General features: G+C 37.4%; 1 protein-coding gene across 1 annotated transcript; it reads left to right on the top strand.

Moving 5' to 3' along the window:
* Positions 1–2,546: 2,546 nt before the first annotated feature.
* lmbrd1 (LMBR1 domain containing 1) lies at positions 2,547–51,141 on the top strand. Its single transcript, XM_006800763.2, has 16 exons — positions 2,547–2,642; positions 4,266–4,442; positions 6,035–6,098; positions 17,403–17,500; positions 19,206–19,273; positions 21,807–21,895; positions 27,175–27,248; positions 32,352–32,477; positions 33,154–33,306; positions 35,884–35,948; positions 36,117–36,219; positions 37,166–37,270; positions 37,373–37,522; positions 38,961–39,036; positions 49,481–49,572; positions 49,713–51,141. The coding sequence occupies exons 1-16, from the start codon at positions 2,577–2,579 to the stop codon at positions 49,821–49,823; spliced, it is 1,617 nt and encodes a 538-aa protein (XP_006800826.1). The 5' UTR covers positions 2,547–2,576; the 3' UTR covers positions 49,824–51,141.
* The last annotated feature ends 8,550 nt before the right edge of the window (positions 51,142–59,691 follow it).

Raw genomic sequence — 59,691 nt, 5'->3', positions numbered from 1 at the left:
GGTTGCACCACACAGGGTTGGGTTGCCCCATAAGCTAACAAAGGTGTTACATTGGTGGGTCTTAACGAAATACATTCAGATTGTTAACATAACCACAACATAATAAGAATAGAGGTGTTACTTCTTTTTTTTAATCTTCCTGCTAGAGCAGGATACTGTATTACATGAAGTAGGCAAAGGAATATGAATATGAGAGGTTAGAATGAAAATATTTCTGACAAAAAGAACAAATAACTAGCAACGCTTCATGGGCATTTAAATTACTCTAACTATTGCAGACTGCCTGTGTTTGTATCAGTGATGAAACACACTGCGCTGGAGTTATATAACAGCACAGATTCATTGCAGCCATTCATATTGAGATTCTTCAGCATAATGCATCCTCTTACTGAGTGTTTGGTGGTTGTTTTCCTTTCAGGACATCACAGGCCAACTTGAGATTTTCCCTTGAGAGTGCCTTTAAGAATATTTAATTGTATATAATGGTGGAAAGTAGTTGTTGACTGACTGACCTTCTGCTAACGAGACAGGTATTGTGTTGTAATGAATAATGTCTGGTAAGAAGGTTCTTGTGCATTTCTGTTTTACTACACGTGCTGCATTTAAAAGTGTAAAAAAAATACTCCACTGTATCACAGGAAGTTACTTTGTTTTGTTTTAAACAATTGATCAGCTTATAAAATACTGAAGGCTGTGAACTTTTGCATTATGGACAATGAGTGCATAAGCTATTATAGTTAGAATAGCCTGACCTCGACTTCAGCAGCATTAGCAATTCTGCTTTCAGGCAATATCGATCTAATAATATACAGTCTATCAAATGCCTGACATTACTCAGTTCCCCTTTTGCCGCCAGAACAGCTCTGTTATGTCAGCCCACAGACTTTGGCCCTCTGGCTGTGTTCTGTGGTGTCTGCCGCCTGATTTTGGCACCAGATCATTTGGGTTCTGTAGTTTGCTGCAGGAGTATGTTGCTGTCAGAGAGTCTTGTTGCCATCGGGGTGTGGTTGTTTCTGAAGCAATGTTTGGGTGTATGGTGCCTGTCAAAGTGACATACAGTACTGCTTAAAAGTCTCAAGCTACTCCTCATTTCTTTCTATTTTGCTTCCAAGGAACCAGACTTTCTTCTAAATTTTTTAAAGTGATCCTGAGCAGTAGTTCTCCAGGACATTTGAAGGTTTTTTGAAAATTTTCATTGGACACCAGCTGTTTTTTCATTCATATTTATGCAGTATTAATGCAGTATGCAGTGTGTCCTTAAAAATTTGGTAAATGAAGGACAAAAACAGAAGTGGCAGGTCTAAAAAAAATATCTTCACTAGATAAAAAGTGAAAATCATGCTCTTAAGAAACAGGAAATTAAACTCCGACATAGGACCTGAGAGATGCATCTAGCCGTTGAGTTAATCCATCTACTGTTTGCTGAAGTCTCATCAGAAATGGTATCCAAGGAAAGTTGGCTGTTGAGATGCCATTCTTAAGACTGGGAAACAGGCATCCCAAACTATACAAGAACTCAAGAGGGACACTGGTAAGTGTTGACAGCCTTCTGTAAAATACTGTGGAGGCTCTATCATGGCTCTATCAGCCAGTGGTGTTCAGGATCTTGTCAAAATTGATGGACTGATGAATGCAGGAACATACAGTCAGGTAAACGACAATGACCCCCAAACACACTGCCAATGCAGTAAAAGTATACCTGGAAAGAAAAACACACAATAGAACAATATCGTGGATTGGCCTCCCCAGAGTCTGGACCTCAACAATGGCAGTGTGGGATCATCTTGACAGAGAACAGAACAAAAGGCAACATCCAAAGAAGAGCTTTGAATGTCCCCCAAGAAGCCTGGAGAACTATTCCTCAAGACTACTTAAAGAGATGACAAGAAAGGTTCAGGCTGTGCTAAAGATTAAATGTGATCATGTTAGATTTTCAAGTTCACTAGAATAGTATAAACTGCTTTTTGCCTTACATGCTGTATTCCTATTTATAAGAGCAGCAATAACAAAAAATTGCAGCCAGTATTTCCCATTTTACTACCAAAATATACAAAAATGAGTTAGCTCAATACTTTTCCAAAGTACTGCACATTAATGTCAGAATCCAAGTCTTGCGGAACATCGCAATGTAGCAAGATGATCAATGCTAACCCCTTTATTGTTGATGTAAGCCATAAATAGCAGCAATAACAAAACGCCAGAAATTCAGTTAAAAGAACATTTAGTTGAACATTCAGTCTTTTTAAAGTTAAAGACAATATTTTTCTTGTTGAATACTTTTTCCCCTCGCTGATGGGAGTTTTACAAAACTATACAGATTATACCTGCAGCTTAAATATTCATTCACTCACTGGCTGTTTTGTGTTGCTTCTAGTCAAGAAGCAGACTAGACTAGATGTGTTGTATTTTATCACACATACTTAAATTCTGCAGATCACGATAAAAAATCTACGATTATCAGTTCAGCATGGACGCTTGAACGCGTTTTCCTGCGGAGACGTCACGGTCAGCTGCCCGTCTCTCCACCGTGGTGACGTTAACAGGAGCACGTGGGTTTGTTATTGCAGGAAGTGAAGATGGCGGCTCAGTCGTTGCTAACAGAGTCTGTGCTCGGGTGGTCTATTTTCACCGTTATACTGTTGGTAAGGAAGCACAACATTACGTAGTCGCTTTATAAAGTAGTGGAGCGGTAAACGGTTAGCCCGAGTTGTGCTAGTAGGCGAAGTCGTTGCTTTAACATCGGCGTTAATCGGCGCAACATGGCTACAGCGCATTAACGCCAGCACTGTCTTTGGATTGGTTTTAGCTAACATTAGCCGTGACACACTTACAGGCTGTCGCCCTATAAGAGGCTTTCAGTGAACTGTTTAGAATATTTTGGTGTTGCGTACTGTTAGTAACATTGGAATTGTTAAACACCACTTTGTGGAGAATAGGAATCTGGTATTGTTTCTTAATTTCGTAAAAATGTAACATCCACGGTTAGATCTTTCCTGTATAAAACCAACCAGCTGTACTGTAAAGTGTCTCCTTTTTTTAAACGCACTGTTTTTATTACGAATAAATAAGTGCTGAAATTGGAAAAACTACATTAACCAACCTTAACCAAAGACAACTATGTAGTTTTCTCCCCCCCCCCCAGCAAGACATAAATAGAGACTTCTGTAGATGATAAATGAACGTCTTAAAGTTGTTCAGCTTGATAATCTGCAGCCCATTTTAGCCCTCATTATCCCAAATGTCATTCATACCCACATCACATGGCTAAATTACAAGTCCTCCAGAAGAATGGCTGGATGCCAATAAATTGCTCTGTTTTTCTGCCCAGTACTAAGCAACCCTTTTATTTCAGACCTCTCAATGGGTCTTATTTGGATGCAGAGCCTTTCGCCATTACCTGGCAGAGCAAGCAGCCGGAGGCGTAAAGCTGTGGGCCTTTAATTGATCCTGTCTGCGAATGGCAGCCCTTAAGCTGAAGGGGCAAGTGTTTGCAGTGTCCTCACCTCTTAAAGCACATGTGCCTGGAATATGACCTTGTCATTTTGGAGCCCATTTATTGCTTTTGTCTAATGAGCTTCTCTCCCATTACAATGTCAATTCCTCTCCTGTTCGTTTTCCCCCTTTAAACGTTGAACAGCATGATAATACATGTGTATGTTATTGCTTAATTTAAACAATCTTTTAAAAAGTGTACCACTCGTATCACCTTTCTAGTAAGTCTGTTTTTTTTGCTTCTTACGAAATAGACTTTGTGTTATTGCCTGTCACTCTGAGAAGGGAGTATGATATAATCGGATCAGCTCCTCCAGAGCACCTGCAGTCAGGCTTTTAAAGTTACATAATGTCCTATTTGTTGTTTAATACTTAGATTTCAGTTGTTTTGTTTTTGTGTTACAAGTGGTGTGTTTTAAATTTCAAGGATATATAACACTACAAAGGTAGACTTTGTTGCAGGGGTATTGTATTATGTAGCATAATTTTACTGATTTCCAACCTCTAGTGTGTTGCTTGTTTGCTTCAGTTTGATTTTTATAAACCCTGTTGACATTTTCCAAATTAAATGCAAATGCCACCTTGTACTGCATATAGTTGATTGAATTTACTTCTGGGTTTTTTTTTTGCCTTTACATGTAATAGAGCTCTGTAAGCCAAAAGTATTTTTGCTGCCCTATTATTTATTTTAAGTGTTCCTCGTGATGACATTATTAAATCTTTTGTTTTATTTTAATTACTGGGTTTTTTGTTTTTGTTTTTTTGTTTTTAAGGTAATTCTCGTGTTCTGTTGGATCTACATTCGGAAATTTCAAAGTCGGCGGGAGAGTGAAGTTATTTCAACTATCACTGCAATATGTGCTCTGGCTATTGCTTTGATCACGTCTGCACTTCTACCAGTGGACATATTCCTTGTTTCTTTCATGAAGTATCCCAATGGTACTTATAAGGTTAGTATTTTGTTCTGCAACCTAAAATCTAAATGCATTTCTCAGTTGTATTTTTTTCTCTTATTGTTGCATTTGAATAAAGTCGCCAGACAATTTATTAGGTATATGTTGCTAGTGCAGGATTGGAACTTCTTTTGCCTTCAGAGCCACCATGAGTCCTTTGGGCACAGATTCAGAAAGTTGTTAGAAACATTCCTCAAAGATTTTAGTTTCGTATTAACATGATAGCATTGCACAGTTGCGGGTTTGTTGTCTGCACATCAGTGAGTTGGGAAATCGAGACTCAGGCCAGGCAACATTTTCCCTTCTGCTTACTGGATATTTGCTCTTTTTCTCGTCATTCTGTATAAACTGTGTGAGATTGTTGTAGATCAGCACCAGTTCAAAATCACTAAGGCTACTTTCACACTGCAGGCGAAAGCGCATCATATCCGATTTTTCTGACCCTATGCGACCCATATCCGATCATGGTATGACAGTGTGAACGGCACAAATCCGATATTTTTAAATCCGATCTGGGTCACTTTCATATGTGGTACTGAATCCGATACATATCTGATGTTTTAGAAAGCGTCTGCTGTTTGAACGGTCATGTCGCATTAAATCTGTCTTTTACGTCACTGACACGAGACAGACACCAATTATCAGCTCCGGAGAAGCGCCCGAGAAGACATCGCGAATGCTTCCTGGCCATCCAGTGTAGATGTCAGTGAAACTGTTGGGAAGACAACGTTGGAGAAACGTGAACATTTTATTTGTACTGTATAATCTGCAGATTCTGACAGAAATCTGCAACTATCTTTTGAAGCACCGCTCCTCTCTAAAACAGCAATAAGGATAATTATTAGCTTATTTACATTATTATGTAAATAACAAAATAACTTAAAGCAAAAATTGGGAAACGTAAAGTCCGAAGTCTTTATATTAAGGGCCATCAGTCAAACAATATTGTTTGCTGTGGGTCTAAACAGAGCGCGTTGTGAGTGATGTCTTCTTTTGCGCATGCGGGCCGCTTTGAGAGTTCACACTAGAGCGCGTTTGCTGTCGCATTTTATTTGTAGTGTGAACAAGCAGACAAAAAAATCGGATTTGATCAAAAAATCGGAATTGAGCATTAAGACCTGCAGTGTGAACATAGCCTTAAATCCCCTTTCTTGCACATTCTGATGCTCAGTTTAAACTTTAGCCGTTTGTCTTCCCCATGTCTGCATGGCTAAAGTGGCTGCCATGCAATTGGCTAATGGTGTATTTTTATTAATGAACAGTTGATTAGCAGTTGAATAAAGTGGTCAGTAGGTGTACATCTACATCAAGATGTGTAATATGTTCAGTGTGTTTAATAATATTTTTGTTTGAACATTAGGTAATTTGTTGCTTTGTGTGATTGTAAGCTGCTAAATCATTCATCAGTGCAATATTTTTTCTTTTGTCTCAGGCTTAATTTTTATGGTATTTATTTATGCTGTTATTCTAAATACATTTTTTGAGAACGATTATTGCAAACTGTTTTCATTTATTGTTATACATGAGTCATGAATCAGCCTTGTTACAAATGTTAAAATTAATATTCATAATTGTCTTTCTCATGGCAGGAATGGGCAGCAAACAATGAGACAAGAGGGCAAATTGAAGATACTGTGTTGTATGGATATTACAGTAAGTATGTTTTTTTTCATAGTTTATGTGGGTAATAAACTCAGACAATGAAAATTGTTGACATTTATGTCATTATGTGAAAATAAAATGTAATAAACACTTAAATTATAAAAGGATTATTAACTGCACAGCGGTTAAGTTTGCGTTGTTTTCAATGTTTGCTTTTGAATTATTTACTTATCTTACATGATTATAAGTGTGTTACGTCATTATTTTGATCTTATCTCTGCTTTGATTTGAATGAGGTGCCAGTTCAATTTTGGTAACACCTGGGGCCTGTCTCATCTATGCAGCAGTCCTAGAGGGTTAGCAGTCTAACTCTGGAAATCACATAGGCTCTTTGTTTCCCACACTGGTGACTCATTTTCACACAGGGCATCTCTCTGTAGTAACTTCGATTGCAGAGCTTACCTGCTCTGAAGCTGCTTTAGTCAGGCTGTGACTTGAGGATATATTTAAAGCCCAAACAATAGCTAACTGTTTCTAAAGCATCATCTGGCCTTTTTAAAGACCAGCTTTTCATCACAAATTCAGTTGAATTCAAATTTGAGTTTTTGTCACAGGGTTATGTTGAAGAACGAAAACAGTTTTACACGATTATTCTGTAAATCAGATCAAACATTTATTGTGTTTCTGGGCAATATGCCAGCTTTGGTCATTAAAGAAAGTCGTATATGTTAAATAGCACTCCACTTAGGTTTGTCCTTTGTAGCAATAAACAAATTGAATTTACTGTTACAAATTAAGTGCCTTTCCAATCATTTGGTTCCACAACCCTGGGATTTTTAACAACGTAAGAGTTGAAAATTAGGTAATTTATTTCGTAAATTTACATACTTGTGTAATGTCATAGTATTTACTTTAATAGCATATGTTTGTAATACTTTAATGTGCCTTATTTTGTGTGTTGTAGAGAATGTGTTTTTTTGTTTCACTGGGACCAAGTTCATAATGTATTAAATATGCTGCTTGCTGAGTTGGCCTTTTGGTTACCAACTCTTCATGTAAAATGGCAGGAATTGTTTGTTAAACAGGTTTACAAAACCGGTCAGTCTGTGATGAAGTCACATGACCGTATGGACCATTTAAATGATAAGGATGTGATGCATATATATACTTTAACTACAGTCTTCAAAAGCAATTGATTTTCCAATTGCTGCTTGACAGTATTTCAGCTAAACAACACCTGATGTGTGATATTTTTTTGTTGCATAATGTGTTGTATATTTTCAGAGGCATTTTAGCACCAGGACTTGATGTTTTAATAGCAGCAGGATGTAGTTTTAGGTTTCTAGCTAGCTGGGAGCCTTCTAGCTAGAAGGCCTTCCTTGATAAAGACATTATCTGGATGGTGATATATGTTCCTTCAAAACTTGATCATTTAGCATTAATGATGCCTTCACAGTTCTGCAAGTGACCCATTCCATGTGTCCTTTGCTGTCTTTTGAAATGTGCCTGAATAACTAGCTGGATTAGTGTCTCTCATCTCTGGCAGAGAAGACTAAGTGTCTATGATTTTAAAAAAAAAAGAAAAAGAAAAAAAAAAAGCTTACAGCTTTAGTCATCCAACAGTTGGACTGTGTTCTACGTTGCTGCAGTTCATCTTAAATGAGATAAAGTTCAGAGGGTCAGAAGCTCTCTCTTAGATGCATAATGACTTTACAGTAGTACTCCACATTTGTAGTGTGACAGTGGGGGATAAAGTCACAGTGCACATCCGTGTGAATGTAGCCAAGCATCCTTCTCACTTGATGGCTTGGTCACTGGACATTTACACTGATAATTCTTAGAATGAAGGCTGACTAAGTTTGATACAGAAGTTGATGTCTGATTTTAAGTTTGAGGTACATGAAAGTGATGAGAACCTCCAGGAATTGACTCAAACGTGGCAGGGGTGCTGTAAGTGGTTCACAATGAAAAAACTTTGAAGGGGATAGCAACCGGATTTAAATTATTTTTAGTTTATTGCTTTTTATGAGCGGAGATGTAAATTTTTTGATTTCTTAGATATGGCTTTTTTCATGGCAGAGATTTAAATGGCAGTTATGAATGCAGCAAAACTCTACTTTCTGGTATTAATTTCAAAAGTGGATTTTTAATGCAGTTCCACCTGAGGGCCTCACAGATATTTAATATTACTTTTGAAGATAAGTCTTTGCAGACACTTCTTTGGAGACTCTAAATCTTTTCAATATTATGTACCAATACATTTTAGAGTTTGGGGTTACTATATTTCCACTATTATATTCATGGTGGAATTGACATTAAGGATGGCACAACTGAGAGCCTGTTTGTTTTTTAAAAAAATAAAATAATTCTAATAATAATTATTATATTTTGGGGGATTTTTATTCTTGCATTCTGTGTATTAATCCAAAACCTACAAAATCTGCAGATAGCTTGATGGCTGATTATTCAACAGTACTTCTTTCCAGGATGGTTGTTGTTCACCAAGATTTATTTGATTTGCTTGTTGTAGTTGTCACACTTAGCTTGTATTTATTGACACTTTGTTTTTGGCTTTGTTTGACACTGGGTTGCATCATTAGGAAGTTTTTTGAGCATCTTGGACTTATCCTGTTTGATTCCTTTGCTATGAGAAAGGGCAGGTCTAGTCTCCAAGGATGACTCTGCAATTCCAGTTGTTACAACCCGTCTAGGGCCAGGCAATAACATGAGTGAGGCACTCGCTCCCCCCCCAGGACCCAAGCAGCAACAGGAAACAAATACGTTCTTTATAATGTGATTTATTTACCAAGTGGTAAAGAAGGACAACAAATGGTAAATGGCCTGTATTTGTATAGCGCTTTACTAGTCCCTAAGGACCCCAAAGCGCTTTACACATTCAGTCATTCACCCATTCGCACACACATTCGCACACACATTCGCACACACATTCGCACACACATTCACACACTGGTGATGGCAAGCTACGTTGTAGCCACAGCCACCCTGGGGTGCACTGACAGAGGTGAGGCTGCCGGACACTGGCGCCACCGGGCCCTCTGACCACTACCAGTAGGCAACGGGTGAAGTGTCTTGCCCAAGGACACTACGTGTCGTAGGGTGAGCCAAGGCCAAAATAACAAAAACAAATCTACACAAATCCCGCACCCGTGACCTTTCCAAAACAAAGTCAAAAATAAAGACAGAGTCTGACCTCCTTAACTAATTCAAAACAGGAGAAAACTGGTGATCAACTGCAGCTCACCCCTACCCACTCTACTTCCACAACTTCCAAAACAGCACTGCAGCCAGCGGCTGCCACAGGTATACTGCTGGGTCGTGAGGAGAGACGCGAGAACCTCTCCCGCTGCGGCACTCTGGCCTCCTTTTAATGGGCGGGTCCTCCAGCTGGAACCAGTCACGTTGGGCTGTATATCCACGCACCAATCAGAGCAGGGCCCTGGCACAGCTGAATTAACATAAACAGATACATTAACTGCACAAAACAAACACATGAAATGCAAGTTCGTAACACAGTATTTGTATGTGGTTGTAAATCATGGACAACATCCAGACTTTTTGACTGATAAATTACAAGCTTAAAACTGTTGGTGCCTCTGAAATGTCTTCATGGTTGTTATATTAAAGGATAACACAAGTTGTCCTTGTTGATAGCAAATTCAGTCATGCCAAAGTCTCTAGATCGTGTGTTTTCTAACAGATGCTAGCTTAAAGTGGCTGTCAGCAACACTGTTTTATACCGTCTGTTAAAAAACGCCAAATGCAAGGACGACAAGCTGTCTCCATGCCCAGACAGTCCCATCAAAGAAACCACTTCCTCTGGCATAATGACACCCTCCCTCCAAAATCCAAAAAAGGCACAGACCACAGCACTGCCCCTCAGCATTCAGGCCATAGTATATTGTGCTCTAAACATAAACTTATGATTTCATACATAAGGATGACTTTTTTTCTTTTGCTATCTATGGTTTGGATTAGACATCCCCCTAAATGAAACCTTGCTTTATAGAGATTTAGAAATATGAATAATTCATTAGGCTTAGTCTTCAATGCAGGGCTGTGTCTTGTCAGTAATTTAATTCATTTAATGGCCAAACTGCCTGGAAACCATGTTCATGGTACAGTAGTTACACTCAAGAAATGTTTCCCAAATTAAAGGAAAAGCACATATAGTTGGCTTAATAATTGGTTTAGTACATCTGGTTGGAGCCTTTGAGAGGAAATCTTAAGTCACAATTTCTGTAATTGCTTTGAGTGGCAGCTAAAATTGCCGGATTTTATGTAGCACTTCATATTGTGATGCTCATTCCACACAGTTTTATAGGTTACTACATGTTTTATATTGTGTGTTAAGTAGGCATTATATGCTTTTATGTCATTCAAAGAGCAAAAGAGAGGCTTTTTTATGTGCATAATGTTATTCAGCTGAAAAGCCGTAGACGCTTAAAGTCAGAAGAGGGGTAGGGAAGAAGCTTGAAGGAATTTGCTGTTTGCTTCAAGCATGTGCACATGTGATCAGAGCTGTGTCAAGTGTATGCTGTGCTTGTAACCTTTGGCTGCTGATATGGAAGGATGTATGCTTGTAAAACTGCCTGGAATACAAAAGTCTCAGCCTTGGAGTTTAGATTGATAATGGGTTTGTTTGGAGCAACGTTTTGTTCAATCGTAGCACATTTTGAATATTGGAATTGAATTATGAGCTCAGCGGTGCAGAATATTAACCTGTCACACTGACATGTTCGTCAGTTGATTGTACTTGTTGTTCTGCTGCTTTCTGCTGTACCAAACACAAGATGACTGTTGGTCATACGATGTGAGATTTCTACAGATTAGCTCTCCAGTCATCTCTACCTTTCTACCTCCTTTTTCTTTGTTTTAACTCAGAAGGGATTCATGATGCATCATTATGTGATCAAATGTCTACTGTGACTAGGTGCTTGTGAAGATGACGGCATGAGAGGACTGTGCTGCGTCTTAGCAAAGTCATACTTTGCTGAAGGCGGCATGAGACTGAAAGTGAAAATATGCTGAATCTAATTTTAGCTACATAGTGCATTTTGTTATCGGTGTTTATGTAGAACTAGACAGATTTGGTTTTTATTTATTTATTTATTTATTTATAACGGCCATCACTTTATTATTTGCCAGTAGGTGGAGACCTAGCTCCATGTTTATTGTGTGGACAGCTTCCTTTCAAGTGTAACCTTTAAAGATGAATTTTCCTTAAGGCAACATTTGATAGCACTGTCCATTTGTCTCTTCACAAATAGTATAATTACAGGGTTGACAGAGATTTCTATTTGTATGGGAGAGGCATGTTTTTCTCTGAAGTAGACTGTTTTATATTCATTGGTGGTCACAGTTAATAAGTATGTGCATGTCCAATGATTTGAAGAACTCCCCATGTTATTTATTTGATCTTTAAAATAATTTGATGGCTTTACATAGCTGTCATTTGGTTCATTTCTGCTGTTTTTTTATTATTATTTTTAATGTGCATTTTCTATGGACATGCTTCTCTGCAGCCACATTTTACTTTATAATCAGCCTTAAGAGTTTTACAAACATAGGGTAGTCATAGAATTGCAATTATAGGGTTGGAAAATTCTGTTGTAGCCTTTTCTTTCTTTCTTTCTTTCTTTCTTTTTGATAAACCTTTTCACATGAATGTTTTCTCTTTTTTTGTTTTTTAGGAAACAACATAATTGTACAGAATCAGTGGGAGTGTTCGCCATTGTGGCATTTACAGGTTACTTCAAACCATTTTTAAAATTTATCTGTGTGTTCATGTTAAGCTTTTGCTCAAGCAAATGTTTCATTTTATATTAGATCTTAGAGTAAATGCGTGAGTATAGAGTATTGCACAGGGGGCACTTTGAGCAAAAACCTGAACAGCAGTGATGAAAAGGTAACAGCTATATCAGAATACATCTGTAATGCCAGAATCAAGATTGAACCATTACTTATTAAACTCTGCAGTTGCTCACAAAGTCTACACGGTGTACTATTACATTCAGTGTACCTTTTAAGTCGACAAAGGGGAAGAACGTCTGCAACGGAAACAGCCACTTCCTTTTAGAGCCCAAATACCTTTTTGTGATCTTTGATGAACCCTAAGTTTGAAAGCTTAGCCTTTCAATCTCCTTCCTCTGTCCATTTATACATTTCCTTGGACTGCTCAGTACTTCAAAGCAGTGGTGCATAAGACCCTTAAGCAACAGGGCAAAATACCCCTGGGCCCTTTAAATAAATCATTGGCTTTCTCCCTGCCTTTTTTTAATGCCATTTGTGGAAGAGAAGCTAGCGAGGAAGGAGTCCTCTTGCAAATACACTAACAATAAGTTTCTTTTTTTTTTTTTGGTCCACCCACATGTGCAGAGTGAATTTTATTGTAAAGTGGTAGCCTAATGCTTTTTTTAAGAGCATTTCTGAAAACACTGACAAATTGTAGTTTTATTTTAGCAGTTTTATGTGATACAGAGGGGCCTTTGACAATTGAAACATAGTCACACAAGGACAAGAAACAACCCATGCAGCAGCTTTTCTGCTCCTTTTTTCCCCAGCTCAAAATACTGACACAGATTTTAAGTGAACACTTAGCCTCACCTTGTATCATATACAATAGAAGAGGTAAAAGGGGTCATCAGCTAATTCGAGCGCTAGTGGTATGAACCCCCGGCTTCTTCAATCCACACGCCAAAGTGTCCTTACGCAAGGTACTGATGGTGCTGATCTGAAGTACCTTGAGGACAGAGCTGATGAAAATTTAGTGTGAATGCAGCCAGTCCCTTTTTTCGTATGAATTCAGTTTCACATTACCCTCTTTCCTCAAAGTGTGTGTGTGTAATGAGGTCTGCTGCCAGCTGGAAAAAGCTGGGCTTTCTGTGAAAATATGAGAGGCCTATGCAAATCCTACATATTCAACATAAAGAACTGAAACCTGTAGAATAACTTGGAGGTTTCCACAGTGTCTGTCTTAAGTTGCTGCTTGCTGCTTTAGTGGACTTTAAATATTGCTGAATGGTACTTATATAGCACTTGAAATGATCAGTTGTTAAACTTTAGGGTACAGTATCTTGCCTAAGGACACTTCGACAGGCAGACTAGAAGAGCCATGGGTGGTACCTGTGACTCTCCAACAACCGTCTGTATCTCTTGAGCCAGTCACCAAATATTGAAATCTGGTTGCCAGAGGCTAAGTCCGCATGTAAAACAGCAGTAGACTGCTGCATGTGAAAGTCCCAGACACATGCCAGTCACAGCAAACTTGTTACTGATATACCTTTAAGAAATATGAGTCAGCGCAATTGTCCTGTGCAAAAAGCTCATGTGCAAATTCTGTTTTTTTTGTTTTTTTTTTAAATAAATACCTGAAATCCTCTGTGTCTTCAGTGTTGATAGTTTCAGTGTTGACATGCAAGTAAGAAAGGTTTTCTATGAGATATCAGCCATGGTATTGAATTTTCACATGATCAGTAATACATGTTGTATTTTTACAACATGTATTACAGTATATATTACATAAAGGAACAAGAGGTGCTAATGCTCAGTGGATAGCCACTATCATGTGAGGACGTGGTTATCATTAAGCCTCACAGAGCAAATTTATAAGTACTGTTGTTTTTGATCACGGAGTAAACGGGAGCGTATACTGGAACCACTGACTGGTGAAGTGAATAACGATAATCATCTTGTTACACTGAAATGCTCTGCCTCAAAACCTTGCGTTTTGGCACTCGTGTAGCTCTTACTTTGACATGTACCACCCACCAAAACATAGTTTTGGGCCATACCCATACCCGATGATAGTCATCTCTCTTAGCAAGGCAGTGAACTCCACTGCTCCTCAAAAACTGCTCAAAAACAACTCAAGGAATGTGACAAAGGTCTCTTGGTGCTGACTCCCCATACCTCATTCTGGTGGATATCTGTGGGATGCCTCAGAAAAGCTGATCCAGTGAAAGCACAGCCCTGCTTCCCACAGAACATGACGGATTCACTGCCAACACAAGAATTGTGTAAAGGTTTAAGGACATTTATACACGCTCCCTTTCACAGGGATAAATATGCAAAACTTTCCCTGGTCAGGTCTTCTTTCCAAGATCTGCATGAAGAGTAATGGATGATTCATTGCAATGCAGTATGACCTATTCCTTCATTGTGTTAATATTCATTGTGTTATGATTAATTTTGATCACTGCTTTAACCTGCAAGCATATGCCAGTGGCTGCATACTGTGCATGGCTTGCATTTATGGGCTCCTGGCATCATTCTGAACTCCGTTTGTTTAGCTGTAAATGAGTGCAAATGGATACCTTAGTGGAGCAATGAGCATGTGTTTATTGAAAGTAATGCCCTGTCAGAATCACAGCTGGGAAAAGCCAAACCTCTGTAACAATGGCATTCACTTGTCTGCAGCACAGAGAGCCTTTTGTGGAATATTGTTCATTTCACAAAGGGACATGTTTGCACTCGCTTAGGGTCATACCTTCTTGACTGATATGGAACAGTAGTTTTCCACATGCCCATTGGAGTTGAAGTGTACTGCTGATTTTATGGATTAAGTGCTTGTTAGGAGCAAGTTTTCAATTTTAGTTTTACTCAGATTCTATTAGTTTACATCCAACAGTCACATTTACAGTTGTGTAGTTTGTCATTGTGAGGTCCGGGGTATTGCTTAGGGCATTTATTTAGTCGTTCATATACCTGAACCTCAAATCCATTAAAGGTTTCAAAAGTTACATATTGTCATTATTTTTGTTTTATTTTGAGGACTTTAAATTGAAGTTTAACTCATAAAAATCACGCGCAGCATTAAAGTACTTTCTCTGTTTTCACGAGAAAGTACAGTGGATACGGTCTTGGTAAGCTGTTTATTCTAGCACATTTCTTTTTTGTTGCACCTTGTGCTAATGATTCACATTATCACCTCAAGGTGTTTCTGGGAAACGGTAACCATGCTGCTGAGCACACTGTTGCGACTTGCTTTTCTATGAGTTATTTTGAGGTTATCTGGTCTGTCTGCATCGACATCCATTTGCTGCAGGAAAAAAAAGCTGCCAGCTTGGAATAGCATCTCTCTGTTTAAGTGTTTTTTGCCTCACCCTCCCCTTTATGAATTCCTAATGCATTTGAGTGTTGGTCTTTTCTCTCAGAAAAGGTATATAGGAAGAAACAAACAAAAAGGCTTGGATCAGAGAATATCAAGGCCCTTTCTCTAAGGACAGGGCACCTCATGTAGAAGGTCACGAGCTCTAGTGAATAAAGCAATTTTTCTCAAGCTGATAGGTTTCTCTTATATTAGTGTTGTCAACATTCAAGAGGAAATTGTTATAATCTGCTTTGTAAAAGGTACTCAGTCTAATAGTCACAGCAACAACCAAGGGAGAACATATTCCTCCTTTAATTGAATCAATTGTTTAGTGTTCTGGATCATATCCTGAGCAGAAAGAGCACCATTCATAGATTACTGAGTTTAACACGCTCAAACTGTGTAAACAACAGTTCCTTACATGTTCAGGCTGTTTAAAGAATACTAATGATACAGGTTTACTAGCTGACAGTTGTTAATGACCCCATTTACACATAAACATATGATTTGTATGAGAAAACATTATATGGATACTGATTAGTGATATCAGTTCTATTCCTTTTTTCAATTTACATCTTGTATTAAAATCAGTTCTCATTATCTTGATTGTACTTGCATTGAATCCAGTCTCCATATGCAAATCAATAAAAAGTGGATGATTGACTTGTCAACAAACATGGTGCATACTAGCAAATTTTTCTTCCATTGCAGATGAGATACTGAGATCTGATGTTTTTCTGCTCACACTATGATCTGCTTTTATCTTGCATAACCGTTTGTTTTTCTTGCAGATGAACTGTCTGCATACAGATCGCACATGTGTGCAGTAGTTTGGTTTTAACAACCATAATTAAGACAGTGTTTAAATATTGCTCGCTCGTTAACACAGCTTAAGAGGTGTGAGCCTGTTCCACACTACAAGTTACTGGAAAGGAAAGGAAAAAGAAACTAGAAACATTGTTTGTTAAATTTTGAGCCTGTGGCCAAATGTTTTATAAAGATAAGCAGTTAAAAATACCTTGAGCATTAAAAGCACTACTTTAACAAGACCTAAAAAGTGAAAGCCATATTTTTTTCAGTATGCTAATTCAGATTTTCATTGTGATGTGGCCTCATTATTTTCATATGAAATATTGTTGTTATTATTTATGCATTTATTTTGCTTGACCTAGTCTTTATATACCTGGACATAAATTTCATTTCTCTTTAAGCCAGTTTGAACATCAAAGGTTAGTTCTGGAGTTTGTCCATCACCACATTTGCTTATGTGATCTCTTTCACTCCCTCTTTCTGTCTTTCCACCTTTCTGAATGAGGCTTAGTTATTTATTTATTTGTTTTGGTTATTTCTTCATAGAAGTTCAATCAATCAAAATTTATTTATATAGCACATTTAAAAACAACAGTTTTGATCAAAGTGCTTCACAACTAAAAAAAAAAGAAAAAGAATAAATAAATAAAAATAAAATAAAATAAGACAAATACAACGCAAGACGAGACAAACATAGAAACCAACCAAATGATAATCAAACTATCTTATGTCAAAGCCAGAGTAAAAAGATGGGTCTTTAAACGAGATTTAAAAGACTGAACAGTTTCAGAAGAGCGAATGACAATAGGGAGGTTGTTCCACAATCTAGGAGCTGCAATAGCAAAGGCACGGTCGCCTCTGGTTTTCAACCTAGACTTAGGTTGCATTAAGAGCATCTGATTAGAAGATCTTAGTGCTTTTACAGGGTTATACAGATGAAGAAGATCTGTTAAATAGCTAGGGGCAGTGTTATTTAAGATTTTATGTGATGTACATGTTTATTTTTCATTAGCAATGACTTGCAGGTTCCACCTTTCTCAGCCCCCTGTTGCAGCAGTAGAGACTTAACTGCTGGTGGCACCAGACTATAATGTGCACCTAGTACATTATGTCCATACCAGTTTAATAGAAAGAAAAGTTGCTGTATTTTTGGGGTTTCTATATAATTTGTTATATTGCGGTACCTTAATATCCTAGATAGGGTTAAAAAAGTAATGCACGTGTCCTTAGGGTCAAAATATATTTTCATATGTGTACTTCACATGACCTTTAACATGTTAATGGAAGGTCAGCACAATACCTTTTCTTTTTAATGCACTGTACTGCTGTGTCGTGATAGAGCAGGTTTGACAGTCTGTGATGTTCACTTTTGTCAGTGTAAATCTCAAAATTTGTGATTTTTAATTCTTGAATTCATTTCTCCTTTTTCCAAACAGCTCTTTACTCCATCATACTAATCTGTGTCTTCCTGTGGATCCCCTTTGTTTACTTCTACTATGAAGAAAGGGATGACAACAATGTGAACAAATGCTCAGTAAGTGTGCACCTTTCTTTTGCTACACACAGCTCTGTAAACTGCTGAGATGTGGTGCATATCCTAAAATGATTTTATTTGAATATTGTAGCCAGTTCAAGGCGACTTGCACCACTTCATCTTTTATTTTCATTTCATTGAAAATCACACAAACCTTCCCAAAGCACCCATGTTAAAGTGGATTTTATCAACAAAATAGGTTGTTTCTTAAGTAGTTTTTCCTTTAATATTATTTCTAATAATTGGATCATTTATGATTCTCTGCTAATAACTTTTACATTGCTACGCTGCTTGTGACTAAAATTTACAAGCTTGAAAGTCATTTGCAAGTAATTGCAGATACAGTGTTGATTGTTTGACTACTTGTGGTGCTGTAGAGCAATGTTTTCTAATCTGTCACAAGACTCACACACAGCATGATCACAGAAGGAACAAGGTGCACATATTTGCTGAATGTAAAAGGTTGTAATGGTTGTTGACAGTTAGACTGTGTACTCTGTACATTAAAAAGACTTAAAAAATAAAGACATCAAATGTTCTGTTGGGTAGCAAATACAATCAACATGCTTTTAAGGCACTGGCAATGCAGGGGCAAACTTAAGTGAGCTCTCTGTAACCTGGTTTTAAACCATCCATGTCCAATAAAGCACCATCACTTGCTTTTTTATTGAACTCAAGTTTATATGCAACTTAAGCTTAACACACTGTGTGCAAACTTGCATGGACTACAACAGTAAGACATTGTACTACTTTATGTACTGTATGCCACAGAAAACAAGTGTTATTTATGCAGCTTTGCTTTGTGCCATGTATGTAATTTACTGATGGCTAAAATCAACATTGGCTAGTAAAGGAATTCAGGATGCTAGCCAACTCACATTTCCAAATGTATCCATAAGTTACAGACTCGAGTTAGGTGGTAATTGTAGCTAAATTGAGTTACCAACTTCAAACTCAGAGTTTTTCACTTCATTTTTGTTAACAGGCAATAACTAACACTAGCCAGAAAAAAGACAGGTTAGATTTGATAAAAAAAATCAATTACGCCATGATAGTTACTCCAAATATCTGACTGGTGTTAACTGTAGTTTTCCTCTGAAAGGAAGGACCAGTCAGGATTTTTTTTTGAGATAAAACAGGCTTTCTTCTGCTTAATGTTTGCTACCATTAGCTCACCTGCTCTCAGTTTTTAGGTAACATTTCAGTCTGCAAGGCATTGCCACTTAAAAAGTCATAACACATGAAGAAAAGTTACCCAACAGATGTTTCACGAATTTTATCCAACACGTGTTTCATTGTGGTAATGAAAATAGTCACCCCAATTTACTGAACCACTGCATTAATTCAGTGAGACTTTAGAAGATGCTTTAGTGAGGGATTTTACCATTTAGTAATTTCACGAGCACCAAACAGCAGCTATCTCATAGTGCTGTTTCTCCCATGCATGTGTCAATTTTGAGCTGACAGAGGCACTTTCTCTCACAGATTGGAAGTCCTTTGTATTGTTACTTTAAACGCCTTGAATAGCACCAGGAGTGACAGTTTATCTCTGCCAGGTCAAACAGGATCTACACTGGCTCTGTATAGTCCTCACTCTATAGTCCTTAACTGAATGGAATATGACCCCTTCCCTCACTCACAATGAATAATAATAGTTCACTTCATGGCTATGATTGACCAGTTAAATGTATTTTTTTCATTACAGCAAGTGAAAAATGCTCTGAAGTACACAATTGGATTCGTCATTGTCTGCGTGGCGCTTCTTTTAATTGGGTGAGTTGGAGACATGGTTGGCTTCTTCTGCTTTAGTACACGGCAGGTACTCGGGTGTGGATACATCATTGTGTTGAGTTAATGAGAAGACGATCCCTTCAAACAGCTACAGGGCCATTTGTCTGGCCATGATAAGCCATTCAGGAGACAAAGCTATGTACCTTTCTCTAAATAAGTGTTTTGTTTTTGTGTATGAGTGCTAACTAGATTCTTTGAATGCAGAATGCATTTAAATAGATCTTTGTTAGAAATTCAGCATTTAGACATTTTCAGCCATGCTCTGTTTATGTGCAGATTTAAAACTGGTTGTGTTTAGGAACACCAACACAACATAATAGATTTCCTTTGCAACCGTGACAGCAACACACCTGAAGTTCAACCTACACAATTAAATGCGCTCTCTCAACCATTAAATGGTGCACTGAGAGAAGGCTTACCTGGCTGGGAGAAAAAAAGGACACATGACTATACTTTGTTACAGCTGAAAGTGTGGATGTCAGGATGTTTTTAAAGACAGAAGCAATTTCCCTCTCCTTTGCCCAATAAACTGGAACTATTGGTGCTTTGTTCTGGCAATTGTTGCTTAGGTGCTTTGATTTTCAGCAACATGATAGCTTTAATCTCAGACTGCTTTTCTGATACCAACAGACATAATGGCCCTGTTTGGGCAGTGTTCATTCAGTAGGTCTTTGCTTCATGTTACAGGCTTTTGTTGTCTTTAAACCTGGCAAGGTGACTGACTCCTTAAATAGCCTCTGATTGTTTGCTGTGGGATTTCTACTTATTTATCTATGTTTCTTAAAATCTGACTGCCAATGATGTAATACTTTCAGTTTTTTTTAAACTTATTTTTGTAGTAATGTAAATAATATTAACCGTTTTTTTTCTCTTCTTTAATTTGAAATCGGACGAACTGACGTCAAGCTTTGTCAGACTTATAGAGAAGCTAGATTTTTATAACTAAGACACTATGTCAAACTTATTTTTTGGAACTACATAGAAGATGTGCACTAAAAATTTCAAAACACGTTTTAAGTGGCAACGAGAGACTGTTACAGTGGTGATCAAAGATGATGGCTTCTGAATTCTGCAACAAGTAAAGCAAGTTTATTTCTCCAAAAAGAGTGAACCACAACACACAAAAGTTTGGAAATTAATGTCGATAAATAAAGCAAGACCAACTCTACCAAACATTTTTCATCTGATGGATATAAGAATGAAGTTTTAAAAACCTTTATGTAGACACAGTTATGAAGAGTTGAGTAAGCTAACGGGAGCTTTTTATTTTCTTTTTCTAAAAACAAAAGTGAGACATATGATGGCCAAAAGAAATTCACATTAAAAAGATAAAGTGCAAGTATGAATCCTAGAGGAAATACATATAACATTAGAAAATATCTTTGGGTTTGGATACTTTAGACTTAGTTTGGGATTTTTTGTTTAGATTGGTCTTGATTTTGCTAAAATAATTTTAAAGTGGAAACAATAAAATAAAATGTACATAGAACACTCATTCCAAATCAAGCCTAAGGTGGATGTTACTGTGGTAACATCCAACAATTGGTGACATTTGCTTAAACTCTTTCTGCCTTGGTTGCCTGCTGGGGGTAACCATTGTTTCTTTTTTCTGAATTGAGTAGTTTCTGTCCTATTTCAGGTTTTTATTTGCTGTGTTGTCTCTTTACCTAAAAAAAAAAAATACAAGTGATCTCACCCGGTTGGGAAACGTAGGTCTCTTTATTACTCAAAATGTACATTAAAAAAAGACTATCAGAGAGAGCAGAGTGGCGCTTGTTAATCTCTGTGTGGCAGCTGTTTTTCTCAAAATGACAAAACTGAGAAGCTTTTATGAAAAATTGTAAATAGCTTCATTTTGAATAATCAGGTGTTAATCATTTGAGCTATATGCTGACTTGTAAGAATTCTTTTGTAGTAACAGTAGTTTCAGTGATTATTATCCATTGCCATAATAAATTCCTTCTCAGCTATGTTATCCAAGTCAGTTTCATAGTCACATATGTAAACATAGGCCATAATTACTGGCTCGTGCCAATGTATGTCTGTATCTGGCTGAGTAGCTGCATGGGTCATAATGTAAGGACACTTAGAAACTGCTGACCTGACTGAACCTGTAGCTCAGCAGTTTACTGTGAAAGTAAGGAGAATACAGGAGGCCAGTTGCATACAGTTTAACAGTTGTGGTTTATGCCGAGGTAAGCAAATAGATGTTTTTCCAGAAACTATTAATGCGTAAGTTTAATAATTTTTACGTGTTGTTTCTGTACTGTTTTTAATTAAATACAAGGTTTACTTTATTTTTAAATGATTTGATTAATATCTCAAGTTTTTGGAACTTCATTTTTTGGAAACCTTATTATTATTCATGTACTTTCCTTCATTGAAAAGAGCAGTTTAATGTGCTGTTAATATGAATCTCTGTGAATCTTTCTCTCTGTGATGAGGACAAAGATAGCCTAGAAAGAACCACATTAATTTTATCTGTCTTAAAAGTTATTATTTTATATTCTTACAGAGCATTTGTTCCACTCGCCGCCCCACCCGGTCAGAATTCTACTCAGTGGGAGAAAGTACAATACCTTTTTGAGGAACTTGGGAGTAGTCGTAAGTACCCATTCTTTAGAAAAATGCCTACACTTATGTCCAATTTATGTCTTGTTTTATAGCAGTTGTTCCCGTGACTTATCGTATTTGTTCTCTTTATCACTTGAAAGAGAAACTACTTCATTCAATCCACCTCATCCTGTAGGATTTCCTTATTTCTACTGTCATCCTATTATGAAGTTATTATAATGTCAGTTTTACATATAGCCTGATCACTGATCACAGTACTGTCCAGTACAGCTTTTCTGTCTATGTAACACAGGGTTTTGGACTACCATTATAACCATGACTAAACACTTTAATACAATGCATAACCCTCTCCACTTTGGAGAGGGAGGATATGAGCAGGTAGTCATGTCTTGGATGGCTAGAAAATTATGTGGTGGTTTTGAAAGTCTCAAATTAGTTTTTAAACTAATAGACTAGAAATGTGGTTAATTTAAAGTGCACCATTGAAAGTTAAGTGGAACTAGAACATGTCAAAGATGAGATGTCAAAAACGGACTGAAATTGTTAATATGCCCTCTCCACTTTTGGCTCACTGGAACCATCAGAAAAAAAACCCTCACCCATGTAATGTAAAATTGTAACAACTTGTACTACAAACCCTCTAGAACTGCCAGGCTCTGTCAAGCAACCACAGCAGTAGTGGTACAGAATCCACTAATGAACAAGAACAAACACAACAATATCTGTCACATCTAAATACTTTATTTATTGTAGGAGAACAAAATTATGGAAAAGTTGTGGAGCCGGTTGAACCGACCATTGCCTACATTTTAAAAGTTAATTCACAGTTGCCCACAAAAGATAAGAAGCGCATTTTAATAAATGAATTGTTGTAAAAGTAGAACAGTGACTGTTTATCATCTCATTAACATCACATCCCTGCTGCTCTGCACAGTCAGCAAACCGTCCGGGACTCTGTTCTGCTCCACCCTGTCTCAATATCCCATTTGCAACTTATTTAGCACTACAATGATTATTCTTCTTTTATCTAACTATAGTGACCTATATAGTTATTGGTTAATAACAAATGTGTTGCTTGGCAGCCAGACTGGTTGAGTGTACAGCATTTTCGTTAATTTCTTTTAGGTAAAAATGATGTCCTCAGTGGCTATAGCTATAAATGGTTGTCATTTTTCTTTTTATTCCACACAACTGAAAATTCACCATAAGATGAATAAACCCATTTTAGGAAAAAGTCAAGAAATATGAGTTAAGTTACAAAACGACCCCCTTAGCTCTCCTAGTGTAAATATATATTTTAGCTTTCATTTGTGATTTACAGACAGGCTGTCTAGTAATCGCTCTTAAATCAGTCTTTGTATTTGTCATAGAAAGTGCCAAGATCGACAGCAGAAGAAAACAGATTGCAATACTGCCCTAAATACTCAATAACTTTATGTAGCAAGCTTTTCCAGTCACTCTGTACCTGAACAGTCATATAAAATGTGATAAGAAATTATTAAATAAATAGCTTGTGTTGATGCCTAACAACACTGTAAAAACTCCCTATTTGGGCATTTTCACTTGTTGAATGGAACAAAGGCTGAGAATATGCTCATGCTAAACACTGGCAAATGTGGACTCCTAATAGTTCTTTTGGCCTCTTGCCATCTGGGGATCAAGGAGGAAGCTGAACCATCTGCCTCTCTGCATAATAGTGGACCCCTACATGCTCTCTATAACCTTCCTCCTTTGGCACAGGGGGAAATTGCTCTGCTGCTGAGGAAATGTGAGGATGATCCCTTTTGTAATTCCCCATCTCTTCTCTTTCCAGATGGGAGGTTAATTGTGTAAAGAAAAGGCACTTTTACCACATAACCCTCCTGACTGCTTTGTAACAATTGTGCATTAAAGTCACTACCTCTTCAATAGTTCCAACATTACATTTGTTACAGTGCTCAAGTGATGCCTTAATGTTCTCCAGATCACTAGCTCTCGTGTTGGTATTCAAGACCATACAGTACCGTCGTGTATTTTTGGCCATGTCTCAAGGGGGAGAGTGCAGTGGGCAGTAGTCCAGTTTTAACTACTATGAGTACTTGAACAATATTCCCAACACTTAACTTATCTTGACTTTTTCCTTTCTTCAGCATTAAGAAAAGAAATTATAAACTTAAGTGCTGCCCCTGGAAGTAGATGCTGTAAAGCATCACTTGAAGATCCTTAATTTCACTCAAATCCTTTGGGTTAAGCATTTGTTTATCCATGACAAAAATGTGATGCAGTTGTGGTTAACTCTTTTAAAAACTCTTTAAAGGTGTACTGATGCTGATTTTTTCCCCTTTGAATAGATGACTAGTTGCTAGTTGCTTTTAATTACTCAGTCGCTCGACAGAAGTAGGGTGCTAGGGCTAAAGGAGTTCCTTAATAAACACCTTTCTGTATAAGTCTTATGCATGAACACAGGCCTGTAGGGCTATATATATGTGGGGTTGAGATAAGAGCTGCCTCATTCCGTTTCTCTTGGAATCGAAGCTGTCCAGACGTGGAAGCACCAATGATAAAAGACAATATTCCCTATGTTTAAGCCCCAGAAAATCTGCTCAAGAAACCAAGAATACTGGCAGCAAACATGTATCCTTTGCTTTGTGTGGAGTTCATGAACAGAATGTTCTCTATGCAGAACATGATGCTATTGTCTATTTTACCAAGCTCACCGCTAAACAAAGGCAGCAAATTCACGATGAAACACTCGGGAGTAGAAAACACGTATTCACATGTTAATGTTAAGCCCAGCTGTCAGACTTCAAAGTTTTCCTTTTGCATACAATACAATAGGGAGCAGGTATATAATTTATCTCTATTTTCCACTTCTTTGTCCTGCTGCTTGTTAGATGCCTATAAAGGAAAGTGATAAATGATATAAACAGCACAACATACATGCCCTGAATACTGACTTAAAATTCCCATTCAAATTCCACTGTCAAGGAGAAAGGCAAGCAGAGCCACCTATGCCCGTGTTGACAGGTGGGCTGGGCATTATGAGGCTGCTGCTGAGAAAATGCGGAATATCTACAGAGGGACAAATGTGTAGTTTTTTACTTGGAGCACTATGACAGGTGGGATCCTGACAGGGGAGTGTGGCAATCAGTCTCTTCATCAATCCCTGTCTTCTAACTCTAACTCTGACAGCTGGTGTGATACCTACTGTTGCCCTTGCCTTATGGGTGGTCCTCTTTCTGGCTCAATCAAAGGTGACACACATCAGCTCAACCACACATCAGAATTGAGAGACACAGCTCTTAAAACATTGGCTATGATCAATGTATTAAATGGCAGTGATGACAAAAATGTTGAATAGGTTTATCTCTGGAAAAAGAAATTCTGTTCATTAAAATAACATACTAAATCCCAAGATTACCTGAATACTAACAAGCATTATCCCCATTCAATGATATAACATTTATTGTTGATCTGTGGGCATGGGGTGCTTACAAAAAAATGAATGAGTAGTACAAGCAGCAGATACTAATATGATTTTTAAGCTTTAGCCCTTCAGGCTCGCACCAAAACCACCAAATCTTGCAGTTCTGTGAAAAGGTATTTTCCTTTTTTTTCTCCTTTTTTTTGCATATTTGTCCCACTTGTATTATTTTTTATTATCAAACAGATTTTAATGTTGGACCAAGATAACTAAAATAAATGTAAAAAAAAAAAAAAAAAAAATTGTGATTTTATTTATTAAGGGTAAAAAAAGCTGTCCAAACCTGCCTGCCCCTTTCTAACAAATATTTTCTTTTCATAAACTAGAAACTGGTTTTGCCACCCAGCAATAACTGCAGTCAAGCATTTGCAATAAGTACCAATTAGTTTTTCACATCACTGTAGAGGAATTTTGGCCCACATTTCTTTACAGAATTATGTTAATTCAGGAGTGTTTTCAACCATGACGGCCTGTTTAAGGTCATGCCAGTGTGTATCAATCTGATTTCACTTCAGTCTTTGACTAGGCCACTCAAAAACCTTTTTTTTTGTATTCAGAGGTGGATTTGCAGGTGTGTTTTGAATCATTGTGTTGATGTATAATCCAAGTGCTTTTGGCACAAACTGATGGCCTGACATTCTCTTTCGGGATTCTCTTGTAGAGAGCCCAATTCATGGTTACGCTCGATGTAACGGGATGCAAACCTTTCTAAAGGTTTAGCTTTCGTCTCATCAGTGCACAGAATATTCTCCCAAAAGTCTTGGGAGATATTTTTAACGTGTGAGATGACGTTTTCGCTTGGAAACTCTTCCATGGATGTCTTTTTTGTCTTAGTCTCTTTCTTATCTTTGAATCACGAACTCTGACCTTAACTGAAGTAAGTTAAACCTTTAGTTCTTAAGGTGTTGTTCTGGTTTCTTTTGTGACCTCCTGGATGAGTCATTGATGTGTTCTTGAAGTAATTTTGCTAGGCCGACCATTCCTGGGAAAATTCACCACTGAGTTTTCTCAATTTGTGAATAATAGCTCTCTCTGTGATTCACTGGTGTCCCAAAGCTTTCAAGAAGGTTTCCAGACTGCTATATATCACTAACTTTTTTTTTTTCATGTGTTACTGAGTTTCTTTACATCATTGCAAGATGTGTTGGTTTTCTTTAACTTTCTTTTATAGTTCTTTTAGCCCACTTCACTTAATCAGACAGGTTCTGTTTCAGGTCTAGCAGTAAACAGTCCTGTGTGTGGCTAGTGAAAGTGAGCTCAGCTTTCCACAAATTTAGTTAAAAACAGGGGCGATTACTTTGCATAGCTTTTTTTTCGCTTAATAAAAACATAATTTAAACAAAAAACAAGAAATAAGTAAGGGGGAAAAATACTTCTTCACAGTACTGTATTTGTTTGTCATTAATTTGCTGTACTTACTACTATCGTTCCACTGTTTGTAATGTATGTAAAACCATACATTACCTAGAAAAATCTATTTAGAGTTGCACTTTCTATGAAAGTTAAATGGACTTTATTTTCACAGTGAAGAGCCTCGAATCTAGTCCCAATATTAGTTTTCACTGTCTTCCAATCACTGTGGATACTTTCAAGACCTCCCTGTAGACAACTGGAGCAAATATTAACAGTTTGTGGTGTTTAATACATTCAATGCAATAGGATTTGAACAATTTTAACATTTCAACTAATAGCAGGACTCAACGAATAGTTGCCTGAAAAACATTACTAAAAAAATAAAAAGAGCAGAAATTGTGATCTTGAGTTTGTACATGTTGTGAGTCCATCGATGTGTCCTTCAGAGGTCAATGGCACATCTCTAATTCCTTACCTGATTTTCCTTCTACAGATGGTCTTCCTGCCCTGTCTTTCTCCATCAGCTCCTTGACCTTGATTGGCATGTTGGCAGTGATCACTTACACGGTGAGTTGACAAGTGGTCAGTGTTATTTCATGTGTTCATTGGAGCAACATTCAGTTCATCTGCTTGGTAATTAAGCAGTTATACAATGGGATGACTTCCAAAACTCACCAGCTCTGCAGCTTAATAGAGTTTGTGGTTTTTAAGACACAACAGACTGACTTATAAAATGATTTGACGTATGAAATGGGACTAAATTGTTATCTTTGTTTTGTCAAACATACCGAGTTTGATTTACCTAGTGGTTATAATTTATTTTTCTTTTTAGCTTTTAAAGTCTTTCAAGTGCACTGCAGGTTTTTCTGTACAAATGGTTTCTCATAGTATTGGTTGACCTGGTGATGGGGTTGCCTTTTACTCTTAGTAATGTCTTGTGATCTTAAAGATAAAGCATTTAGTTGCTGAAATTGTTTAGGCTGCTGTCTTTTATCTAATAACCCGAGACTTTTGATGTATGGATCCTCCTCACAGCCTTATCAGCCACTTATCTCTTCTCTCTCGCTCTCTCTCTCTCTCTCTCTCTCTCTCTCTCTCTGTATATTGATTGTGTTTTTTGCTGGGTCAGAAGAACTTATGAAACGTTGTCTATTTTTCATAGCTTTCATTGTTTAACTAATCTGTGAATAATACCTGGAGGTTGTGGTTGACCTGAGTTAGTGTCTGTTGGGGAAAAAATACAAGAGCGCTATTAGGATCAGCCCAGACATTGAGAATAACACTGACAACCAACTTCAATCTATCGAGTTTCTGTTGAGCTCAAAGAATCCTATCTGACAGATGAACAACAATTGAATGTGGAACTCTTAATGAATAATACACAACCAAGTCAAATAAGTTGTCGAGGCAGTTGCCCTTTAACACAAAAAAATCTGTCTCATCTGGGAATTTATCCACTGTTCTCTCACCGTTCTCCAAAGGGTGGATAATTACCTAGTACAATTTGAGGATGGATCTGTGCTCAGATATGTTCTGTCCCACGCTGCTATGGACCAAATGCCCTGAGGAAATCAAAACACCCGGCGTGTCTTTGTTTTTGATGTTCCTTGTTTTGATAAAGTCAATCAAAGAACTCAGGCTTTTAGGCGACAGCAACAGCAGTCTGTACCTCTTTTATTGTCACAGCCTCAAAACAGAAACTCTTTTTTTGTGTGTCTGACTTTGAATAATGTCCTTTTATCTGCTGTATCTCCTCTCTTCTCTAACTACAAGTGTGAAAACTGTTGTAGGTGGGAACCTACCGGTATTTGCAAAGAACAGTCTAATTTATCATCTTATGCTACTAAGCCTGATTAACTTAATGGAAGCCAAGTGACAGGTTCCATAAGCAGTGGAAATGTTGTCCATGACTCCTTTTGCTAATTTATTACTACCCTTTGTGTAGAACTCGCCATGTACTCTTAATGCACACAGCTCTGTGATGTAAACACTATACAGCTCTGCAACCTGGTGCACTTAAATTTCGTTCACATTGAAGTAAGGCTGCACGGCTTTCTTTCTGTGTGCATAGTTCATTTATTAGAAGCAACTTAAACAAAACTCAAGCAATGCTATTTACCTTTCTATAGACAGAAACAGTTAAGGGCTGCTAATGACTATTTTATTGTTGGGGTGTTCTGATAATGTATGGTCCTGTCAGTACTGTAAATCAAATAGAGCTCAGCTTTAGAGAGATTATACACTGAGTTTAAATTCAGTAAATTTATTTATTTTTCTAATGTATTTTGCAAACATAGTGTTTTGCACTTGATAGCAACTTCAACTATTTTAATCTGTTTTAGAGGGCAATAAATAAGAAAATATTTAATGAAAAGAATTTAAGTACACAAAAAAGAACTTTTTCTTATCCCTAATTACTCTGTAATCTCCCACTCTGCTTCACTCAACCCAATGATATTACAAGGGATCAGCAAAATCTCAAAGCTCATGCATCATGTGAGATCCTTTGGCATCGTTTACTTCCTTTAAAAGCTTAGCTAGCATATTGACTTATGACTGTCATGGCTCTGTCTGCTGTTGAGATGCCATTCTCTTGCTCTTAAAGTGAAAGCCATAAAAATGCTGATACTGAATTAAATTTGGTTAATGTCTGGTAGTGTAATCCCAGACCCTGAAATTGACCTGGGCATAAGGTTCTCCCAGAGAATTGGAGTGATATCTGTTTTTCTAGAATTCTGTAACACCTCGAGGCTTTTTTAAATTTGAATTTAATCTTTATATTTATATTTTATTATTTATATTATATATTTATATTTCATTTTGAAGTTCAAAGTTTGTGACATTGGATTTTGAATAAAACAAGACTTGTTTTAGTGTGATAAGCACTTACAAACTGAAATTCTAAACTAGGAAAAGTATGACAGTATGTCCCTGAATGAAATTACTATTTTATAAACTTCATGTAATAAGTATGTCTATTTAATAGGATGAAATCACAGACGGTATTACCAGCAGACTGTATATAATGCACACATGTAGTTACAGAGGTTTTGGATTCCTCAGTTTAAAACATCACTGATTGCATATTAGTGTTAATAAGCTGCAGGTTTCCATGATATGAGAAGGTCAGATGCTGAATTATCAGCTATCAGTACAAAATATCAGGTCTGCATAATTTCGTAATTTTTTTTTTTATTATTTAACCAGTTAGTAGCAAGCACTAACTCTTTTCTTCACTTTAACCACAAGTTATTCCTCATTTGTCTTGGAAGCCAACAGTGCACTGGTACTTTATTTTCTAATTGAAAAATGGTATAGTTTTTATATGGTACTAGTAGGCAAAAATAGTTCCATTTTAAGCTGTTTTTCACTGTCAAGTTAAAAGAATAAATATATTCTGTTTATTAGTTCAGATAATGATAATAAGATAAACAGTTATCAATAAAACACTGTATACTCCCACTTGCATTGCCCAACCCCAGATCCAATCTGGTTAAAAATCAGTGTAGAGACACAACCTCCAACGTTTCCAAATATTTAAAGGATTGTAGTTAATTACAAATTAGCTCAGTGGTTCTGCCAGGCTCTTCTTCATAATCTGAATCTGAATTTATTTATTTTTTGGCAAAAGAAAGGTTAGGTTCAATATAATATTTTTTTAAATAGTGCAAGTTCAAAAAAAAGTCACAAAGTGCTTTTATAAAAATTAATAAATTAATAAACGCCTCAAAGTTGTCCAGTAAAATTACGCAGTTGGCATGAATGGCTGCATAAACACTAATTTAGTCTGGAAAAAAAAATGTAAACAAATGAAATATTCACATGGGTTTTACGTGTCTGGTTTGAAAAGTCCTTAAGAGTGAGCACTTGGCAACTGTAGGAAGGAAGAACTCCCTCTTGCAGAAGCAGTTTAGGGCTGAGGATGAGACAGTGTAGTAAACCACTGCCTAACATTACAATAATCATTATTTTAAAGCTAGTTGCTCTCTTCCCTGTTCACTTTAGGGTACACGTCTGTTTTTAATCCTGTACTAGTTCTCAGTGCAGAACAATTTGTAGTCTACAAAGACATGGTAACCATAATGTTCTGTCTTGTTTGTGAAGATTATTTTGTTCTAACACCCTTTGCTAATTGAATCAAATGACAGAGAAACCTGAATATGTTAGTTTAAATGAGTGGAAATGTCTTTTCACCCACTTCTATCCAGAGAATTTTATGCTTTGTTATTTCTTAACTGATAGCATTGAGAACTTGTGGGGGACCTCAGATCCATCCAGTGGAAACACAAACAAGGCTTGTGTAGGAGACCTGTGCCCAACTACTTCTCCCTCTTCCCACTCAGCAGTCATGTGACTGAATGATTTCAGCTAGTGACTTCACCCTCAGCCAACACACACTTATTGAGTTGCATACACATTCCAAGCTCCCCTGCAGAGCTATTTCTGGTTATTATTGACCACGGTGGGTTTTAAAATAACTTTAATGAGCATGCATTACGATGAGTGCGCTAAAAATGTACACAACAGCAGAGGGAAACCTGTTTTGTCTTTCTTTTAGTTTCTTTTCTATTTCTCTCATATAGTTGCACATTTCAGGGGCGGGAAATGTTTCTCTTGGGATCTGGGACAGGTTTTCCTTTTATGAGTGTGTTTGATATTCGGGACATGCTCTGGCCTTAAGAGCTCCATGATTCATTGCAAGAGGCGACATTCGCCCGTAGCAGAGATCCTCAGCAGAGACTAATAATAGTGTAGCCTGACTTAGTATCCCATGCGGCTCTCTTAATGCTACCTAACACTCAAAAACTAGTAAAAGTTGTTTTAGAAAAATATAGACTGTGACATTTCCCCACATGAAAAATGGAAGAAGGAGGGCAGCATCTTTTGCACAGAATGGCCCTTTGTTTTACTATGAACCCGTAAAATGGCACACTTCCAAGTTGATAAAAGTGAGACAGCATTGTGAAAGCATTGGCCTGTTGCTTTTACTTTTCTTTGTATTGATTGGTATGTTTCCTGGTATTAAAGATGTCCCTCGTTTTTGATTAAAGTCCAGATGTCCCTTCAGGTGATTTAAGACCCCTGAAAGATGAAAGCACCCTTTGAATTTAGCACACATTTTCTCTTATTGTCTATCTTTGTGGGAAACTGTGCAGTGTTTATATATTGTATCTAACTTTTACAAAGAAATGGAATTAAATGACATCTGTTGATTTAAATTCAGGTGAAAATTGATTGCATCTTGATTTTCCTACCTCAGATCTAGATGTGTCTATCGAAAATTATAATCAGAACAAGTTCTTCATATCCTAGAGAGAGGGTAGTGCTGTCACATGGGGGCACTGTTAAGCTGTAAATGCATCAGAGTGATATAAGGCAGTGATATCCTCACAAAATGGTTGCAGCAAATTCTCCAATAAACCTCAGCACAATTATAGGTTCCACCATTTTAATCTTTTTTCCTGAACCAAAAATGACATGGCCTGGGAGGCCAGGAACTATATGATTTGCTCTGTGTGTGTTTGCTTACCCTCATTTGACTGTTGTCATGTCCCACATTGTGATGGCTTTGCCGTCAGGCAGGAGCCTGTGTGGGTGGATGCACGTGCCATATGTGCTCACTCTGACAATGATGTCTGATTATAATGGTAGTTTTGCACTGTCTTCCAGGCATATGGCATGTCTGTTATGCCTTTGAATCTGATAAAAGGCACCCGCAGTGTTAAGTATGAACGCCTGGAGAACACTGAGGACATTGATGATGTTGAGCATCAGATTGAAAAGCTAAAATCCAAGGTGAGTCCCATCAGAAGACACAAAGCACATAGAAAAAGAGTTATTTAAGCTTAAAAGATTAAACATATGAAATTAAATGCTGTTTTTATTTGTTTTTTCTTTAATATTATTCTGGATTTTTCTATCTCATATGTGTCCCTTTGTCTTTGAATTCTGTTATGTGTGGGTAACATTGCTTTAGTCAACCACCTTCCCAGCTGGAGGCCACATATACTGAAAGTGTAGACATCTATTAGTTGCTCATGGCAACATGAAGTTTAAACAATAGTCCAGATCATTCCTTATTTGTCCCTAGCATAAATGCACTTGTTAAAAACCAGGTATTGGCAGCATTAAAGGTTATTTTCACAATAACAAGGAGGTTAATGCAAAACACGCACAGTTTGCTTTAATATTGTGAGAGCAGTAGTTTAAATATGATACTTGTAAATGTATATCACTGTATGTATATGCTTTGAGAATGTTTAGAAAACAGCATTTATATAATACTCCCACTATTTTTAGTCTACATACTCATTCACTTGACTGTAAATATTTATTGAAATCATATTTTTGCAGATAAAATGATATCTACATTTTTCAATGTTCTCATTAAAACTTCCAGGAGTGTAGTTTCAAAAGTATGCATAATATCGATCATTGATGCATTTGGGATATCTTTTGGTCGTCTTGTCAGTGCCAAGATGGACGTCCTCTGTCCTCGAGGGATAGAAACAACCTGCAGGAGCTGGAGGGCAAACTACAGGTCCTCCGGCGCAGGGGGAGACACCTGGAAATTGCAGAGAGGAACTGCTGCACTAAAGTGGGCAGTGCTCTCAGACCTTTCAAGGTGAGTGTCCATTATGGAATTGGCTCTCATTCACAAAAGTAAATTATGTTCTCCAAAGTATTCTGTACAAAGGGAAATTATGCTGATGTGTGTGTATTGAATGCAAGCATTCAGACAGGGTTATTTAACATAGATAGTGCTGTATTCATTCAGTGCTTCTTTTAATTGATATTTGAGATTAAGAATAGGTGAAGCTGCAAAAACCCGCTCTAGCTTGTAATACATTTAAAACATCATTTTTGTGTTTATATTTTTTATATCCACCTTCAACTACTTCTTCCTAAACAATTTCTTTGTGCTCAATTTCCAATCTGAACTGCTCTAGATTTACTTTGAGTTCTACTTTACACAACTGCATAGTTACATGATTCCCACAGGAAATCTATTCACCTAATTTACTCTGAAGTCTCTCAGGGAGTCTCATATTTCTCAGGCAGGATCTCATGGTACCCAAGGGATAGACCAAAGCAACCAAGAAACTTGTCTTTTTATTGTTTTTCATATTGTTTTCTTCTTTTTTTGGCTACCAGTGGACATGTTGGTCCCAACATTACTGGCCCAGTACAAAACATCCAGACACAATGTACTGATGAGCACAATGTAGAGACTCAAAGTGCATCAAAGTTCTGATCAATTACATACATTTCATTTGAGCAGTTTTTCATGGTATTGAATAGAAGTGCTTTATAATAATTTTTTGAAGTTAAATAAAAAGCACATTGGCTTTTCATACAGTCACTTGGGGGCAAAAAAAAAATCACGAATTCAGCCAGAATCCCGCGTGGCTAGGTTTTCTTATCAAACCTTAATAATATATCCTTGTTCCAAACCACTCATTTATTGTGTGTGCTTTTTTTTTTTATCAACAATTGCCAGAAACAGCTATTGAAAATGGTATAAATACACTTCACTGGACTTTGAGACACGCAGTGGCTCTCACAATGAAAATGGCTTTGCATAACAGACTTATGACTGTTATTATTCTTGTTAAACATAATGGTGGACGGTCAGAAAAAAAGGTATAATATAAAGTTACAATACTGCAAATCCTCAAGCAGCAGAAGTATTTACTCCTAATAGTTTTATTGAACTGCAGCTGGAATACAGTAACAAGAATGTTTATAACATTACTGAAAAAGATCAAAAGACTTTGATAACAGATTTTCGTTGTCGTATATTTCCTTCTCGATTATTCCCACATTATAGAAAACATTTTTTCTTTTAACTGATATAAAAGACTTGTGGCTGGCTGCAGTGCTATTGTAAGAACTCACTGAAAGAATATCCACTTACTTCTGTTCATATTTCAACCTATGCAGCCAGCACGTGCACACAAATGTACTTTGTGTGTAACTTTGTGCCCAGTTACAATCCTGCAGACCCCTCACTTTTAATGCCTTTTCCATGTGTTAAGGATAAAATAAATTCCAGCACCATTCCCTTCTTTCACATTTTACTTTTCCTACTGCTGTTCATTTTTCAGTACTTAACTGCACTGCAGGCTCAAACAAATATTTTAAACCAGTGTCTGTAACAGTTTGTCTTTAACCAGGGGGGTTGCTGCTAATGATAGTCCCCAGACTCAAATTTAAACAGTAATGAGTGGGGAGATTTATTTACTGTATACTGAGAGACTGGTGTAGAGTGATAAGCCAAATGATTGCGATTTCAGCCTCACTGTTCCTCAGACACATGCTGTCCTTTTAATACCAACACCGACAGTGAGCGAAAATGACTCACTAAGCATGTTAAATACTGACAGTTAAAATCAGTGCGTGAGGACGTGGAGCTCACAATAGCTACTCTCTTTTGATCACGCAAGAAATGTAACAAGCAATTTTTTTTTTTTTTAGGTAAGCAACTTGCACCATAATAGGGTGAAAAATTGTGCCACCTATTTATAGAGCTTTTATTAAAAAAGTGTATATATGGCAGGTGTCTTATTTAATGTTTTAATAACTTTACTATCATTTAATACATGTAAACTCATTTTTTAGATATTTCTTTGGTTAGAGTAGCAGTTTCATAAAGAGATTACTGTATTTTTAAATTAAACTAAATTATTATGTTTTTCTTCTCCGTCTTGCCTGCTTCTCTCCTAAGTCTGTCATCAGTATCTTAATTAATATTTTGCCACAAGGGGTTTATCTCAGATAATTTGGTATAATTTGGTCTAACTATTGATATGAAGATCAACATTAGATTCACTTTTTTTCCCCTCCCACTACGTTCATCTGATCAGCCAGCTTTTTCCTCCCTGATTGCAGCCTCCTAACTCTGCTTCAGCTGTGCCATTGCTTCCCCCTGTCACCCTGGGCGACAGTGCCAAACTGTGGCTGGCTATGCCATATGGTCTCTGTTTGACAAAAGACATGGTAGAAAGGTTATATTTGCTGACTAAGTAGCTGTCTTTAAAAATACACATTTTTTTTTAAATGCAGCTTTTAATGCAGTTCACAAACAAGGGCACACTGTGACTACACGTCCCTCCTATAGTAGTCATTTATAAAAATGTATCCTGGTATTTTGTTGTAGTTATTTATTTTTGTTTCTTTGTTTTGATTGATTGATTTGCAGATATTACTAGGCATATTCTTTATCCTGGTTGCGTTGCTGTTCACCATTGCCCTCTTCATTTCAAAGTAAGTTATGATTTGTCTTGTAACACAGAATACAGTTTGCAATGTGTGTCTTGTAAGACAGGCAATGTACCAGAATAAACAGTGCAATTGCTTCATTTAACCTTATATATTAAAGTTTAATACTGGAGATTTCTTCTTTTTCGTTCTCTCTGTTTTTTTCCTCCTCAGTCTGGATAAAGCTCTCCACTCGGCTGGCATCAGCTCTGGGTTCATAATCTTTGGCACCAACCTAACCAATCCTCTGAATGAACTTCTTTTAGCCTTGCAACCTGTAAGTATCCTCTCATCTCTCACGTTGAAATATTGATTATACTCAATTAAGATATGCTTAAATCCATATTTTTTTGTTTCTGTCATCATTAACCTCAATGAAGCATAATTTAAAAGCTTTATCACTGGTCTCTCCTAAATGAACTTGAAATGTTGTTTAAAACTTGGGGAGTATGTGCTTCAGTGTGCTGAACTTTAAACACATTAAACAGATTTTTTGGGTCAGTGCTAATTTGTAATGAAATAAATTAGGATACACAATACACATCGTCAGTGATAGGTCATTGAGTTTCCAGATTTTTCAGCATCATACACCTTCACTCAGGAAACCCAGCAAGGGTTGTTCAGACCCTGGCTTGTTTCCCAGCAGCATTGGCGAAAGGATCACTCCTCCTCATTGAAAGCCATCTGGAGGCCCTCTCTGCAGCTTCCAGAGTGGACATGATGGCTTTCTTTTTTGCAGCACCGGTGATTGAAAAAGCTGCACCTTAATCAGCTCACACCGCACCATACAGCCTCTCCCCCTGCACTGATCTACCAGTTCCTGCTACTTGGACCATTTATGCTTATTTGCCTCTTCATTAAAGTTTAGCTGTAAAAGAAGCAGCTGCTTTGACGAGGCTAATGACAGGACCACACACAAAAGCTTGGCAAAACATGACTGCTAAATTGGTTTAAATACCTAAACTTGCCAGTCTGAACACTTCATGTTGCAAAGCGTAACAGTTGTTGATGTTCAGATTTTTTCCTGGTGTGTGAATGTGCTGCAGACTAACCAGGATAGATATGGTTAGCATTTATTGGAGCTGACCCGATATTGTGGGATTACCCATTTTTTCTGGTTGCTCCTTGAAAGATTACCATCCTAAGTGTTTGGTTCTTGATGCAATAATTATTGTTGTGCATTTAAGATTTATACAGTAGCTGACTTGTTTTTGATGTCACAGGTTTTTCCACTGGATTATATCCTGATCACAGTCATCACAGTGTACTTCGTACTCACATCCATGGCCGGCATTCGTAACATGGGCATTTGGTTCTTCTGGATAAGGGTAAGAAAATGCCTTGTTTATGTATTTAAATTTTTGCAAATGGCCAGTTAACTACATGATAATGTGTTCTTTTTTTCTTTTCATTCTTTTTTTTTTTTACAGCTGTACAAAATAAGACCTAAGAAAACTCGTCCCCAGGCTCTCCTCTTCCTCTGTATGATTCTTCTTTTGATCGTTCTGCACACCAGCTACATGATCTATAGTCTAGCCCCACAATATGTCATGTATGGCAGCCAGAAATACCTTGTACAGGTAAGGAAGAATTCATGTCCATTCCTGTGTGTTTCTTTGTTTTCACTCTCCCTGATGAGAGCTTCTAACGATGGCAGTGTCAGTTAGTCAGTGTGTTCAAACCTCTTTGGTTCAGTTTGGTGTAGGCAGCAGCATGGTCTCTACAGGCTGGCAGCGGGGCTTTTAGACTCCTGTTCGTTTTCAGTTCCGTCTTTCTATATTAGACTATGTGGCTTTTGCAGTGCGGCTCTGCTGTTTGACAGTCTACCCTCCATGTGATCTAATGTAGCTCTGCTCTTTCTCGCTGTGTGGGTGTACGCAGGTGGTTTAGATGCACCCTTGCGTCTACACTTCATCAGAAAAAAAAATCTTTTAAACAACATAATTTAAATGAACTGGTGTGTTGTTTTACTGAAACATCCTCTTGTTAAATCAAACAGAAGAGCCTTTTTAAATTCAAGTCCATTTGACTCACAGCATAAACATGGTTTACACATATCAAGTGGTTAAATTTTGATATCACATTATATCAAAGATGCATACAGTTTAGAGTAAATATAGAGTAGGACTGGTTGAATTCTTCTGTGATCAATATCACGATGAGCTCCCACATTTGTTTCTGTTAGGTTCCTCGTTAAGATATGATTAAATTGCTTAAAAAGTGGACAGAGCTTAGCAAATGCATGCACTGAGGCTGAGAAGTATCAAGTTAAGAAGCAGTAAAGGGTTAGTTGCCTCTAGACTTTTCCTCATCTGGGCTGTTAGACCAGGAGGAGGAACTGGAGCAAAATTAATTAACACTTGCTGCTTTCTTTTTTTTTCCTTTTGGTTTTTAAATCAAAACACTACATTTCTAATATTACCTTCCTTGCGCACCACATGGTCACGTGCAGTTTTATATAATGGGTGGAGTTAGATAATCACCCTAAATCGCATTTGGTTGGATGGATTTTTGCAAATGTCCCCAAGTGCAGGATTAGGGACCAAAAAATGTTTTATTTTTGTGTCTAAAATTGACATAAATTAAACATAGAATATACAAATTTAATTTTTGTTTTGAGAATTAAGGGTAGGAATTCTTTTATTCATTATTAGTTAGATATTTAGTCGATTTCTTCAATTAATTACAGAGCTGTGTTGGTTATTAAATGCATTGTCACTGTACTGTCATTGTTAACAGAGACTCATATGGATGATATAGCTATATATTGTGTATACCTGCAGGAAAATTAGATTAATATTATTACAACTTTTACAGTCTTTTGGACCCAAATCATCTTGTTTTTACTTTGCATAATGTAAATCAGCCGATAATATATGAATAAAGTATGTTGATGATCTATACTAATTCAGTATTATAAATTCTTAAGAGACGATAGTTCAAACAGTTCCATGTTCGTAAAATGCCAAAATATTTGTGTACTGCGTACATCACTCTTGTTTTGTTTTTTGGTTTCAGATGCCATCACCAGGTCCTACATCTGGGAATACAACTATTAACACCTCCAGGATATGTGATGCAGATGCACCTGAGGGTAAGTTCGTCATTTCTACCACACTATAGTAGCGCTGGCTCCAATTGTGAGATGTTTAAAGAACCTACAAGACAACATGAAACATTTATTGCTCATAACGTGGAATTCATGCTAGAGGAACAGAAGGACGGTGTGTGTGACCAACACACTGTTCAGTAATCTTTATCACTATTCATTATGTATTAGAATGAATAATACCAAGAACAAATGTTTACTAATGCAGTAGGTAGTGTCTTACTGTCAACATGCAAATGTTTAATTCACTAAAGGAGGCATGAATACACCAATGTGTGCATGCACATAAATATAAGCTTTACTATGTTTATTTATTCATGTGATAAATGCTCATGTCAGGCTGTTGTTGGTGGTGAAGGGGATACTTTGTATGATGTGTAAAGCCAAAGATACATCTGTAAAAATGTGTGAACGTTGTGTAATAAGTTTGTTTATGATACATATGACAATCTGTCTAGCTAGTTGGCTATTCCACATATATGCAGATCCACAGTAACATCTGTCTTGAATGGGGTAACATAGTATTGAAGACTTCAACTAAACAGACAGAAAGGGAATTATTTTCATTTCGACGCAAGTTTAAAGAAAAACAAACAAGATCATAAATTTACTTCATTCTTCAACATACCTGACACATGTGCCTTTTATCATTCCTCATCTACTCTAACCTTAATAGTCTTAATACTATTTTTGTTCTCCAAAACAAAAATAGTGTTGTTTTACAGTATGCCCTAAACTGTTGTAACATGACAGGAAAAATGGCTTTCAGACTCACTGTTATGGTCTTTTAGACCCTACCCCAAAATTGTATAGCTAAATCCTCAAAGTCCATTTTTTCTGGGGGAAAAGTAAATTGTTACAGTTAAACCTGCTTTTCTCTGCACACACAACAAAGTCTGTGCCAGTACCTGAAACCTCACACAGGAGGACACAGACCTTTCTAAACCCTTTCTAAATATGAGTTTTTGCTCATATACAGAGTTGTTTTTCTATAATGTTATTCTGACCATTACATGTTGAAATATCTACAATATAATTTTATAGTAGTCTTAAGTAAATGTAAAAGCGTGTCTGTAATTGCTCCAATTCAACATACTCACTACTTGTTACTATAATTTTTAGATTTTAATAAAATGTAGATATGAGCTAAAGTCAGCTTGTCACTTATCTGGCTATGTCTAGAAGGCTGTTTTCTGAATTTTTCAGATGCATGCAGCACCAAACAGTAGCAAGATCTTTTCCAAAGTGAGGGATATATACATATTTTTCATCTCACAAAAGTAGTACATTCTTTTAACAATCAAGTATCATTAATCTAACAGCAAATTAGTGATATTATTATCATAAGCTTTTATATAATTTATTAAATGGTACTTGATGTGTTTGAAGTTAGTTTTGGGAGTAAATATTTATGGGGCTATATAAATGATATTTAGAGCATGTGTGTGGCTAAAATGCACTGAACTAGAGGAAATGGCATTTGTTAAAGTCTATGGTTTCACAATTGTCATTGTGTGAGAAGTTATCTTTCAATTACAAAATATTTATTATTCTAACCTCATTAGGCAGATCATTGGCATGTTAAGATCATTGCTTATAAAAATGGAAAGCCTTGTACAGAAATAACTAGTAGGATCACACACAATACTTTTATGTGGAATATAAAGACAGATGATTTCATATTTGAAATTAAGTTATGTTACAATGTTTTCCTTCGTATCAAAGGTAAACATTCAAACACCTATTTAATTACCATAGTTTGAAATATCAATAAATAAATAAATAAATATATAATTACATATAACAAACAATGCTTATATTGATTGCCTATATTTAATGTTTAAACAGGTTATATCCAATAAATCCATTGAAACCATTTGTTTACACCTGCTGACATACAGTAATTATGTATCTGTAAATCTCCCAGTGATACTTCTGCTTACCAAAGAATATTGTTCAAAATAAGTGGCGATAGCTTTTTTGTTGTATGTATTTCAGATAATAATGTTTGTTCTTCTTCCCCACCTCTAACTGTTATGATTCTAATTATGATCATGATTCGGCATTTTCTCCTGTTGTTTACTTCATTACTAAAAGATAAGGTATGTATATCTTTATAGCTGCAAATCAGATGGTACCACAAGACACTCCATTTATGGACTGTTGTGACCATTTGTTCAACAAAATTCTATTATGCTGGGAAACTGCACACAATAATTTAGCTGCTGATTTCCTTTGGCTCTTGCTAAAACCTATTTTGGTTTTTTATTAGAGCTAATATTAATATACTAACAAACAAGCATAAAGTCATATTGCTGCATCTGAGGGCTTTTCCCTAAGAACACATTCATCTGTTCATTTTATTTAATGTTTATATACACCTACATGTAGCATTTAAGTGTCCGAGATACTGAAATTCATGTAGGTGCCAGAATAAAATGACTATTACATCCATGCCCAAAGTGTACAACAGAAAGTTTAATAAAATATTCTTTTAGAAAACCTGCTCTTATGAAAATATCAAATACAGACATATTGCATTTGATTTGTCATATAGGATAATATAGATTTATATCAGTTTACTGTTCTACATGATAATGCATAAAGCCGTCGAGTTATCCTTATAGCTTGCTTTTAAATAAATACAAACAATATGACATATAATTTTGTTTTTTTATTCAATTTTGCCGACATTTGTGATGTTCAGTAAACCCAAAAATAAAATGACACTTATTGACAGAATGTCAGAAAAATCAGATGCAGAATTTTATAATTCATCTTTATCATTATTATGTCAACATATCACTGTTTCTTTTAAAACATCATAAGTATTTTGGTAGAGAAGCCAGCATTATTAATATATTCAAGCACCATCATCATGAATACATGTTTGCTTTCTTTCATGCCAGACTGCTTGGAATTTAGCAGAAATGTAATTATGACAAAACATCCTGCCTTATCATTTGATTCTGTTACAGTTCTTAAGAAGGTTTGTCACAACTGGCAACTAAAGTATGAAATTTGTTGTCGGTGTTCCTGAGTTGTTGCTTTTCACAAAAAATGGTCCAAAAGTGCGGCTTTTGGCCACCCAAGCATAATATATAGATCTCTACTTTTTTACTGCTCGATTGTACTTTTTGTAAAGCAGCAGTTCAGGTAGTTCTTACAAGAGTGGCCTAAACATCAATTGGTTTCTTACATATGAGGTGCTCCAGTGGGACGTGCGGTCGTTATAAATGACCCATAGAGCTCCTGATTAGTTGTGAGAATTGTCTCATAATTGTTTTGGAGCTCTTCAACACTGTTATACTAAAGGTGTCGTTATTGCTGGAGTTGTAGTCTGGCAAGATTTGTAATTTGTCTTTTGACCAGCTTAGTAAAATGAGTTCTTTTTTTGCCATCTTGTAAATGGCTCCTGCTTTCACAACAGCCGTTGTACCACCTACCATGAGGCGAAGGAAGTGTCAAGCAGAGATAACACATGTGACTGAGAGGGACTGCAATCAGACACTTAATAGCTAAAACAGTTAAAAAAAAGTGACTGTATGATAAAAGAAAATAATTCTGTTGCCATTTAGATAATATCCCTTTTGTTTATAAGAAGATAGTATTTGATTTGCCCCTAGACAGTGTGTAGCTGTAAAAAGGTGACTACATGCAGCGCAAACAGTCGAGAGCCTCCATTTATCTGATTTGCACAATTTATGTTTTTCCAGGGTGTCACACTGAGCAAAAATGTGCTCCACATAATGTATGGTAAAATATTTTTGGGGTGACACAGACGTGACCAACACTGATGGTCTTTATTCTGTACCCACTGCATTATTCTAACATTTGCAACATAATGATGAAGTTGAAGCAAAAAAAGCTTATATTGGCCATTTAGCCATTTGCTACATTTCAAATAGTAATCATTGCAAAAGTTGGGAAAGTTTGAAAAACTTTGAGTATGCACAAAACAGAGAAGACAGCCACCAGAAGAATCTGACGCTTGAGTTAGGTGCAGGAAGGTAGAGTCTTGTGTCAGAGAGAAGACTCAGGAGATCGGTGCTCTTTCCGTAATTGATATAGACTTGTTGGAGAGGAACTGTGCCTTTCCTATAAAGCTGACGAAAGCAAGTTTCCAGCAGACTTCATAGTTTGAAAAAATGAGTTCTGTTAAAACTTACCCCGTTTTGATTCATTATCTAAAAAATGTGCTCACCTTGTAAACTGTTGGTTCTTCTTTGTTTTTCATACCATGTTAATACTTTTATCTGAGAATTGAGAAATGCTGTTGTTGACAAAACAGTAGTAACAGTTATAGTAATAATTAGTAAATAGTAAAGGCATTAAAGTTGTTCTTTAATTTATGGTGCCATCGTGAGAAATTTCCCTAGAATTTGCCAGTTGTGTCCAAATTCCTTATTCTTGAAATTTTAATCTAGTATGAACTCAAGCACAGATATGGAGACATGTATCTTTTCTTGGGATTTAAAAGCCCTTTTGGTTGATGTAAAAATAATGATAAGAGAAAAAATTATGGCAATACTCTTTGGTAGAAATTTGAATCACAAGGCACGGGAACTGCATCACTTTGTAATAACCCATAGTATGACATTACATCAAGACAGCTAAGACAAACGAGGGTAGAAGTCAAACTAGTGAGTGATTGGGCGATTGGTCACAGTGGGGTAATGACACTAACATCTTGGCGAGCAGGTGCTCAGTGCCAGGCTCTCCATTATGTACTCTAAGGTCATTACCATGCCATTACTCATTTACTCAGCGTAATGGAAATGAAACCTCAGGATTTAGCTGCCATGGCGCCAGACAATCTGAAACTTGAAGTTCTCTTGATTGTCCAATTTAACGCAGGGAGTAAAGGCATTTTAGGGTTTTAAAAAAACGGGTATGTGTTATATCTTATATTTGTAACATTTCACAAGCCCTGGCACAAACTTGAACTTTTGCAACACTCCCTGTTCAGTTTTAGTTATAGGTTTTATGAAGCCTGGCTGAAACACAGAGAACTTTCAGCTGCTCTGTCAAATTAGTCTAACCTCCATGATGCTCATGCTGCTACTTCTGCAGGGGGCTTTGCTTTGATCATAAATTCTGATATGCATCTAAAACCATCAACAAATACTACTCCCAGTCAGTTTTGTTTGTTGTTATTTTTGTTGGTTTTGTTGTGTTTTCTGTGAGTCCATGTGCACACACAAGCCTTTTTTGGATCATCAGAACTTCATTATTTATTCTTTTTTTTATTTGTGTGACTGACATTTATGTGATTGGTTGGGCTATTTAAATAACCTTCAATGTCACTTATTGATGCAGTGATTTTATTGTGGCCAAACCCATCACATATTTCTCTTTCTTGTCCATTTATAATAATAACTACCTCAATTAAATGTCCTTAACTGTTGTTTTTTGCAGTCATGTTAATACCTACGTCATTAATTCAGGAAACTCAGCTTGTGGTTACACTCATTCCCTGGACACTTTGACCAGTGATTTTAATAACTTTGAACCCAATGCAACTCACTGAATTTCTTACCAAAACAACACACTTGTGGAGAAGAACAGATCAAAACCTTAAAAACATGTTTATGTAGCAAGGAAAGGAAAGGAAATTTCACATTTAATATCAATACATCCAGTTGAAGGTTTGCTTTTGACCCAGTAGCTCAATTTATCAGTGAGCTTCTCTGAGTGATTACTTGTAAAATTCTAGCAGCGTGAGCTTAATTTATTTAATAACAACATAAAGCTGGGTTTTCACCTTGAAAGACGTATCATATTATTCCTATATTGAATCTTAGAGATCAAACTGTACACTTATAGACTCCTGTCTGTTTCCTAGCAACTTCCCTGTTTCCACAGCATTGTTTTAAAGAGTTGGGGAGGGGGCTGATGGTCACGTCGTGTTAGCTCTGAGATGTCAGGTACCATAGCAATTTTCAACAGGACTCCCTCAACCCCAACACAAATTAATAGTATTTTTCTTTCCATCAATGGGATCATTATCAATTTGCATTACAATGGAATATGTCAATCAAAAGTAATTCTCCTGAAAGAAAAATGCCCATTTTGTAATCCACAGACACCCCTTACCTGTTATAGGAGGAAAGAAAATCACTTTTCAAAGGGTATATTTGCTTGGTATTACTCAGAAAGAACTCCACTATTAACTGATAGAAATAAAATTACTTTTTGATAGAGGTTGAGCTTTAAAGACGCCTAATTAAAATGCTACTCCTTGCTTAAAAGTGATCCTAATTGATTTTTTAAAATAAACCCAGTTTTTATAGACCTGTTGATTGTAGTGGGGCATTTAGCAGCCAGCTGTTTCCTTCAGGGCTGGAAGAGACACAAAAAAGAGCTAAAAGAAGAGTGAGCTTTCTACATCTAATACCTGACTGTACCTGATGCTCCCAATACCCCTTTATCTCAGCTAAATGTGTAAAAATAATTACAGTTTTTTCTTAAAAAGTAATAGTTTCTAGCATTCATCTTAATTTGAAAACTTAATTTAATGTCCTTTGCTTTAGAAAACCGTTTGTTTCTCACTTTGGCTTTAGTTCGTATGATCAGTAGTTTTGGTGAGGTCAAGTTAGGTTATCTTTTTGTGGAACTTGGTCACTGCTCAAATTGATTTTTTTTTTTTTGTTGTCTACTGCCAAAAGATGTTTTTGGTGATTTTTTTTTTTTCTTACGCACAACACTAATAAGTGAAGCCAGAAATGTGAAAATAGTTCTGCTGAAGGAACAGCAGTATTCTCGAAGGACTTTAGAATAAAAGTTCTCTGCTTTTTTAGATGGAAAGTAAAAGCATACAGTTTTGGCACGAGAGCTTGCTGATCAAGAACCTTTTGGAAGAGCACATTGTGTGCATGCACGTGTGCAGAGTACTATGCATGTATTTGTGTTTGAATGCACAGACGAAAGTTATGCATAATGCATCATCCTACACCGGGCAGCACTCACCCGGGTATCATGAGTCAGGGTGAAATTACCTGCACTCCCTAGCTGCCCCATACTCTTATCAGAGAACGGTAATGATTTCAAGGTGAAGCTGGTCAGTGGTGTACATGATAATATATTTAGGCAGACCACTGTTGTGAACCATCTGTAGATCCCACTCAGTGCCCTGCAATTCTGGTAAGCAGCTGGAGAGCTACAGATGGCTGAGGTATTGGAGCAAAAGAGTGGGGTCACAGTGATGAAGAAAGACTTCTTCTATTATCTCCTGGTCCTGGTGAAGTGAAAGCGGATTCTTGTTGCACATCACAACTCCTGTGGGATTGTGTCTTCTCATTTGTATTATAGATGAAACAGCACTGAGCTGAATTTTTCTTCTTTTTTCCACTGAACTCTGGTAGGGAAAGCTTTTAAAAGTATTGAGTTTAATGGAAAAAATCAAAAAGACTGTGTTATTGCTGTGGACCTTGATGTCATGTAGCTTTGTGTAGGTCTGATTGCACTGTTCATACGTTTCAAGTCAGTGTGAAGAGCTGTGTAAGAAACAGTGTGATAGGAGCAGCACAGCAGGGTTAGCGTTAATGCTCCAGATGGCTCTCTAACATAGCCAGACTTCAGCTTTTGGGACTTTCTCTCTTGCCTTGTTCTGTAGAAATGATGCAAGTCCTATAAAGGAGTGTATTTCCATATATACTTTGTTTTTTTTATTGCTTAAGTGTGCATGGCTAAGCTAATTAATAAATGCGATCTGTTCTTACCGTGTTTTCACACAAAACAATTGTGGAGCTGAGAAGAGACCCAGACATGGCATGCATATCATTGGCACTTTCTACTTTTGACGTCACCAGCATTTACCATGCCTGCCAATACCCATTCATACACATAAAGGCTAAATGACTCAGCTTAAGACTTTTATAATATTTCTGCTGTCTGCGGCAGTCGGATCAATAACAGTATCAGTTCACTCAAAAAGTGGAGAGCTGAAGCTCAAAGGTGATGTCACCAGCATAAGGAAAAGAGAACCTCGACAGAAAAGAGAAGGCAATTGGATTATGTAAGCAATAAGCGAGTTTCTTTCCTGGGGCTTTTGATTTTGATGTGCTTTATATTCATGATCACAGTGCTGAGTCAATAATGATTGAGCTGCCTTTGGTCACCGCAATAAAATGTCATTTGAGGAACATTGCAGAGTTGAGGTTTGCTTACTTCTGTCGAGGCTGAGACAAAAAGGTTCTCCCAGAAAACTGATACATTTGAAGTGGCAGCTTTAAATTGGTTCATTTAATGGATTACTATTGTGCAGCATTTAACCTCTTTAGTCTTTTCCACTTTCGAAACTCAGCCTTGTTTGAAATCAACACTAAAACATTTATGTTCTGCACTTCCTTTGACTCACCCTTCAGTGCTCAACATCAACCATCTGGCACTCCTTTGTGTTTTCAATCCTCGTGTCAAATGTTTTTTCTTCTAATTTCTTCTCTATTCGTTTCATTTGCATTTTAATGTTGTAATTCTTTTTTTTAAATTTAATTTTTAAGTGAGAGCACCTTGAGTTGCCCTTGTGTAAGAAATGCACTACACAAATTAACTTGTGTTGCCTTTAAGTCACATAGGCTAGCTACAGTAACACATACACATAATGAATGGGTGCTTTAATGCACTACAAGTAAATAGATGATCCTCTTAAATGCATCTTTATCAGTTTTCACACAGTAGTTGGCAAAAGTGCAGTGCACACAAAAACTGAAATCAAATCGATATCTGTGTGAGCACCTTCTGCCTTTTCATTCTTAACACTCTACGGCACTCAAGGAAAATTCTGCCAGTATATTTGAAATGGCACAGGCCCGTTCATTGAGTCATCGATTCAAAGCAAAGATATGAAGGCTATAAACCATTTTAAGATACAAATACCAGAGATGAAGCAGCCGTAGCAGTTTTTACTTTGTAATAACAGTAGGTACACAGCAAAATGGTTGTTTCTTATGTTTTCTGTCATCTCCGAGGCCACATACTTGTTGAATCACTATGTGCTGGGCTGTGTTTTCATCATAAGAGAATAACAAACAAAGTGCTTTCAAGCTTTTAGTTTTGTTCAGTATAAAAGTGGGCGGATGTTAAGGGGATAAAAGGTACACTTGCAAACAATGTTGCAAGGTGTTTGGCAGGTTTTCTGTGGCTTTAATTAGGGGATGTCATTCATTGGCCACACAGTCTGATTTAATGTCAAGTGGGCGAGACAGGTAAAGTCATTACACAATTACCTATACATAAAGAAATTTACATATTTCCATACATCTATGTAAATACATCCATTTAATATCAGATGCTGCACAGCCTGAGCTGTCTTAAGAAATGTCATTTGAACAATATGCCTCTCTTCCCCCTGCACTTAGTCATTCTGCTGTCATTTCAAAGAAATCATTCTGTGATCTTTTAACTCAAAGAAGCTTTGCTCTATGGCTTACCTTACCTAACCTTACCTTACCTCTATATGGACATAGGCCGTGTCTTTGTCAGTGGATGTAGAAATGATAATGACTTAGATGTCTGAATTGTATGAAACATTTCAGAGAACAGTTTAAGATATTGGATTCAAACTCGTCAACTTGACACTTCATGGTTCCTGGTGCAAAATACAATGAATAGTCCAGTTTGTATTCTTTGGTTTGTTCTTCTTATAGCTGGAAATGGTTCTTTAGAAATCACTGCATATTTGGTGACCAGACTTGTGATGGATTCATATCTAAAGATCGGAAGTGCCTGAAATGTCTACTTGTAACACAGTCGTGAGCCTGAATTTGCGTCATCAGAGAATTGGGGTTACATGCATAACCCATAACCTATGGTTCACTGTCTTCACATTTGCTGGTGTCCTCTGTGGGCCCATGCTTTTGCCTTTTGGGGTTTCAGTGTGTTATAGTGGATATAGTCCATTAAATGTTACATTTCATTCCAGTTTTATTCATTGGCTGAACCATATTCACACTGACAGTGACACAGCTTTCCTCTTTTCCGACGACTGGTTGTCTTTTTTAGTTACAATAACAGAATCGCCCAAGGCCCTGCTCCATGTAGTAACAGCAGCCTGTGTTGAGTGCTTAAGTTAATATAGACTACTTTATAACACAGGTGTATAACAAGTGATACACTTGTGCAATTATAAACAGAAAGCAGCAGTCGATGTGTCACATTTAATTGTGCTCCAGACCACAGAGAACCTATCTGTGTCATGCAGACACCTCTCACCTAAAAACAATGAACCACTAGAGTGAAACTACTAAACCGTTTGGGCCCACATTAGTCAAGTATTGATTTTCAAGCCTGTCATTTGAATACATGACAGATGTCCAAAGAATACTGTAAGACAAATACTTCAAAGCGACTTCTTGATTTAAAACTTGCCACAGAGAGAAGACATTGCATGTTGCCTCTGTCATTAATTTTGTGCTTTTCTTCTTTTCAGATCAGTGCACTGTGACAAGGTCTTATCTTTTCCTTCACAAGTTCTGGTTCTTCAGCACCATCTACTACTTTGGGAACTGGGCTTTTATTGGAGTAAGTCCGAAGATATAAATGAGATGTCACTGTCTGCATTTTGAATTTATCACTCAAGTCCTCAGCTAAATATTTTCCACATTAGCAATGAAATGAGCCTTGATATATTTTGTCATGTGTGCTTTCATCGTTGTTTTTAGGCTTTCCTCATTGGTCTGGTGGTGTCCTGCTGCAGAGGGAAGAAGTCTGTGATTGAAGGAGAAGTGGAGGCCGATGACTCAGACTTCAGTGATGATGAATACGTGCACTGAAAAAGCAGAATCACTGTTCACTTGTGTAGGTTTATAGATATCATAACCAACACTGAAAAGGGACTAGAAAGCACAATTTCATTAAGTAATGAATACAGATTTTTTTTCTTAAATATATTTTGTTTATTTTATTGTACAGCTATTTCATCTTTGGTTGAAGTTGACGCATGCCTCCCCTTAATTAGACCTCTCAACTGTATTTGTCCGTCAGTGTTACTAATGACAGGATACTGGAAGTGTTCTCCAAGTCAGTCCTACCTTAACGTTAAAGTTAACTGTTAACTGAAATAAATTGGTTGTTTTTCAGCACACACATTTGTGAGTAGCAGCATAGATGCTTTTTTTTTTGTTAATCTAAAACAATGTCTAAGCTTTAATTGTGTAGAGCTCAGGTCTAAATGTGCTGTATAATCTTTCTGTATGCTTTCTAGACCTTTTACATGGTTTGGTTATCTACATATTAAGTAAAAATTCCAGTCGAACCTACACAAGCGGTTTCTGAAAAGCTAATTGGTATAAGAAAGACTAATAAATCCCAAGTGTTGACAGCAGTAGCACTTTTTGTCAGTTTATTTTGCTGATTTTTATCTGAGGTTAAAAATAGTGCGAGTGGATGCGCTGCATTAGTTATTGGCAGTCTGAGACCGTTATGCACAGTGAAATGTTACTCTACTTGCATACCTGCACTCTGTGTGTGTGTAAAGGACCAATTGTATCTGCTGTATTTTCAAGGATTCAGTTAATTGTGGTTTTAATTATATGGGTTCAGCAGCTTTCTTCTCTTTATTGGTAGGAAAATAGTAAAATTACTAGAAAAGATAGAAATAAAAAATATGGATGTGACTTTCTTTTTAATTAAACTACTACTCATTTTTGCCTGCACTTGAGAATTTATTAACAGCAAAAGTGGCAGATCTATTAATGGGCTTCTTTTAGACATACATATTAAAATCTTTGCAAGGTACAAGGAAGATGATGAAAAACTGTAAATTTACTCTGGAAGCCAAGTGCTCGTGCCTCATGAATGTGTGTGACCATGATGGGCACACAACACTGGATATGCTAACCTAAATTAATCGCTCAGAAATCAGCCAGAATGAGTTTGAAATGTTTTTGTTTTGTTTTGGGTTGTTTTTGGTTTGATATTCGTGTTAGGTTTGTTGTCCTTTTGTGAGAATCAGTAGAGGGGATGCAGTGATGTGATGGTGATGATGACAGAAGCTGCATCATTTGTATACTTGCTCTTTATCGGTTGTGGAAGTTGTTTGACTATATAACGATGCCTGTGTTTAAAGAAATAAAGCCGTTTTAAACCCCATCATGGCTTTAACGCCTTTTTACATACAGTTTTTATTCTCATTGAAACTATGTACGCCACTTTAAAACAACAATCACCAATCTGCAAATAATAATGCATGTGCAAATGTCAATATATAGTTTTTCTTTAATGCTTGTTACATTTTTCCCCTCATGCAGTAATAATTTCAGATAACATGTATGTAAAGTATAAAATATAAATTACTAGATATTAAATATATGAGAAATGTGGGATGCATATTTTCTTTGTCAAGATGAACACACACACTGTTTCATTAATGTTGAGGTTTGGGCTCTGGAGAGGCCTGATAATGTTCCATTGTGTGTTTCTGTATCAAGGCATGCTTTTACTGCATTGACCGTGTGTTTGGCAGTGATCCCAGTCACACACTTTCCAGATGGTATTACATAGTGGATCAAAATCTGCATTCGTAAGTCCATCCATTCTGACAAACTCTCACTGGATGAAATGCAACACAAAACAATGACAGAACTTCTACCGTGCTGTACAAATGTAGACAGTGTTGTACCTCTGTCCTGCCTTCATTTCATACACTTCAAATCTGGATTCATCTCCCCATAAGACCTGATGCAGTTCAGTTCTTGTGTAATTTGTCATATCTACTTTCTCCTTGTTTCCCCCTGCTTGACAGATGCATGCAGTTAAACACTGTAATTAGTTCATTTCAATTTTTTAACCCGTATTTCTTTCAAATATCGACTGTTCCGAATGAATGAATGAATGCTTTATTGGCCATATGCAGACTTACATACATACTTACACACACAACATAGACATCACATGGGAATACAGGCCGGAGATTGGCAGCGTTACAGAAAAACACTGAAATAGTACACAACAATGGGGAAAGTACAAGAGGGAAAAAAAAGAGACCTCTACTCATGCTGGGCACCTATGGGAGGACAGCATGAGAACAGGAAACAAAAAAACTCCTCTGCACAGAGAGCACATAAATGTCCACAGTACAATATTGGAGCACGTGACAAGCCACAGGGTTGGGTAGGGGGTGAGGAGTAGTCCGAAGGAAACAATAAGGCAAAAGTATTTTCTTCTCCGCTTACTTGATTGATGGAAGAATTCATAGAATACTTGATTACTAAAATAACTGATAGCTCTAGCCCTGTGATGGACTTTAACTGGACCATTGCAACACTCCAGCAAACTGCCAAAACTGCTTTTAACGAGGGTCTCAAACTTGATTAATTAATCATGTGTATTTGATTTGCGGATGTTGTTAGTTTTTGTTAAATAAATAATGACAGGGTGTTAATTGTCATGTTTTGGAGTTCATCTGAGTTGTATTTACCTCATTGTAAGATCTTCTAGGGCCCAGATAAGGCGTAAAACCTTAGATTTGAAAGAGGGTGTACGTTCTTTTTATCTTGACTATATTTACTCATATGTTTAATTACAGTATGTAGTATGTCCTGATTTTGTATGTGATTGTACTGTCATCTTGACAGTGCCGCGACATTTGGGGATATAATTTCCTTGCCAGAGAGACAAAATGTCACCACTGGTAATTCTAGGTTAGTGTGTGAATAATGGAGTTTGATAAACCTGAAAACCTCATCTACCAAAAATGTATTTTCTGCAGCATGTCGACACGAATCAGAGGCAACAAGCAACCGGGCTGTCAGAAGACACCACACAAGATGCTCGGGTCATTGTGTGCCGAAAAAGCTCTGCTGGCCTGCCCTTTCAAGCCTCCCAAAATAGAAACAACCAACCAAATAGGGTGATGAACAACAAAAAAAATACATCTCAGTACATATAGCACTCACTCAAAGCTTCAGGATGAGTCAGATCCAATTCTTTCCCTAGCCCAGTGCTCGACTCTGACTATATGTATACAGTGTAGTTCTTTGCATCACCGTATACCTCATGTTATGTCTACAAAAAACATGCAATGTGAATTTTATGATGTCTTTCATAGTGTAAAGTCCGTCTTTAATATAAAAGGATTGAACCATTAAAAACTGTGCAGCACATTATTGTATTTGCTGACTAATGCTGGGACAATTATCAGAGTGTGGTCCGACACAAGCAGGAACTCTGAAGTTTATAACAATCAGGAATTCTGTAAACATGAAAGTGCATTCTGCATTGCCACCACAGCAATATTAAACGTTTTAGCATAATAAAGACGTGTATCAAATGAGACTGGCACTTAAATACATTCGCCACTGGATTAGGATAAAACTGCGTCAGATGGATTTGCATGGAATTTTGTGTGCATATCCAATTAGATTTTGAGGTATGCATACCTTGTCATAACTATTGTGCAAGCCTGCTTTGAGTTAAGCCATTATACGATATGCCACCCCCACATTTCACTAATAGACTAACTAAGCCTTGAGCCAAAAACACGAGCCCGAGGACCCTGGCAGAAAGGATCGTGTGATCAACATGTCAGATCAGAGGATCTGTCGCTGTTTAGAGCACAACTTTTCTTGTTATCCCTCGTATTCAAAAGCCAGTCTTGTCTCATCTTCTTTTCTTTCTTTGCTGCACATCTTCCAAAGCTCCACTCACAACTTTCTTTGGGAAAACACTTTAATGAAGGAATTCATGCAGGCAAATAAAACTATCTTGGCATGGAGCTACAGTATTAAATATACCTGAAGGTCATACATGTCAAATGCATTTGATCATGTTTGGTTTTGTCCAGAATATGTGTATGTGTTCATATATTGCTATAATCTCCAATTGACTTCCCTGTCTTAATAATTTGCATGTGTTAAACGTGTGGGCTCATCCTGTAATTTAAACCAATATTTAATCTTGTCAGAAAAATGGCAAAAAGAAGCAATCAAATCTTATTTTGGAGTCGGACAGATACAAAATCTTAATTTTTTGATTCATTACATCCTTGCTTGCATAAATTATGATTTTTGCTTCCAAACCTGGAATATTCAAACAAAAAACACAAAGCTAACCCAAACAAGCTGGCCACTGTTTGGGTCTTTTTTCACAAAAGGCAAATATGATTTTGTGGAGAACCGCAGGCACCAGGAGGAATTAGAAAACACTGCAGCTATTGTCATGGGCCTCTGTACCCATCATCGCTCTTACTGCTCCACACAACAACAGACCTTAGAGCATTAAACAGTGCATGGCAAGTACCTGCCCAAGAATGTTCCAGAGTTTTCTTTTTTTTACAAGCTTTCAAAACTTGTTTCTTTACTTCCAGGGCAACTGTTGTTTAAAGTTTTCAGCACAAAAGTCTTCATATTTTGCTTCCAAGGACCCAGACTTCCTTTTTTTTTTTAAAGTGATCTTGAGCTGTAGTTCTACGGGCTTTCTGAGTTGTTCAAAGTCTTTCAAAGTTTCTTTGGACATTGGCTGCTTTTTCATTGATGCAGTCCTTGATACTGACCACTTTCAGGCATCAATATGTACAGAGGAGGTCAGGAGAGAGGTACAACAATGAGTGTGTACAGCCATCTGTAAAAACATGCTGGAGAGATTGATGTGGCTCAGAGCTGCATTTGATGGAAAATGTGGAAAATGTACCATCACATTTTGATCCATCATGAAATTCCATTATGAAAGCACCTGATTGGCAACAGCTTCATTTTTCAGCATGATGGTGATCCCAAACACACAGTAGTTTGCAGTAAATGCATTCCTTGATAGAAAAAAATAAGTCCTATATAAGTCATAGACTGGCCTCCCTAGAGCCTGGAACTTGGAGCCACAGAACTATTCCTGAAGACTGTCATTGCCTAAGAGAGTTCACACTGGGCAGAAGAATAAAGTTGGTCATACAAATATTGCATTTCAAACCTGTTAGAATTGTACTCTGTTTTTGCCTTATATACTATATTTCCAGTTATATTTGCAATTGTTTCCATAATTGCTGCACCTCTATTTCCTAGCAAAATATAAAGAAATAAGAGATGACTCAAGACAGCACTGTATATGTGGTGCCCGAGCTAAAGTAACAACGCCAAGTTTCTAAATAACGACATGATAACATAAAAATGTTTTCTAATAATTAAAATACCTTCAAATCTGTAAAATTACAGCCAGGTATTCCAGATTATGATCATAATCTCCTTAGAGACTAACAGGTCTGCTCTGGGTCCTGATGGCCTTTTTGCAACCCAAGATGTTGGAAAAACATCAGAACAACAGACCAGTTAAATCCTTCCCAAATCAAAAACCCTGGATTAATAGCGATGTTCGCACGGCACCGCGTTTGCCTCCGCGAAGACATCGGACTACAAACACGCACATTACCAACTCCGGAAGACGATCAAAGCAGCCAAACGTGAGTACAGGGACAGGGTGGAGCAACAGTTTGACAACCCTCGGAGTATGCGACAGGGACTAAACACAATCACAGACTTTAGAGGGAAAGCCAGCACACCGCAGACCACGGCCTCTTTGTGTGAGGATCTAAACGTATTCTACGCTAGATTCGACACAGCGGACACCACGAGACCGGACAGTGGGCACACCGCGGATGACGTCAGTGCGCACACTGTGTCTGAGGAGGATGTGCGGAAGTGCTTGAGGAAGGTGAACGCGCGCAAAGCTACTGGTCCAGACGAGATTCCCGGCCGAGTCCTTAAGTCATGCGCGGCTCAGCTGGCTGGAGTGTTTACACACATCTTCAACCTTTCCCTCTCTCTGTGTGTAGTCCCAGCCTGCTTCAAAATGGCCACCATCGTCCCTGTACCCAAATCCTCCACCATCTCCTCATTAAACGACTGGCGACCTGTAGCCCTGACCCCCATCGTAAGCAAATGCTTCGAGAAGCTGGTCAGGGACTTCATCTGCTGTGCACTACCCGACTCACTGGACCCTCTACAGTTCGCATACCGCCACAACAGGTCCACCGATGATGCCATAACCCTGACACTACATACTGCCCTGTCACACCTGGAGAAGAGAGACACGTATGTGAGGATGCTGTTTGTAGATTACAGCTCAGCATTCAATACCATCGTTCCCTCGAAGCTGGGCAGGAAACTGCAGGATCTAGGACGGAGCAGCTCCCTCTGCAGCCGGATCCTTAGCTTCCTGTCTGACAGACTCCAAGTGGTCAGGCTGGGCAGCATCACCTCATCCCCCATCACACTGAACACTGGTGCTCCACAGGGGTGTGTACTGAGCCCTCTCCTGTACTCACTCTACACCTATGACTGCACAGCCACTAACAACTCCAGCATCATTGTGAAGTTTGCAGACGACACTACAGTGGTGGGTCTTATCACCAACGGTGATGAGACGGCTTACAGGGAGGAGGTCAGCGCCCTGACCCACTGGTGTCAAGACAACCATCTCACCCTCAACGTCGCAAAGACAAAGGAGTTGATAGTAGACTTCCGGAGGTGCAGAGAAGTACACACCCCCACCACCATCAACGGCGCTGCAGTGGAGAGAGTGAGCAGCTTCCGCTTCCTTGGTGTACATCTGAGGATCTTACGTGGTCAGTACACACAAACAAAACAGTGATGAGGGCGCAGCAGCACCTCTTCTTTCTCAGGAGACTGAAAAGATTTGGCATGAGCCCACGCATCCTCAGGACCTTCTATCACTGTGCCATTGAGAGCATCCTCACTGGATGCATCACCACCTGGTATGGCAACAGCACCGCTTACAACCGCAAAGCTCTCCAGAGAGTAGTGCGGTGCTCTGAACGGATAATTGGAGGTGAGCTTCCCTCCCTCCAAGACATCTACAGGAAGCGGTGCCTGAGGAAAGTGGGAAGGATCATCAAGGACTCCAGTCACCCCAGCCATAAACTGTTCAGACTACTTCCATCAGGAAGGAGGTTCTGCAGCATCCGGTCTCGTACCAGCAGACTGAGAGACAGCTTTTTCCATCAGGCCATCAGACTGCTGAACACTTCATAGACACCTCACCTCCACTACTGGAACTTCAACATTATGCACTACATACTGTACATTAATGCCACTGTTTTGCACATGTCTCAACCAACTCTGTATATTTTTTATATATTTTATTTTATTGTTTACGCTATTTGATTTGTAAAATATGTATACACACACACACACACACACGTAGAAAAACATATTTAGTATACACATCCAGTAATGCATATACTATTATATATTGTATATTTATTAGTCTCAGATTTAGCCATTCTTATATTTTGCTTGTTTTACGTTATTGTATTTTTGCACAACTCTGTTGCTTGTGAAGCTCGCACACAAGAATTTCACTCACATGTACTGTACTAGTGTACCTGCACATGTGATGTGACAATAAAAGTGATTTGATTTGATTTGATTTGAAAAACCTTTGCTTGGCTTTTAAAAAAAAAAAAAACCCAAATCATTTCAAACCACTCATTTCTCTATTATGAAGATAATCTACAAAGTGTGTGGATTTCAAATTCGTCCAGGACTGACTGCACCAGCAAATTCAACCCAAGAGCAAACCATCTGCTGTTTTCACAGAAGTCTTCAGAACTATTCCTGAAGCTCACTTCCTTTAAGTAGTCTTCAGAAAAGACTCTCGGCTACCAAGAAACCGAAAAAGAGAGAAATCATCACAGAATTTTCAGACATCTCCTGAAATTGTAGGTTTCAAAGGGCATGTGTCTCCAAGCAGGAAGACACTTCACAAATTTCCCCTGCATAAGAGACCAGGAAGAAACACTTTGCCATCTGAAAGGAACTTAAAACAGGCAAAGAGCAGAACTTTTGGAATATGGATTGTGGATTGACAAATCAGTGTGGCCACAGTATCATTTAACATTTTAGAAGAATAACCTGAAATCCTCTGTAAAGTGTGGTGGGCAAAATGTTAGTGTTTCTGTTCAGTTATTTTTTTTAATATGCAATATTTATATATTTCAAGAATAACCAATGATTTCCATGGGGTGTAGAGTTCCTTTTTTTCAAATCACTGTATTGGCTCATTGAAAAGTAAACACCACACAGACCTGTATGTTTAAAAATCACAACTGTCCAAACATTGCACCATTTTTCATTTTGATTTTGTCCTTCATAACTTTTGCCTGGATGTATTTTTCAATTTTTTTCCTTTTTTTTTTGTGTGGCCCCAAGTCTGTCCTCTGGGCTCTAAGTCCTCTGACAGGCCCTTGATAGACGAGCAGTTTGCCTTACCCCTCAGCGATGCCTCCAGAGAGCAAAGTGACACAGGATCAATGTAATTATGTTGATTCAGTGTTTGTAGCCCCAAAGCAGGTTAACCTCAGTGCTCTCACGGGCCTGTGGGACCTGCCACTCACTATCGAATGAAGGCTCGTCCAGCAGGTCAACATATATCAGCTTGATTTAAAAACAACTAAATAACATCACTTTCCACGTCCAGAGACACAGAGCATGAGCAGGAATCAATGTGAAGCTCGTGTATAAAAAATCAAAATACCCTGCAGGATTCTCACAAAATGACTGTCCAAGTGTGAAATATTAGAAGTCATCATCACGTTCTTACCCATATTACTTTCATTAACTGAGCCAAAGAGAATCTCTGCCAAAGCAACGCTTCGCAGAGAATGAAGTAATTTCTCATTAAATGACATTAGAAGCTGTTCTTGTATTAGTGTTTAAATACAAAATGCTTTGTGTGGGCCACAGGCAGCATGTGATGGTCCTCTTGTTAAAATTGGGGACTGCATATACAAATAGAGGGGTTTGTTTTTGAAAATTGATGGTAATATTGTTAATCGGGGAAATCTCTAAGTGATTTGCATTAAAGCTGCTGTATTTTTGTTATTTTAAAACTCCTATTTGACGATTCTTGACACTGAGATTATTCACCCAGTACTATTAAAAATAAATAAAAAGAGGACCAATACAAACACAAACGTGCCATCCTTAGAACACCTCACTCGAACATCATTAGGCCTTAAGCTCACAAGTTAACTCTGGAAGTTAAAACATACATGGAAATACAGTATATAAGGCAATAACAGAGTCAGTACGATTCTAACAAGCATAAAAGTCAAAGTCAATATTTACATGACAGCCTGAACTCTCTAAAGCAAGTATTCTTGTCATTTCTTTAGGTAGTCTTCAAGAATAGTTCTCCAGGCTTCTTAAAAGACATTCAAATGTGCTCTCTTCATTAGAAGTTTGCATTTTCTGTGAAAATGATCCCACTCTGCTTCAGTAATGTTGAGGTCCAAGTTCTGGGGAGGCCAATCCATGACTGATAGTTTTCCATTGTGTGTGTTTTCTATCCAGATGTGGTTTTATCGCACCAGCATTGTGTTTGTGATTAATGATATGCTGACAAACAAAGGTGTTTCCAGATGTTTTTGCATGGTGGATCAAAATCTGACTGTACTTTTCTGTGTTTATAATTTCATCCATTAGCCTCCACCATGTTTTACAGATGGCTGTAGATATGGTTGTACCTCTTGCCTGACCGCATCTGTACATGAAGACTAGCTGAATCAACTAACGGGCCAGAAGCATCTCTCGGGTCCAATGTCAGGTCTTTTCTGGTTTTTATTTCTGTTTTTTTCTTTTTGGCTGACTTTGAGATATTGTTCATCTGCAAATAAGGGGCAGTTTAAAACTT

Source organism: Neolamprologus brichardi, chromosome 13, assembly GCF_056152115.1.
Source record: "Neolamprologus brichardi isolate AB-2024 chromosome 13, ASM5615211v1, whole genome shotgun sequence".
Taxonomy (NCBI): domain Eukaryota; kingdom Metazoa; phylum Chordata; class Actinopteri; order Cichliformes; family Cichlidae; genus Neolamprologus; species Neolamprologus brichardi.
This window is presented reverse-complemented; position numbering and strand designations above follow the sequence as displayed.

Bases quoted from the DNA above. Each gene is read 5' to 3' on its own strand.
- lmbrd1 (XM_006800763.2), top strand. From the start codon at position 2,577: ATGGCGGCTCAGTCGTTGCTAACAGAGTCTGTGCTCGGGTGGTCTATT. The intron at 32,478-33,153 runs GTGAGTCCCATC...TCGTCTTGTCAG, and splicing joins TTGAAAAGCTAAAATCCAAG to TGCCAAGATGGACGTCCTCT. The intron at 37,523-38,960 runs GTAAGGAAGAAT...TTTTGGTTTCAG, and splicing joins GCCAGAAATACCTTGTACAG to ATGCCATCACCAGGTCCTAC.